The sequence below is a fragment of the Haliotis rubra genome, unplaced genomic scaffold (assembly GCF_003918875.1).
Source record: "Haliotis rubra isolate DU_JTF1 unplaced genomic scaffold, ASM391887v1 Scf468, whole genome shotgun sequence".
In the NCBI taxonomy this organism is placed as follows: domain Eukaryota; kingdom Metazoa; phylum Mollusca; class Gastropoda; order Lepetellida; family Haliotidae; genus Haliotis; species Haliotis rubra.
The window spans coordinates 111504-183592 of record NW_025767155.1 but is presented as its reverse complement, the minus strand read 5'-3'; the positions used below and the strand labels follow the sequence as shown (position 1 = coordinate 183592).

Here is a 72089-nt window from a genome sequence, read left to right as displayed (position 1 = left end):
GTGATACACGTAAAGGGGAATATTTATGGATGTCAGCTTCAGATCTACACCCTATGATTTCCGCCTTCATCAGTCCTCGACACGTGGGGCAGCCATTACCCTCCTTACGTCGTTACCAGTGTGAAGGATTCTATTTGTGTCTTCAGCAACTCACCTCTGCCGGCATCATCACTTCCACATCAGCAATGCTCAATGCACATCTTTTTATTCATCTGATGAATCAAGTTTATCAATTTCTATTTTATTTCTGCTATTTTACAGTTTTGGACATTTATATTCATTATATACATTTCAGCCTGAGCAGCGGCTCAAGTAAGGCATGAAATATAAAATCGTTCTCTTTACTTGATAAGGGAGTTCCATCTGGTCTGCTTCAATGGCCACAGACACAAATCTTTATCTCGATGTTGAGATAATCCAACAATTTCGATTTCATATCTGAAGTGTAAATCTATTGTGATGCCAGTTGCTTGTAGCCTTGTACAGTGTTCTCGTGTGATATATGCCCAGATAGATATCAATTGTCGCAGAGGCTCATATATTCAAGTCACAGAATGTAGGGGATATCAAACTTGCCAATACCACATCGTATAATACAAGATCTACGTTTAAAAGTTATAGGATATTATGTTTGTTTTTACATTAATCAGGCTCCTCCGATGGCGCCATCTATTATTTTCTGATGTCTCCGACATAATGGCCTATTCTGATCTTTATTGCCTGGTTCAAAATGCTCAATTACAGAAGTCCCTGTCACCGCTCATATTCTTTTAATGGTTTCTAGATGGATGAGGGGCATGTCTTGCACAATGTTCGTTAAGTTTAAAGGTAACTTAGTGGTTTACTGCCCACGTGTCCTTGTAGCGGTTTGTGTTTCGCGAACACCTGGTGTCAAAGATTCAGTGAACCATTCATATAGCAACCTTCACAGCGTTTTAGCATTGGGCACCGAATGTAATCTCTTTTGGCAGATAGTGAGTGAGTGAGTGAGTTTAGTTTTACGCCACACTCCAGCAATATTCCAGCTATATGGGGACCGCCTCCGTGGTGTAGTGGTTAGAGCGTCCGCCCGGAGAGCGGAAGGTCGCGGGTTCGATCCCCGACCGCGTCATACCAAAAAGATGTTAAAATATGGTACTTGTTGGTCCCTGCCTGGCGCTCGGCATTAATGGGTACAACAAGGACTGGTCGGCTCGGAGTCAGTATAATGTGTCTGAGTGGGGTATTCATGCTTCACTGCGGCATGGTATCTAAGTGGGCTAGCACTATAAAACCAGCTTAAGTCTGGGCTAGTACAAGCAGCCGCACATACACATACACATACATGCATGCACGTCGTCATATGAGCGAAATATTCTCAAGCACGACGTAAAACCCAATTTCACCTCACCTCACCTCCAGCTATATGGCGGCGGCATGTAAATAATCGAGTCTGGACCAGACAATACAGTGATCAACATGATGAGCATCGTTCCATGCAATTGGGATCCGATGACATGTGTCAGCGAACCTGACCACCCTATCCCGCTAGTCGCCTCTTAGGACAAGCATGGGTTACAGAAGATCAATTCTAACCCGGATTTTCACGGTTTGTTCTGGCAGATCAACACAACTGGTTATCCTCTGGCGTTTACGTTTTGGATGTTGCCTTTGGTCGTGGTTCGAACCCTACATTGGTCTGATTGTGATTTTCGGTGTGTCAATAATCCAACAGTTTTACAAAGTAGCAAACATCTTCGACCGGCGCTGGTTTGGTCTTTCAACCTACACGAGTCGGGCAATATTAAATATTGAATCAAAAACAGCGAATTGGCGTTAAACCCAACCCATTAAAGCAGCAAATCGAACGCTGTAGAAACATCCAGGAGGAGTGAACTTAAAGCCCATTTTGTTGTCTTAATGGACGGATCTCAACTGATCAGACATTTTTCAGAAGCATCACTCACATGTCTCACAGATTAAACACTACTCCTGTGTCCTTGATAAGATGAAACTCCCGTCGGTTTGAGAACATTCTCGCATGGAATGGAATATGAGGTAAATCCAATGTCTTTGGTGAAAGATTACTTCACATTACATCAAAACATTGTGTTGTTATAAGGAATCAATCAATAATGCATCCCTTACGGTTTGATGTTTATTGAGAAACTGAAACGCTGATCAAATTACGACTGCAATCAGCTATATAGATATGCATAGCTCATGTTAACGGTTAGAGAATGTATATTGTTTGACAATTCACTCAGCACCATTCCATGTATATCAGGCCATCTGGTAAATATTCCAGTCTCGAATAGACCAACCAGTTGCTGAAAGTACGAGTGACGGATGGTTTAGTTGGTTGGTTTGTTGTTTAATACCGCACTCAGCAATATTTCAGCTATATGGCGTCGGTCTGTAAACAATCGAGTCTGGACCAGACAATCCAGTGATCAACATCATGAGCATCGTTCTACGCAATTGGGATATGATGACATGTGTCAACCAATCCGATCCCGTTAGTCGCCTCTTACGACAAGCATGGGTTGCTGAAGACCAAATTCTAACCCGGATGTTCAACGGTCATGCTGACGATGATGATAGCGCAATCAACAGTGTCAGACTTTCCGACCCATTTTGTCATCTTGAGATAAGTATAGGTTGACGTGGATCAGTTGTAAACGGCAATCCCCACCGGGAGCCAACATAATCTAACGCATATAACACATACCAAATAGCATAGACCTATCTGTCTGTTAAATAACATTAATATATATAACAGCAACAAACCCTTTCATCATCCATAAGAAATCTCTGTTAAAAGTCAGTAGTACAGTTCTGATTATATTATGAGCATGTGTATGTTTGTTTTGTGTGTTTATATTGTGTGTATGCAATATTATAGCTGTGTGACGTCAGTCTTTAAATAATTATATATCCGTTGATTTCCAATGACTCATCATAAGATATGATGACAGAGCATGCGTTGATGAATCATTATCAAATAGTGATATCATTTAAATGATATGTGCGTTTTCAGAATTTTGACACGTTAACATCCGCCTTGCAGGGATCATCCATACAAATTAAAGCTTCATGGCTATAGTAATATGAACTGATGGCGCAGTTACGCTAAACGTCTCCTTGAAATCTGCGACAAAAGCAACTGAACTGAGTTATGTTTATGATAAACTTTACTTTGTTTCATTCGTCCGTTGTGAATTGATCCGATTAAAATGGACATTATCATAATTTTCGCTTTAATTACAGGATCTGCAAAGATCTGTATGTCTGCACAACAAACATGAACATGTTCAGAGCCCAGTTAGTTTCTACACAGACAAACATGAACATCCTCATAACCAAATTAGTTTCGTGATCTGCATAGTGAGTGAAAGAGAGAAAGTTGTTGCGCGCCGCTTTCAGCAATATTCCAACAATATCACGACGGGATATACGGCGGGGCTTCACACATTGTAATCATCTGGGGATCAAACCCCGTCTTCGGCGTGACAAGTGAACGCTTTAATCACTGGACTACCCCTGATCTGCACGGACAAACATAAACATCTCTATAACCTCCTTAGTTTCATAGTCTGCAGAGACAAACATGAACATTTTCATTACAAACTAGTTTTCGATCTTCACTGATAAACGTGAATATCTGTAAACATCTGCAGTCACAAAAGCCTCTCTGAAAATACAAAACAAACGGTACCAGTACCTAGGTGTAGCACATACGGTATAGCTAATTACATGTCACAATGGAACTTTCAATAGGACAGCAGCCACGGCTATGTTTGAGACTGGATCACAGTTTCCTCCTTGGATGTTCTGTGCACCTGTCAGAGAGCAATGTAGCGTACGTAGCAAACAAGACGTGAAGGTGTCGATCACATCTGTTTAAGACAGTTCACGTTGTTGACACTGACGTCGTTAAGTGCACGTCATCCGATGTGGTGCCTACACCGTTTATAGGGTCAGTGTAGGTCATGTAACTGTAGAAGTCTGGGATTGAGGTATAGGGTTAAGGTTCAGTGAGGCGCTTTTCATTCATAAACCAGAAGACGTACTATGTGGACTTATCAGTCTCTTTTGGACTCGTAAAACCCAAACCAAACGCTTAATGGCGAGCACCGAATATTATACTGAATAGTAAGTTTAGTTTTATATGTTTCATTCAAGTGAAATGGATTGGGATCAAGCTCTTACGACTAGAATCTACTACACAGACATATACAGTTTTCAATGACATGATAAACATACGCCATTACCGCCAGAGATGGAAGTTATTCAGTTGGCCTTAACACACACAACAGTGGTGAAATTTAAACATTTCATTCTGAAGATGAGTGATGACACCCGGTGTTCGAGAAAGGATGTCCTTCAACACACAATGAAAGGGAAGTGCAATGTGCACACTGAGGTTCAAAGTTACACACATCCTTCAGTCTTAACGTCATAGGACTTAACGCACAACTTACAAACCACCTGGCTAGCTATTCTCGAAACGTTCGTAGCCTTACGAACTTCTTAAGCCCATTCTTAACACATTGGCTACGATCAAAGTTAAAAATTCTTAAGGCTACGAACGTTTCGAAAATAAGGGCCCTGGTGCCCAATCCACAAAGCGGTCGTAAGCCTACGTCATTCGTAAACCCATGATAAACTATACAGTAACGATAACTCGTAACATTACGAACGCTTTGAGTATCAGTACCCTTGAACAGTTCCAACTATTTTCTAGAAATGAGGCACAAATTACAATCACCGACCAGTATGTTTACGCAGATTACCTATGCGATAACATGCAACTATGACGTCATCAGTCATGAATAATCAAAGAAAGCAGTTAGAGATAACATATCTGGAATCGTAACATTTACATGTCAAAGTAATACGTTCGTTAAGAGATCGTTCCAGTCTTAATCGGAGGCTTGATAGCAGAACGACGCACTTGAACAAAATGCACATAAAAACACTCTTTGAACATTTATTGCGGTCGTTTTTTGGCGATTCCTCTCGTGGCTATTCGTGCAGTAAACGGAGGTCGTATGTAAATCGTAGCCCTAATGACGGAAGAGGACTTTGCCAGAAGTCAATGGGAAATGCTGGGGAATACTCTTATCTTCAATACGCTTGAACATACGGAGCCGATATTCAACTAATTCAGCACCAGAGAGGACCGGTAGATACAAGAAAACATCTTTCATTCTCGTTTTTGTGAGTTGGGATCCCTTTCCAATTATCATCAGCGAATTACGCTTAATCGGTGAGAATGATAGATGGTTGGGTGTCGCGAGTTTTACAGGGTTAGGCAGCTATCATGGTGATGAAAGGTTGAAATGTAAGAAAGAAGTCCTGGCGTTTTATGGATGGTTAAAACATCGCGAGAATCAATGAGCAGTAGCGAGAGAGGTATAGCATTGACTGCATAAGAACGAGGTCTTGCCCTGCTTGAAACATTGTCGGTAATGACTGCGCTTACCCTATCGGATCTATGCCTTCCCCTGATGGCGGCGCGGACTAATTTCCCTAAGTGGTGTGAAAACGGGTTCTTCTAATTACAGGATCGTGATGTGAATTCGGATTTGAAACCAGGACTGCGTCTCCTGAGTCGGAAACAGAGTGGTAACACAATGAACTTATGTCCCAGGATTAGCTGTTGCAAAAGACGAGGGTTTTCAAATATTGATGGATTCTGCTGGTGATATTTAGAAGCTTGGCCATGAATATGCCCCATCCTCTTGAAGGTACACAATACGAGCATTAGTGATATCGGCAAGTGGATGTCCTCTAGCCCCAAGACGCATGTGCCCTATGCCTGATTTGCCGGTTCTATATTATTGATACAACATGATAAGCGATAGAAGAACCCTCCTAGAAGACAAGCGGCACGTACAGGCTCTCCATGGGCCAGGTTGCAGGCTGGAATGATTTCATTTCAAATTTCATCACGGGCATCGCACTGTTCTGAGACCGCGAATCTAATTCCACACCTCTCCCTGTAACATCATATGGTGTGATGGAACACGTGTTATTTGATTTGACACGAACATATTTAAATGGCTTGTATCTCTGGGCCCCATCTCCTTCACTCACGTAGAGATAGAAAAGACGGAACACAATACAGGCAGGATCACAGAAAACTGTGTTGTAACATTTTGCTTATCATATTAGTAGATTTTGCATATATGTTAGGTTAGAGGGAAAAGTTAAACTGTTTTGTTCACGTGTCACTTTGTTGAGTATGTCTTTGTGTCTGGTCTTTGAGCATTTAGAACCTAGCCAAGGCTTGTATATATCAATACGTGCCTTTGATAGAGAGTATTGAAGTCATGTGTGTATCGTCCAGTGTAACACAACTCACTTAAAGCAGGCATTGTCAGTGTGTTTCGTATAAGCAAACACATTATACTGAAGACAGGCGTTGAAAAGGCGTGTCACCAAATGATGGTACCAGGCCCCGATTTCTCAAAACAAACTTAAGTCTGAGTTTTGACTTAAGTTAGATTTTTTACTCAAATTTGAGAAAACTCAAGAAAATGCATTTCCCAGAATGGACTGAAATCGATATTAAACTCAAACATAGTAGGCAATTTGAGTTTGGTGGATAGATTACTTAAGTTGTTGGCCCTTTTTCTAATTTAAAAATGCAGTTGAGCAAGAAATTCAGCTGTTTCAACTTGTCAAACTCAGATTGAAATGTGAGTAGAAGCTTAAGTTTGTTTTGAGATATCGGGGCCAGGCGTTGGCGAGAAGATGGACGTACCCTGCCCTACACTGTACATGTCACAAACACACGCAAAGGCAAAAACGGAATCATTTGAGTGAGTGAGTTTAGTTATACGCCGCTTTGAGCAATTTTCCAGCAATACCACGTCGGCTGAAACCAGAAATTGGCTTTACACGTTGTACCCATGTGGGGAATCGAAACCTGGCCTTCGGTATGATGAGGGAACTCCTAGGCTACCCCACCGCCCCGAGACATATGGGATCAAGTGGCAATAAAGAACTGTATCTGACGTAATGTCCTTTCATGAATGCGTCAGATGTGGAAATATCGTCCACCTGTGTCCAATAAATCGGTTAGAAGAGCATACCTGATTATTATTTTTTAAATATTATTAGACTGTTTTTGTTTTACAGCAAGTCATACAATGTCATTTAACATATAGAGTTTCACTGAGGGTTCATATCGTGTCATACATCAATGTACAAAGTTTCGTTGAAAAGGGTAATTGAATAGAAGGGTTCAAACAAACAACTTATGGCAACTGGACCAAAATTGGACAAAATTGTTGTAGTCACAATTGAAGTAAGCTATGGCTTTAGGTATATTATAGTAATTTGTTAACTCCCTCTGGATCGAAGCAAACGAAAGTTTTCCTCTTTTAAGATATAGGCTTTGAAAATTGTGTTTTTTTATTACAAAACAGATTACATTTAAATCGGTTAGAAGAGCATACCTGATTATACCTAAAGTGTTGTGAAATGTAGACTCCAAGGCTGTAGATGCCAGGTGGGGCTCAACGTGAAGGGAAGGTGGACTACATGGAAGCTGAAGTCGTCCCCCTTGCCTTATAGACGTGTGGAGAGCTTTGTGTCACTCTGAATCTTATGCATAATTCTGACTCTGATGCAGATTAGGCAGCTTCAATGGTTTCTCTATTTCTTCTTCTTCAGGTTTGTAAATCAGTGTAAGATAATTATCTATTGGATGGATATTAAGCGATATAAGGTCATTCATGTACCCGATTTCAAACGACTTTAAACGAATTTTTAAACGACATAACAAAATTCCCATGTTATTTATATCCAGAATGAAGAAAGGACGGCTCAGGAAGAAGGAGGTACCCCTGGTGCCCCATGGGATGCCTACTTTCCTGTACAATGTCCAGCAATCATCACACTGTCTTCTGTGGTCTGGCAATGTAACATGTAACTGAACTGATCTGTATTCTGAGATTGTAAACATTCAATCAAAAATATCAGTTCCACGTGTTACTTTGTGAATATAAAGAAAACCCTTCTGTATTTGTGTTAAAGATTATGGTTAATCTTTGAGAAGGTATTAAGTGGTACATTTGCTTGAGTCATCAATACATCTTTCTTCGAAATGATTCTTATTGAACTTCTGAAATTCAGTGCAAAGTAGTGCCAATGAGGAACAGACATGCCCCAGGTTGAAGACTCAAAGGTTGGTAGCTCTGTTGCGTGCCTTTGACATACTGGTCCTATATTTGTTATACCACTTACACGAAGTTTTATCTAAAGATTACTGTATTGATACTTAGAAACAGGCCTTGCCATAGAAATAACTACGGAATGTTCGTGTAGATCTAGACCTGCCAGACGGGCACAGTTCTGTTTACTCTTTTAAGGCTGTGTAATCGACCAATGACAACTTCACACACTGGCTTAACACACTGAACGATATTCAAAAGGATCATCTTCTCTTCTGACTCATGTTTTTGGCACATGTTTCTACAGAAACCTTAACGATTTTTCATTTATGATATCAGTTGGTAGGGATGTGTTCACTATATTTGCTCCATATTTCAATAAATGTCAACAGCTAAGAACTGTCTGGTCATTGTAGGACTAAGAAAACAGGAAATTGTTTGTTTCTTTGTTGAACGCATCAATCTGCAACATCCATTATGACGGCGGACTGTAAATAATCAAGTTTGGACCAGAAAATCCAGTGACTGACATTGTGAGCATCGACCGCAGTTGGGATACGATGTCAACCAAGTCGACGAGCTTGACCACCCGATCCCTTCTCTTGCGACAAGTATGGGTTACTGAAGACCAAACTTAACCCGGATCTGCAAGGTTCAGCAGTGCAATGGGTCTTGGCAGCAAGGGGAAGTGGAATATATATAGGCTGCCACGTGTACACTCTGAAACACATTCCTGTAACTGAACAGCTGTGTGCATTTACAGCTTGTTCACCCAACGACCACAATTAGTTTTTGCGGTCGGCTGATTTATTACATGGAATATAGTCATTTTCTTACTTTATGCAGTCCAAAACCTACGTTGAGATCATGTCTGTGAATCAACACAGTGAATACAGGCGTTCTCAGGGTGTGGCGATATGGGCAGCGATAAACGTTATGACTCTCGGGGCGCCTTTTCGTCAGCGGACTAATTTAACGCTACTCTGTGCCGGAGACAAGTCGTGAGTACCGGACAGATTACCGTCTAGGAGACTTCCCTGTCACTCTGCCGACCACAGTGCTAGTGGAGAGACGTATACTGATATGCACCAATGACCAATGACCAGATGTGACGGCTGCCCCATGGCCAGACTGAAGGCCCTCCGATGGCCAGACGTGACGGCTCTCCCATGGCCAGACGTGACGGCTTTCCCATGGCCAGATGTGACGGTTCTCCCATGGCCAGATGTGACGGTTCTCCCATGGCCAGATGTGACGGTTCTCCCATGGCCAGATGTGACGGTTCTCCCATGGCCAGATGTGACGGTTCTCCCATGGCCAGATGTGACGGTTCTCCCATGGCCAGACGTGACGGCTCTCCCATGGCCAGATGTGACGGTTCTCCCATGGCCAGATGTGGCGGCTCTCCCATGGCCAGATGTGACGGTTCTCCCATGGCCAGACGTGACGGCTATCCCATGGCTCAGATGTGACGGTCCTCCCAAAGCCAAGACGTGACTGTTCTCCCAGGGCCAGATGTGACGGTTCTTCCATGGCCAGATGTGACGGTTCTCCCATGGCCAGATGTGACGGCTCTCCCATGGCCAGATGTGACGGATCTCCCATGGCCAGATGTGACGGTTCTCCCATGGCCAGATGTGACGGTTCTCCCATGGCCAGATGTGACGGCTCTCCCATGGCCAGATGTGACGGATCTCCCATGGCCAGATGTGATGGTTCTCCCATGGCCAGATGTGATGGTTCTCCCATGGCCAGATGAGACGGTTCTCCCATGGCCAGATGTGACGGATGGCCAGATGTGTTGGTTCTCCCATGGCCAGATGTGACGGTTCTCCCATGGCCAGATGTGACGGTTCTCCCATGGCCAGATGTGACAGTTCTCCCATGGCCAGATGACAGATGGCCATATGGCTCTCCCATGGCCAGATGTGACGGTTCTCCCATGGCCAGATGTGACGGTTCTCCCATGGCCAGATGTGACGGTTCTCCCATGGCCAGATGTGACGGCTCTCCCATGGCCAGATGTGACGGCTCTCCCATGGCCAGATGTGACGGTTCTCCCATGGTCAGATGTGACGGTTCTCCGCATGGCCAGATGTGACGGTTCTCCCATGGCCAGATGTGACGGCTCTCCCATGGCCAGATGTGACGGATCTCCCATGGCCAGATGTGACGGTTCTCCCATGGCCAGATGTGATGGTTCTCGCATGGCCAGATGTGACGGATCTCCCATGGCCAGATGTGACGGTTCTCCCATGGCCAGATGTGATGGTTCTCGCATGGCCAGATGTGACGGTTCTCCCATGGCTAGACGAGACGGTTCTCCCATGGCCAGATGTGACAGTTCTCCCATGGCCATATGTGACGGCTCTCCCATGGCCAGATGTGACGGCTCCCCCTGGCCAGATGTGACGGTTCTCCCATGGCCAGACTTGATGGTTCCCTACGGCACTCTGTTCATATGTATAGAACTGCTTTTGACAGACTTCTCGACCATCTTCACGATATTTCCTTTGATTAAACCACTAGGCAAAGTTATGTCCATTGTTCTTGGAAATGATTTATTAGCATAACTGAATAACTGCCTTAAGGCAATTATTTCTATTTAAAAACAATAAAAGTGTACTTATTTTGATAATCTTCATCATGCCTAATACATTACACGCGTATCAAATATGTATGGCCTCGTGGTGTAAGCCGTTTAATCACCCTCACTACGGTAGTTGTTTAAACAAACTCTGGTCGGGCTAAAGCCCTTGCAGAGTTGATTTAAATAACTACCTTGTAAGGGAGAATCACCTATACATGCCCCTAGTACAACTTGATTACCCAGAATACACCCGCCACCATTGAAGTTAAATATTATAATTAATAGATGATATAATAAATGAAATGGTCAGAAAGGTTTACTTCAAAAGATACAACGACATTCCCTTTTTCTTTAATATTTGTGGGTATTTAAGAAAAGATAGAAAAACGAATACTTTTAATTATTTTCAGTCTTGTATTACTCTTGTGAGCACTCGTGTCAGTTCGAGACAAGCCGGTACATTACGGAAAGACGCGAGGGGTGACGAATACACTCCGCTGAGAACTGCATAGGCTGTTTGATTATCATCATGCCCAGTTGATCAGCAACACTCATGGGATACCGTATCAAGAACAGCAAAACGTTCTTACATCAAAATGTCTTGTTTTACTCCGAGATACACGTAATTGCTTCCCTGAAGTTAATCTTTGTTTTTCAGATTGATTTATGCTGAAATTAGCTTCTTTATCACTACTTCGACGCAGGTCCAAACACATAATCGATAGATGTGGAAAATACATCGTAATTCTTAACTTAACGTTGCCGTAAAAACAAAGACTGTTAACGTATTTGACATTTTGAATCAGAAAAATGACTGTATTAAAAATAAGACGCCACGACATTCAATACAAACGTTTTGGAGAACAAGAGTGGGGATTAAGTTGTGCTTTCAGTTTACTGTCACCGTAGCCGGGGAGATGCAGTGTACGTAATCGCCTTTGAGTAGTTGTTTCAACTGAATTCTAGAGCTGTTCAAATGTCTATTTTGTTGCAATTACTATCATTATTATCATTACACGACATTCCACTGTAATACAATTAAGCTTAACCGACACCCCAGACAAAAAAGCAAACAAAAATTTCCCTAATCATGGGTTTCACCAAAGAGGTAAATGTCTCAGATCTGCATCTCTTCCGGCTCAACCTGGAACTGACAGCCGAGATAAAGCTGGAATACTCTTAATGGTGGCCTTAAACTCACTCACTCATTAAGAACATTGTCATTTAAAGTATTTGAATACATTAGAAGTGATACACGTAAAGGGGATTATTTATGGATGTCAGCTTCAGATCTACACCCTATGATTTTCGCCTTCATCAGTCCTGGACATGTGGGGCAGCCATTACCCTCCTTACGTCGTTACCAGTGTGAAGGATTCTATTTGTGTCTTCAGCAACTCACCTCTGCCGGCATCATCACTTCCATATCAGCAATGCTCAATGCACATCTTTTTATTCATCTGATGAATCAAGTTTATCAATTTCTATTTTATTTCTGCTATTTTACAGTTTTGGACATTTATATTCATTATATACATTTCAGCCTGAGCAGCGGCTCAAGTAAGGCATGAAATGCAAAATCGTTCTCTTTACTTGATAAGGGAGTTCCATCTGGTCTGCTTCAATGGCCACAGACACAAATCTTTATCTCGATGTTGAGATAATCCAACAATTTCGATTTCATATCTGAAGTGTAAATCTATCGTGATGCCAGTTGCCTGGTACAGTGTTCTCGTGTGATATATGCCCAGATAGATATCAATTGTCGCAGAGGCTCATATATTCAAGTCACAGAATGAGGGGATATCGAACTTGCCAATACCACATCGTATAATACAAGATCTACGTTTAAATGTTAAAGGATATTATGTGTTTTTTTTACATTAATCAGGCTCCTCCGATGGCGCCATCTATTATTTTCTGATGTCGCTGACATAATGACCTATGCTGATCTGTATTGCCTGGTTTAACAATGCTCAATTACAGAAGTCCCTGTCACCGCTCATATTCTTTTAATTGTTTCTAGATGGATGAGGGGCATGTCTTTCACAATGTCCGTTAAGTGTAAAGATAACTTAGTGGTTTATTGCCCACGTGTCCTTGGAGCGGTTTTTGTTTCGCGAACACCTCGTGTCAATGAATCAGTGCGTTTTAGCATTGGGCACCGAATGTAATCTCTTTTTGCAGATAGTGAGTGAGTTTAGTTTTACGCCACACTCAGCAATATTCCAGCTATATGGTGGCAGCATGTAAAAAATCGAGTCTGTACCAGACAATCCAGTGATCTACATCATGAGCATCGTTCTACGCAATTGGGATATCATGACATGTGTCAACCAACCCGATCCCGTTAGTCGCCTTTTACAAGCATGGGTTGCTGAAAACCAAATTCTAACCCGGATGTTCAACGGTCATGCTAACGATGATGATAGCGCAATCAACAGTGTCTGTCTTTCCGATCCAGTGATCAACAGCATGAGCATCGTTCTACGCAACTGGGATACGATGACATGTGTCAACCAAGTCGAGCCTGATAATCCGATCCCGTTAGTCGCCTCTTACGACAAGCATGGGTTACGGAAGACCAGTTCTAACCCGGATCTTCATGAGTTACCGACGGATGATCCACGCCATGATAGGAACGCAATCAACAATGCCCGACTATCCGACCTATTTTGTCATCTTGAGTTAGTATAGGTTGACGTGGATCAGTTCTACACGGCAATCCCCACCGGGAGCCAACATCATCTAACGCACATAACACATACCAACATTGACCCATCTGTCTGTTAAATAACATGAATATATTTATCAGCGACAAACCCTTTCCACATCCATAAGAAATCTCTGTTAAAAGTCTACTAAAAGTAGTACAGTTCTGATTATATTATAAGCATGTAGGTGTTTATTTGTGTGTTTAACGCCACTCTGCAATATTATAGCTGTGTGACGGCAGTCTTTAAATAAGCGAGTCTGTACAATCCAATCATAAGATATAACGAAATAGCATGTGTTTATGAATCATTATCAAATAGTGATATCATTTAAATGATACGTCCGTTTTCAGAATTTTAACAAATTACCATCTGTCTTGCAGGGATCGTCTATACAAAATAAATCTTCATGGCGAATATCAACAGATGGCGCAGTTACGCTAAACGTCTCCTTGAAATCTGCGAAATAAGAGACAAAACGAATCTATGTATATAATAAACTTTACTTTGTTTCATTCGTCCGTTATGAAGTGATCAGATTAAAATGAACATTTTCATAGTCGCTTTCATTACATAATCTGCAGAGATCTGTAGGTCTGCTCAACAAACATGAACGTGTTCATAGCCCAGTTAGTTTCATGATCTGTATAAAGAGCGAGCGAGTGAGTGAGTGAGTGAGAGTGAGTGAGTGAGTGAGTGAGTGAGTGAGTGAGTGAGTGAGTGAGTGAGTGAGTGAGTGAGTGAGTGAGTGAGTGAGTGAGTGAGTGAGTGAGTGAGTGAGTGTGTGAATGAGAGTGTGAATGAATGGGAGAAACTTGTTGCACGCCGCTTGCAGCAATATTCAAACCATATCACGGCGGGCCATACGGCGGGGCTTCACACATTGTACTCATCTGGGGATCAAACCCCGTCTTCGGTGTGACAAGTGAACGCTTTAACCTCTGGGCTACCCCGACGCCCCAGATCTGCACAGACAAACATGAACATCTTCGTTGAAAACATTTTCATAGTCGCTTTAATTACATGATCTGCAGAGATCTGTAGGTCTGCTCAACAAACGTGAACGTGTTCATAGCCCAGTAAGTTTCGTGATATGTATAGGTGAGGTGAGGTGAAATTGGGTTTTACATCGTACTTGAGAATATTTCGCTCATATGACGACGTGCATGCGCGTGTATGTGTATGTGTATGTGTATGCGTATGTGCATCTGCTTGTACTCGCCAAGAATTAAGTTGGTTTTATAGTGCTAGCCCACTGAGATATCATGCCGTAGTGAAGCATGAATACCCCACTCAGACGCATTATACTGACTCCGAGCCGACCAGTCCTTGTTGTACCCATTAATGCCGAGCGCCAGGCAGGGACCAACAAGTACCATATATTAACGTCTTTTGGTATGACGCGGCCGGGGATCGAACCCACGACCTTCCGCTCTCCGGGCGGACGCTCTAACTACTACACCATGGAGGCGGTCTGATCTGTATAGAGAGCGAGCGAGTGAGTGTGTGTTTAAATGAATGGGAGAAACTTGTTGCACGCCGCTTTCAGCAATATTCCAACAATATCACGCGGGATATACGGCGGGGCTTCACACATTGTACTCATCTGGGGATCAAACCCCGTCTTCGGTGTGACAATTGAACGCTTTAACCACTGGGCTACCCCGACGCCCCAGATCTGCACAGACAAACATCAACATCTCTATAGCCCCTTAGTTTCATAGTCTGCAGAGACAAACATGAACATCTTCATTGCAAATTAGTTTTCGATCTTCACTGTTAAACATAACATCTGTAAATACTTGCAGTCACAAAAGCCTCTCTGAAAATACAAAACAAACGGTACCAGTACCTAGTTGTAGCACATACGGTATAGCTAATTATAGGCCACAATGGTGGCACTTTCAATAGGACAGCAGCCACGGCTATGTTTGAGACAGCATCACAGTTCCCTCCTTAGATGTTCTGTGCACCTGTCAGAGAGCAATGTAGTCAGCACATGTAGCAAACAAGACGTGAAGGTGTCGATCACATCTGTTTAAGACAGTTCACGTTGTTGACACTGACGTCGTGTATGTGCACGTCATCCGATGTGGTGCGTACGCCGTTTATAGGGTCAGTGTAGGCCACGTAACTGTACATGTCTAGGATTGAGGCATAGGGTTTCAGTGAAGCGTTTTACATTCATCAGCCAGAAGACGTTATACATGTATATATAACCTTGGGCCAAACGCTTAATGATGAGCACCGAATATGACACTGAATATTAAGTTGAGTTTTTTAACATATTTTAATCAAGGGAAATGGATTAGGATCAAGTTCTACGACTAATGTCTGCTATATAGACATATACAGGATTCAATGACATGATAAACATACGGCATTACCGCCAGAGATAGAAGTTATTCAATTCGCCTTAGCACACACAACAGTGGTGAAATTTAAACATTTCATTCTGAAGATGAGTGATGACACCCGGTGTTCGAGAAAGGATGTCCTGCAACACACAATGAAAGGGAAGTGCAATGAAATTGTGCACAATGAGGTTCAAAGTTACACACATCCTTCAGTCTTAAAGTCATAGTAACGCACAACTTACAAGCTATCTGGTGCCGAATCCACAAAGCGTTCTTAGCTCTACGTCATTCGTAAACCCATGATAAACTATACAGTAACGATAACTCGTAACATTACGAACGCTTTGAGTATCAGTACCCTTGAACAGTTCCAACTATTTTCTAGAAATTAGGCACAAATTACAATCACCGACCAGTATGTTTACGCAGATTACCTATGCGATAACATGTGCAATGCAATGACGTCATCAGTCATGAATAATCACAGGAAGCAGTTAGAGATAACATATCTGGAATCGTAACATTTGCATGTCAAAGTAATACGTTCGTTAAGAGATCGTTCCAGTCTAAATCGAAGGATTGATAGCAGAACGACGCACTTGAACAAAATGCACATAAAAACACTCTTTGAACATTTATTGTGGCCGTTTTTTGGCGATTCTTCTCGTGGTCATTCGTGCAGTAAACGGAGGTCGTATGTAAATCGTAACCCTAATGACGGAAGAGGACTTTGCCATAAGTCAATGGGAAATACTGGGGAATACGCTTATCTTCAATACGCTTGAACATACGGAGCCGATATGGGATCCCTTTCCAATTATCATCAGCGAATTAAGCTTAATGGGTGAGAATGATAGATGGTTTGGTGTCGCGAGTTTTACAGGTTTAGGCAGCTATCATGGTGATGAAAGGTTGAAATGTAAGAAAGAAGTCCTGGCGTTTTATGGATGGTTGAAACATCGCGAGAATCAATGAGCAGTAGCGAGAGAGGTATAGCATTGACTGCATAAGAACGAGGTCTTGCCCTGCTTGAAACATTGTCGGTAATGACTGCGCTTACCCTATCGGATCTATGCCTTCCCCTGATGGCGGCGCGGACTAATTTCCCTAAGTGGTGTGAAAACGGGTTCTTCTAATTACTGGATCGTGATGTGAATTCGGATTTGAAACGAGGATTGCGTCTCCAGAGTCGGAAACAGAGTGGTAACACAATGAATGAACTTATGTCCCAGGATTAGCTGTTGCAAAGGGTTTTCAAATATTGATGGATTCTGCTCGTGATATTTAGAAGCTTGGCCATGAATATGCCCCATCCTCTTGAGGGTACACAATACGAGCATTAGTGATATCGGCAAGTGGATGTCCTCTAGCCCCAAGACGCATGTGCCATATGCCTGATTTGCCGGTTCTATATTATTGATACAACATGACAAGCGATAGAAGAACCCTCGTAGAAGACAAACGGCACGTACAGGCTCTCCATGGGCCAGGTTGCAGGCTGGAATGATTTCATTTCAAATTTCATCACGGGCATCGCACTGTTCTGAGACCGCGAATCTAATTCCACACCTCTCTCTGTAACATCATATGGTGTGATGGAACACGTGTTATTTGATTTGACACGAACATATTTAGATGGCTTGTATCTCTGGGCCCCATCTCCTTCACTCACGTAGAGATAGAAAAGACGGAACACAATACAGGCAGGATCACAGAAAACTGTGTTGTAACATGTTGCTTTTATATTACCAGATATAGCATATACGTTAGCTTAGAGGGAAATGTTAAACTGTTTTGTCCATGTGTTACTCTGTTGAGTAGGTCTTGGTGTCTGGTCTTTGAGCATTAAGAACCTAGCCAAGGCGTGTATATATCAATACGTGCCTTTGATAGGGAGTATTGAAGTCATGTGTGTATCGTCCAGTGTAACAAAACTCACTTAAAACAGGCGTTGTCAGGGTGTTCCGTATCAGCAAACTCAATATACTGAACAAAGACGTTGACCAGGCGTGTCACCAAACAGAACAGTTTGAATAAACTCGACAAAAAACTCCTGTAATCATAAATCAACTGTACAAACACAAAATGGTTGAGTCCATTCTGGAATTCCGACTGGAACATGAGCGCGTGTTATGAATCACTATTAAGTGCTGATGGTACCAGGTGTTGGCGAAAAGATAAGCATATCCTTTCCCACGCTGTACATGTCACAAACACACGCAAAGGCAAAAACGGAGACATATGGGTGAGTGAGTGAGTTATACGCTGCTTTTGGCAATTTTCCATCAATATCACATCGTGGGAAACCGGAAATTTGCTTTACACGTTGTACCCATGTGGGGAATCGAACTCCGGTTTTCGCTTTAACCACTAGGCTACCCCACCACATCGAGACATATGGAATCAAGTTGAAATAAAGATTTGCATCAGACATAATTTTCTGTCACGAATGCGTCAGATTTGGAAATATCGTCCACATGTGTCCAATAAATCGGTTAGAAGAGCATACCTGATTTACCTAAAGGTTGTGAAATGTAGACTCCAAGGTTGTAGATGCCAGGTATGGCTGAACGTGAAGGGAAGGTGGACTACATGGAAGCTGAAGTCGTCCCCCTTGCCGTACAGACGTGTGGAGAGCTTTGTGCCACTCTGAATCTGAATCTGAATCTGCTGCAAAAACTTCAAGCAAACTCTCGGATTTTTAAAAATGTTCAGTTCCACTTGTTTCAGTTTCTTTCTTTGAATATAGAGAAAATCCTTCCGTATTTGTGTTAACGGTTACGGTTAATCTTCGAGAAGGGATCAAGTGGTACATTCGCTTGACTCATCAATGCGTCTTCCTTCCAATTGATTTGATTGAACTTTTGAAATTCAGTGCAAAGTAATGCCAAAGATGAATCGACATGTCCTCAGGCGGAGAGTAGTACTGTTTTTGACATACTGGTCCTATATTTGTTATACCACTTACACGAAGTTTTATCTAAAGATAATTATGTTGACGCTTACATATAATCGACCAATGACAACTTCACACACTGGCTTAACACACTGTAAGATATCCAAAGGGATCATCTTCTCTTTTGACGCATGTTTTTGGCACATGTTTCTACAGAAACCTTAACGATTTTTCATTTTATGATAGCAGTTAGTAGGACTGTGTTCACTATATTTGCTCCATATTTCAATAAATGTCAACAGCTAAGACCTGTCTGGTCATTATAGGACTAAGAAAACAGGAAATTGTTTGTTTCTTTGTTGAACGCATCAATCTGCAACATCCATTATGACGGCGGACTGTAAATAATCAAGTTTGGACCAGAAAATCCAGTGATTGACATCGTGAGCATCGACCGCAGTTGGGATACGATGTCAACCAAGTCGACGAGCCTGACCACCCGATCCCTTCTCTTGCGACAAATATGGGTTACTGAACACCAAACTTTACCCGGATCTGCAAGGTTCAGCAGTGCAATGGGTCTTGGCAGCAACAGGCAGTGGAGTATATATAGGCTGCCACGTGTACACTCTGAAACACATTCCTGTAACAAACAACTTCGGTGAAATGACGTTGGTTGTTTCTAAAATTTCAAATTAGCCTGACATTTGGGAAACCTTTTGTCTCAAAATGCCAACGAAGTTTAAAGCATCGATTTTCTTGTTTGCAAACACGCGGGTGTTGTCCTGTTTGATGGAGCCTCTCTCTGGTTTAGAGAAAGGAATTCCAAGAACGATACTGTGTGCATTTACAGCTTGTTCACCCAACAACCACAATTAGTTTTTGCGGTCGGCTGATTTATTACATGTAATATAGTCATTTTCTTACTTTGTGCAGTCCAAAACCTACTCACCTCCGGCGTCGAGATCATGTCTGTGAATCGACACACTGATTACAGGCGTTGTTAGGGCGTGTCGGTGTGACGTGTTGCTGTTATGAATCTCAGGGCGCCATGTTTCAGCAAACTAATTTATCGCAAGTCTGTGCCGGAGACAAGTCGTGAGTACCGGACAGATTACCGTCTAGGAGACTTCCGTGTCACTCTGCCGACCACAGTGCTAGTAGAGAGACGTAAACTGACATGCACCCATGGTCAGATCTGACGGCTCTCCTGTGACCAGTCATAACTTCTCTCCCATCGCCAGATGTTACGGCTCTCCCATGGCTAGAAGTGACGGTTCAAACATGGCCAGGTGCTACGGCTCTCCCATAGTCAAGACGTGACGATTCTCCCAAAGACAAGACGTGACGGTTCAGATATGGCCAGATGCTTGCCGGTTCTCCCATGGCCAGACTTGACGGTTCTCTAATGGCCAAATGTGACGGTTCTCCCATGGCCAGACTTGACGGTTCCCTACTGCACTCTGTTCATATGTATAGAACTGCTTTTGAAAAAACTTCTCGACCATCTTCACGATATTTCCTTTAATACTCCGAATACGACTTGATTACCCAGAATACACCCGCCACCATTGAAGTTAAATATTATAATTAATAGATGATATAATAAATGAAATGGTCAGAAAGGTTTACTTCAAAAGATAAAACGACATTCCTTTTTTCTTTAATATTTGTAGGTATTTAAGATGTGATAGAAAAACAAATACGTTATTTTCAGTCTTGTATTACTCTTGTGAGCACTCGTGTCAGTTCGAGAGAAGCCGGTACATTACGGAAAGACGCGAGGGGTGATGAATACACTCCGCTGAGAACTGCATAGGCTGTTTGATTATCATCAGCAGTTGAAGCACTCATGGGATACCGTATCAAGAACAGCAAAACGTTCTTACATTAAAATGTCTTGTTTTACTCCGAGATACACGTAATGGCTTCCCTGAAGTTAATCTTTGTTTTTCAGATTGATTTATACTGAAATTAGCTTCTTTATCACTACTTTGACGCAGGTCCAAACACATAATCGATAGATGTGGAAAATACATCGTAATTCTTAACTTAACGTTGCCGTAAAAACAAAGACTGTTAACGTATTTGACATTTTGAATCAGAAAAATGACTGTATTAAAAATAAGACGCCACGACATTCAATACAAACGTTTTGGAGAACAAGAGTGGGGATTAAGTCGTGCTTTCAGTTTACTGTCCGTAGCCCGTAGTGTACGTAATCGCCTTTGAGTAGTTGTTTCAATTGGATTCTAGAGCTGTTCGTGTGTCTATTTTGTTGCAATTATTATCATCATTATCATTACACGACATTTCACTGTAATACGATTAAACTTAACCGCCACCCCAGACAAAAAGGCAAACCCCCAAACCCCCAAACAAACCCCCCTAAAATCCCATACTGTCACCTAGCTGAGTGAATTATATAAAATCACCAAAAGAATTCCTTGACGACGAGAGACTCTTAGTCTTCCTGGTTCGAATCCCATATTGGCCATAGATCAGATCTTTAGTGTTTTAGCACCAAACCCGGGCTCGCGGGTGCCACTGAAATATGATAAATATCTATGGCCTGCGTCCCAAGGTCAAGAAGCCACGTACTGACTCAACTGAAACACAGTTGAAATCAACGTTGTACCCAATTAATTTCAACGCACCTGAAGGAGAGTTTACCTTTAATCAAATATGACCCAGCTCTCTACACATGGCGGCATCTCGCTCAATGCTTCTCCTAGTGCATCAGTTTACAGTCGCTTTGTGTACTCAATAGTTAAATAATATTAGCATCAGGAAGATGACCCGGCTTCGACTCCCCCTGAGACACGTGTGAAACCAACCCTCATGACCCTGTCGCTGGAATATTGATGACAGTGACGTAAACCTCACTCACCGTCTACATACATGACCCAAGTTACCTCGTTACTGACAGTGGCCATATTGCTGTATCTGTTATTCATCAACACTAGGGGCACGTGTGGTTGAGTTGTCCAAACAGCCGCTGTTCGCCCCGACACCATACCCGTGCTCATGGGTTTCACCAACATGGTAAATGTCTCAGATCTGCATCTGCCCAGATAGATATCAATTGTCGCAGAAGTTCATATATTCAAGTCACAGAATGTAGGGATATCGAACTTGCCAATACCACATCGTAGAATACAGGATCTACGTTTAAAAGTTAAAGGATATTATGGTTTTGTTTACATTAATCAGACTCCTCCGGTGGCGCCATCTATTATTTTCTGATGTCTCCGACATAATGACCTATGCTGATCTTTATTGCCTGGTTCAACAGTGCTCAATTACAGAAGTCCCTGTCACCGCTCATATTCTTTTAATGGTTTCTAGATGGATGATGGGCATGTCTTGCACAATGTCCGTTAAGTTTAAAGGTAACTTAGTGGTTTACTGCCCACGTGTCCTTGTAGCGGTTTGTGTTTCGCGAACACCTGGTGTCAAAGATTCAGTGAACCATTCATATAGCAAGCTTCACAGCGTTTTAGCATTGGACACCGAATGTAATCTGTTTGGGCAGATAGTGAGTGAGTGAGTGAGTTTAGTTTTACGCCACACTCAGCAATATTCCAGCTATATGGTGGCGGCATGTAAATAATCGAGTCTGTACCAGACAATACAGTGATCAACATGATGAGCATCGTTCTACGCAATTGGGATTCGATGACATGTGTCAACCAAGTCAGCGAACCTGACCACCCTATCCCGTTAGTCGCCTCTTAGGACAAGCATGGGTTACAGAAGATCAATTCTAACCCGGATCTTCACGGTTTGTTCTGGCAGATCACATAACTGGTTATCCTCTGGCGTTTACGTTTTGGATGTTGCCTTTGGTCGTGGTTCGAACCCTACATTGGTCTGATTGTGATTGTCGGTGTGTCAACAATCCAACGGTTTTACAAAAGTAGCAAACGTCTTCGACCGGCGCTGGTTTGGTCTTTCAACCTACACGAGTCGGGCAATATTAAACACTGTGTTAAAAACAGCGTTAAACCCAATCCATTAAAGCAGCAAATCGAATGCTGTAGAAACATCCAGGAGTAGTGAACTTAAAGCCCATTTTGTTGTCTTAATGGACGGATCTCAACTGAAAAGACATTTTTCAGAAGCATCACTCACATGTCTCACAGATTAAACACTACTCCTGTGTCCTTGATAAGATGAAACTCCCGTCGGTTTGAGAACATTCTCGCATGGAATGGAATATGAGGTAAATCCAATGTCTTTGGTGAAAGATTACTTCACATTACATCAAAACATTGTGTTGTTATAAGGAATCAATCAATAATGCATCCCTTACGGTTTGATGTTTATTGAGAAACTGAAACGCTGATCAAATTACGACTGCAATCAGCTATATAGATATGCATATCTCATGTTAACGGTTAGAAAATGTATATTGTTTGACAATTCACTCAGCACCATTCCATGTATATCAGGCCATCTGGTAAATATTCCAGTCTCGAATAGACCAACCAGCTGAAAGTACGAGTGACGGATGGTTTAGTTGGTTGGTTTGTTGTTTAATACCGCACTCAGCAATATTCCAGCTATATGGCGTCGGTCTGTAAACAATCGAGTCTGGACCAGACAATCCAGTGATCAACATCATGAGCATCGTTCTACGCAATTGGGATATGATGACATGTGTCAACCAACCCGATCCCGTTAGTCGCCTCTTACGACAAGCATGGGTTGCTGAAGACCAAATTCTAACCCGGATGTTCAACGGTCATGCTGACGATGATGATAGCGCAATCAACAGTGTCTGACTTTCCGACCCATTTTGTCATCTTGAGATAAGTATAGGTTGACGTGGATCAGTTATACATGGCAATCCCCACCGGGAGTCAACATCATCTAACGGATATAACACATACCAAATAGCATAGACCTACCTGTCTGTTAAATAACCTTAATATATATAACAGCGACAAACTCTTTCATCATCCATAAGAAACCTCTGTTAAAGTCAGTAGTACAGTTCTGATTATATTATGAGCATGTGTATGTTTGTTTGTGTGTTTAACGCCACACCCTGCAATATTATAGCTGTGTGACGTCAGTCTTTAGATAATCGAGTGTGGGCAATCCAATGATTTACAAGGACTCATAATATAATGTGATAACAGAGCATGCGTTTATGAATCATTATCAAATAGTGATATCATTTAAATGATATGTGTGTTTTCAGAATTTTGACACGTTAACATCCGTCTTGCAGGGATCATCCATACAAATTAAAGCTTCATGGCTATAGTAATATGAACTGATGGCGCAGTTACGCTAAACGTCTCCTTGAAATCTGCGACAAAAGCAACTGAACTGAGTTATGTTTATGACAAACTTTACTTTGTTTCATTCGTCCGTTGTGAATTGATCCGATTAAAATGGACATTATCATAATTTTCGCTTTAATTACAGGATCTGCAAAGATCTGTAGGTCTGCACAACAATCATGAACATGTTCAGAGCCCATTTAGTTTCTACACAGACAAACATGAACATCCTCATAACCAAATTAGTTTCGTGAGCTGCTTAGTGAGTGAAAGAGAGAAACTTGTTGCACGCAGCTTGCAGCAATATTCCAACAATATCACGACGGGATATACGGCGGGGCTTCACACATTGTACTCATCTGGGGATCAAACCCCGTCTTCGGCGTGACAATTGAACGCTTTAACCACTGGGCTACCCCTACGCCACAAATCTTCAGCCCCTTAGTTTCATAGTCTGCAGAGACAAACATGAACATCTTCATTGTTTTCGATCTTTACTGATAAACATAACATCTGTAAATACTTGCAGTCACAAAAGTCTCTCTGAAAATGCAAAACAAACGGTACCATTACCTACGTGTAGCACATACGGTATAGCTAATTACATGTCACAATGGAACTTTCAATAGGACAGCAGCCACGGCTGTGCTTGAGACTGCATTACAGTTCCCTCCTTAGATGTTCTGTGCACCTGTCAGAGAGCAATGTAGTCAGCACATGTATCAAACAAGACTTGAAGACAGTTCACGTTGTTGGTTTGTTCACTGACGTCGTGTAAGTGCACGTCATCCGATGTGGTGCCTACACCGTTTATAGGGTCAGTGTAGGTCATGTAACTGTAGATGTCTGGAATTGAGGTATAGGGTTAAGGTTCAGTGAGGCGCTTTTCATTCATAAACCAGAAGACGTACTATGTGGACTTATCAGTCTCTTTTGGACTCGTAAAACCCAAATCAAACGCTTAATGGCGAGCACCGAATATTATACTGAATAGTAAGTTTAGTTTTATATGTTTCATTCAAGTGAAATGGATTGGAATCAAGCTCTTACGACTAGAATCTACTACACAGACATATACAGTGTTCAATGACATGATAAACATACGGCATTACCGCCAGAGATGGAAGTGATTCAGTTGGCCTTAACACACAAAACAGTGGTGAAATTTAAACATTTCATTCTGAAAATGAGTGATGACACCCGGTGTTCGAGAAAGGATGTCCAGCAACACACACTGAAAGGGAAGTGCAATGAAACTGTGCACACTGAGGTTTAAAGTTACACACATCCTTCAGTCTTAACGTCATAGTAACGCACATCTTACAAACACCAGGTGCCCAATCCACAAAGCTTTCGTAGCTCTACGTCATTCGTAAACCCATGATAAACTATACAGTAACGATAACTCGTAACATTACGAACGCTTTGAGTATCAGTACCCATGAACAGTTCCAATTATTTCCTAGAAATGAGGCACAAATTACAATCACCGACCAGTATGTTTACGCGGATTACCTATGCGATAACATGCAACTATGACGTCATCAGTCATGAATAATCAAAGAAAGCAGTTGGAGATTACATATCTGGAATCGTAACATTTGCATGTCAAAGTAATACGTTCGATAAGAAATCGCGCCAGTCTAAATCGGAGGCTTGATAGCAGAACGACGCATTTGAACAAAATGCACATAAAGCACTCTTTGAACATTTATTGTGGCCGTTTTTTGGCGATTCTTCTCGTGGTTATTCGTGCAGTAAACGGAGGTCGTATGTAAATCGTAGCCCTAATGACGGAAGAGGACTTTGCCATAAGTCAATGGGAAATACTGGGGAATACCCTTATCTTCAATACGCTTCAACATACTGAGCCGATAGTCGACTAATTCAGCACCAGAGAGGACCGGTAGATACAAGAAAACATCTTTCATTCTCGTTTTTGTGAGTTGGGATCCCTTTCCAATTATCATCAGCGAATTAAGCTTAATGAGTGAGAATGATAGATGGTTGGGTGTCGCGAGTTTTACAGGGTAAGGCAGCTATCATGGTGATGAAAGGTTGAAATGTAAGAAAGAAGTCCTGGCGTTTTATGGATGGTTGAAACATCGCGAGAATCAATGAGCAGTAGCGAGAGAGGTATAGCATTGACTGCATATTAAGAACGAGGTCTTGCCCTGCTTGAAACATTGTCGGTAATGACTGCGCTTACCCTATCGGATCTATGCCTTCCCCTGATGGCGGCGCGGACTAATTTCTCTAAGTGGTGTGAAAACGGGTTCTTCTAATTACTGGATCGTGATGTGAATTCGGATTTGAAACGAGCACTGCGTCTCCAGAGTCGGAAACAAAGTGGTAACGCAATGAACTTATGTGCCAGGATTAGCTGTTGCAAAAGACGAGGGTTTTCAAATATTTATGGATTCTGCTCGTGATATTTAGAAGCTTGGCCATGAATATGCCCCATCCTCTTGAAGGTACACAATACGAGCATTAGTGATATCGGCAAGTGGATGTCCTCTAGCCCCAAGACGCATGTGCCCTATGTCTGATTTGCCGGTTCTATATTATTGATACAACATGATAAGCGATAGAAGAACCCTCGTAGAAGAGAAGCGGCACGTACTGGCTCTCCATGGGCCAGGTTGCAGGCTGGAATGATTTCATTTCAAATTTCATCACGGGCATCGCACTGTTCTGAGACCGCTAATATAATTCCACACCTCTCCCTGTAACATCATATGGTGTGATGGAACACGTGTTATTTGATTTGACACGAACATATTTAGATGGCTTGTATCTCTGGGCCCCATCTCCTTCACTCACGTAGAGATAGAAAAGACGGAACACAATACAGGCAGGATCACAGAAAACTGTGTTGTAACATTTTGCTTATCATATTAGTAGATTTTGCATATATGTTAGGTTAGAGGGAAAAGTTAAACTGTTTTGTTCACGTGTCACTTTGTTAAGTAAGTCTTTGTGTCTGGTCTTTGAGCATTTAGAACCTAGCCAAGCCTTGTATATATCAATACGTGCCTTTGATAGAGAGTATTGAAGTCATGTGTGTATCGTCCAGTGTAACACAACTCACTTAATACAGGCGTTGTCAGTGTGTTCCGTACCAGAAACAAGACAGTTTGAATAAAACTCGATAAAACACTTCCATAATCATAAATCATCTTTTAAAAACAAAATGATTGAGTCCATTGTATGTTTCCGACAGGAACATGAACGCACGTTATGAACCACTATTAAGTGCTAATGGTGCCAGGTGTTGGGGAGAAGATGGACGTAACGTGCCCCACGCTGTACATGTCACAAACACATGCAAAGGCCCAAACGGAGAGATATGGGTGAGTGAGTTTAGTTATACGCCGCTTTTAGCAATGTTCCAGACATATTACGGTGGGGAAAACCAGAAATTGGCTTCGCACGCTGTACCCATGTGAGGAATCAAACACCGGTTAGCTAACGCTTTAACCACTAGGCTACCCCACCACCCGGAGACATATGGAATCAGGTTGAAATAAAGAACTGTGTCTGACATAATGTCCTTTCATGAATGCATCAGATTTGGAAATATCGTCCACATGTATCCAATAAATCGGTTAGAAGAGCATTACCTGATTATACCTAAAATGTTGTGAAATGTTGACTCCATGGCTGTAGATTAAACTTGTGGCTCAACGCGAAGGGGAAAATGACTACATGGAAGCTGAAGTCGTCCCCCTTGCATTATAAACGTGTGGAGAACTTTGTGCCACTCTGAATCTTATGCATAATTCTGAACCTGAATCCCTAAACTTATAATGCGTTAAACGTCGTAGGAAATTTACCATGATAAAGCTCTGAATCATATCCAGAAGAAAGAAAGAACACCTCAGAAAGAAGGAGGTACCCCTGGTGCCCCATGGGATGCCTACTTTCCTGCACAACTGTCCAGCAATCATCACACTGTCCTCTAGTTATGTAACTGATGTGGCCTGTCAACCTAACGTGTAACTGAACTGGGCTGTATTCTGAGATTGCAAAACCTTCAAGCAAACTCTGGGATTTTAAAAATTGTCAGTTCCACTTGTTTCAGTTTCTTTCTGTGAATATAAAGAAAATCTTTCCGTATTTGTGTTAACGGTTATGGTTAATCTTTGAGAAGGGATCAAGTGGTACATTTGCTTGACTCATCAATACGTCTTTCTTCCAGTTGATTTTATTGAACCTTTGACATTCAGTGCAAAGTAATGCCAAAGATGAATCGACATGCCCCCATGTTGTAGACTCAAAGCTTGGGAGTACTGGTGCGTGTTTTTGACATACTGGTCATATATTTGTTATACCACTTACACGAAGTTTTATCTAAAGATTACTGTGTTGATGCTTACATATAGGCCTTGCCATGGGGATAACTACAGATTGTTCTTGTAGACCTGCCAGACGGGGACAGAATCGGATTATTCCAGTTCTGTTTCCTCTTTTAAGGCTGTGTAATCGACCAATGACAACTTCACACACTGGCTTAACACACTGAACGATATTCAAAAGGATCATCTTCTCTTCTGACTCATGTTTTTGGCACATGCTTCTACAGAAACCTTAACGATGTTTCATTTTATGATATCGGTTGGTAGGGGTGTGCTCACTATATTTTAGGGCTGGATATTGCCCTGATTCTCATATTGCGATATAGTGCAACAATTTAAGAGATATTGCAATATATATTGTGATGTATTGAATGGAGGGTTTCTGCCCAAGTGCGTACATCATAAATTCATAATATCTCTGTGTGCGACATTATCTTCTTAGTTGCTGTTACACCATACTTTCAGTCTCCCAGTCCTCATTCTGCATGGCTGTATGCCAATGGTTTACAGATAAATAAAATGATATAGAACTTTAATGTGGAATGTTTAATTGAGGTATTGCAACAAACGTTTGAGAACATAATGATAAAATATAGCAATAGTATAACAAAAGTTTCCTGGTCAGTGCTTCAACAGAATGTACTTCAATGCAGCTTGCAGTTATTGTTACTGTATGTCAGTGATTAATTCAGATCCATCTCCAATATAAACATGTGTTAACATAAACTTAACATGAAACAAAAACAAAATTTAGGTGAACTACTTGAGCTTAATCATCTCATGTGACGTCCAATAACTGAGATCCTTGACGAGGATGTCATTACACAGTTAGTAAGAGTTAAAGCTTTAGAAAGACTTAGACCTTTATGATAAATTGATAACATATGTTTTATTATGAAACAAACAAAATAACAAAATAATGGGAATCGTGAAATGGCCACTCAGAGCCAGAGCCTCTACTGAAGAACTGGTTAATTTGAGGCCACTTAGGGACCGTTCATAATTTATGGCTAGGGAGGGTGATGATGATTTTGATTTTAAGAAGGGGGAGGGGTGTGTCCCCCCACCCATTTAGTTCTGGGGAGCTAGGGGGTCAGCAATTTTGTACACACACGCACGGGGAGGTCAGCGAGATTGTATATATCATTGTTTAAAATTATGCTAAGATATTATGTGAAGGGGTGGGGGGTTCATTGATTTGTACATGACATGCAGGGGGGACACTTATTTTGTACATAAATTTGGGGGGGGGGACATTCACATTGTACATGCTTCTCCATAAAAATCATCATCACCCCCCAAGCCATAAATTATGAGCGGTCCCTTCATTCCTCCAAAATGGCACATATGAAACCATTCAAACCCACAAAACGTAACGCTATTTGGTAGAATATTTGGCACTTTTGGAGCCACTTATAAAGATTATCCTACTTGTAAAATGTTACATGAAACCAACAGAAATAAAAGTATATTTGGCACTTTTAGAGCACATTTTTTTGCTTTGGAAATCAAGGGCAGATAATGCAAAGGGAGCTAACTCTGAATGACCTAATATATTGCAGAATCTGAACCATATCGCGATAATCGTATCGCGAGATATTGTACCGGTATATACCGGTTTACAGGTAATATTGCACAGCCCTACTATATTTGCTCCATATTTGAATAACTGTCAACAGTTAAGAACTGTCAAGTCGTTATAGGACTAAGAGGTTGATAGCAGAAGATTATTTGCTTCTTTATCGAACGCATCAATCTGCAACATCCAATATGACGGCGGACTGTAAATAGTCGAGTCTGGACCAGAAAATCCAGTGATTGACATCGTGAGCATCGACCGCAGTTGGGATACGATGTCAACCCGAGCCTGACCACCCGATCCCTTCTCTTGCGACAAGCATGGGTTGCTGAACACCAAACTTTACCCGGATTTTGAAGGTTCAGCAGTCTTGGCAGCAACAGGCAGTGGAATATATATAGGCTGCCACGTGTACATTCTGAAACACATTCCTGTTAGTGAACAACGTCGGTGAAATATGTTCTCTCTATTAGGAAAATGACGTTGGTTCTTTCTAAAGTTTCAAATTAAACGGACATTTCGGAAACCTTTTGTCTTAAAATGTCATCGAAGTTTAAAGCATCGATTTTCTTGTTTGCAAAAACGAGGACGTTGTCCTGTTTGATGGAGCATCTCTCTGGTTTAGAGAAAGGAATCCCAAGAACGATGCTGTGTGCATTACAGCTTGTTCACCCAACGACCACAGTTAGTTTTCGCAGTCGGCTGATTTATTAAATGGAATATGGTAATTTTCTTACTTTGTGCAGTCCAAAACTTACTCACCTCCGGCGTCGAGATCATGTCTGTGAATCAACACAGTAAATACAGGCGTTGTCAGGGCGTGTCTGTGTGAAGTGTTGGTGTGGCGATATGGGCAGCGATAAATGTTATGAGTCTCGAGGCGCCTGTTTGTCAGCGGACTAATTTAACGCCACTCTGTGCCGGAGACAAGTCGTGAGTACCGGACAGATTACCGTCTAGGAGACTTCCCCGTCACTCTGCCGACCACAGTGCTGGTGGAGAGATGTATACTGACATACACCCATGGTCAGATGTGACGGCTGCCCTATGACCAGATGTAACGGCTGCCCCATGGCCAGACTGTTGGTTCTCACATGGCCAGAGCCAGGCGGCTCTCCTATGGCACTGTTCATATGTATAGGACTGCTTTTGAAAAACTTCTCGATCGTTGTTTTTCACCGCAATTTTTGTGCATGTTTGCCATAACATTTATAGAAACATCTTCCGTTAGGGCGATTACATATCTGTGAGAGCTGGTCAGACAAAGTTTCCGAATTTAGAGATGGACTCTTGATGCAGATTTTGTATGGAGTGTTAGACAAGTCATCCCTCTTTTATTCTTCCAAGTGAATTGGGTTTGCAAAACCATCAACACGATATCTTCCTCCCCCCGGAATACGACTTGATTGCACAGATAACACCGACATGAATGGTCTAGGAGAAGGCGCACTATATTAGCAACAATATCGCACATCGGCCTAGGAGAAGGCGCACTATATTAGCAATGATATCGCACACAGAAGGCGCACTATATTAGCAACAATATCGCAACGGCCTATCGGGAGAAGAAGGCACTATATTAGCAACGATATCGCACATCGGCCTAGGGGAAGGCGCACTATATTAGCAACGATATCGCACATCGGCCTAGGAGAAGGCGCACTATATTAGCAACGATATCACATCGGCCTGAAGAAGGCGCACTATAATAGCAACGATATCGCACATCGGCCTAGGAGAAGGCGCACTATATTAGCAACGATATCGCACATCGGCCTAGAAGAAGGCGCACTATATTAGCAACGATATCGCACATCGGCCTAGGAGAAGGCGCACTATATTAGTAACGATATCGCACATCGGCCTAGGAGAAGGCGCACTATATTAGCAACGATATCGCACATCGGAATACATCAGAGTACCTCATGTTTAATTACAGGGACCATTTAACAGAATTGTCCAAGCATGAATATAGCTTACATGATTACTCAGAATACCCCTTGCGTGAATAACCCATAATACCGAAGATTACCCATAACATAAATACCTCATAAATCCTCAACATAAATACCTCATATTTAATTACCAAGAATACCTACACCTGAATATCAGTGAATACCGCACTCTGGAGTACCCATAATACCTACACCTGATTACCTCAGAATGTCACACTCTTCATAACAAAGAATACCTCGAATTGAATTCCCAGAATATCACGCACCTGAATATCACTCACTTGATTTGAAGACTATTTCACATCAGAAATGCCTCGTTTGATTACAATACCTGAATACCCCAGACCTGGATACCACAATCTGTAACAACCTAATACCCAAGAATACCATGATTCCTCAAGGTACCACAGAATATCGCGGATTTTCAAATCACAACAATTCCCTTTATTTTCTTTAACAGAAACCCGGGAAGGTGTCACTGACCAGGGCCGAGATTTTCGAAGCTCTCTCAGCGCTAAGATAGTCGTAAGTGCCATACATTAACATTAACATAGGACTATCAAGAGAGCTTCGAAAATCTAGACCCTGAACACTAACACCCCCTCAGTGGGAAGGTATGTGACCAAGGATAGAATATCAGCCAAGGTTTGTATGTTACTTATGGTGTCATCACTATTGCAGTGATCCGTTGATATAATTTCCACAGGGGTTTTGCCATCACACCAAACGGAATTTGTTTCTAAGGATAGTCAAGACTGGGTATTCTTTTGGCACTGACGTCCTATATTTACCACGATCTGTTGATCCAATGGCGAATACGAAATGCCATCTTCACCGCAAACGGTACATCGCAACGACGCGCCAGAAATAACTACACAAGATAAAATACACCAATTCTGTCAGTACCACTACGGCACCATTATGTTCATACATTCAAATAATTATTTGAAAACACTTGTTTATCAAGCCCATGGAATCTAAACAAAACTCTTATGCTTGGCACCGCAACAATGGGTCTGACAACCCGACATTGTCCTTTATAGGATTACATACAAATCTGACCAGTAGATCATTTAAAAACATACATTACTTACAAAAACGTCCCAAAAGACCGTACTGTATGACAAATATTTAGAAAAAAACAACCCAAAACAAAAACAACAATAAATGAAAGAAACTTGCAACAAAAAACAAAATACAGATTCTTCTGAAGACATTTGCTCAAAGACCCACCCACATACGTATACAGAATAAACACATACACAAGAGGTTCCCCTTTAATTATTGTCTGTCATTGTTTCCAAACGTGCATTTCTATTCTGTGAGGTTACTTGTCAAACATAATTCTTTTCATAATATCGGGACATCCAGCGAACATAGAAACATACTGTTTCTGCAACCCAATATTCAACAACAGCAACCAGGCGATGCACTAGTATCATATCCAAATCATATCTGATTGGTGAAGCTGTAATCTGAGGTCATCTTCACAATATCCATATCTTACTTTGAAGTTCCTGTCTTATAATACCACGCAGTATTCCCTCACCTACCGTACTCGGACTCGTAGTATTTTCATGTTTTCGTAAGGCGGTCGGGTAGCCGAAGACCCGGGTTCGATTCCACACATGGGTTCAGTGTGTGAAACCCATTTCTGGTGTCCCCCGCCGTGATATTGCTGGGATATTGCTAAAGGCGGCGTAAAACTAAACTCACTCACAACATGTTTTCAATAACTATTGATGTTGCACTCAGGTGACCTCAGATACTAGGGGAGGGAAATGTGCAGGAAGCCGAGACACTGATGACCATAATCTAACACTAGAAGACTGGGCTGGTTTATGTCAGCAACCCTCCCTTCGTCACGTCCTGTGAGAACGCTCATCACAACAATGGATTCCAATTAGTATAATTTACATGGTCTGTTCGCTGATCAGTCCTCTCATCTCAAGCTCGTCACCCACGACAACTTGGACAATTGACGTGATTTCTCTCGAGACCTGGACAGAAGCCAACGCTAACACCTGACGGGTCACTGTAGTGGACATGCTGCGCCTGACAGAAGAGATAGCACAGTGCATCTTAAGGGAAGAGGTATTGTGGGTCCCTGGTGGGAGGAGATTCTGTGGAGGAATGTATTAGGGGAGATATTGCGGCCTGGTGGGAAGAGGTATTACTAGGGCCTGGAGGGAGGAGATATTGCGGCCTGGTGGGAAGAGGTATTACTAGGGCCTGGACGGAGGAGATATTGCGGCCTGGTGGGAAGAGGTAATACTAGGGCCTGGAGGGAGGAGATATTGCGGCCTGGTGGGAAGAGGTATAACTAGGGCCTGGAGGGAGGAGATATTGCGGCCTGGTGGGAAGAGGTAATACTAGGGCCTGGAGGGAGGAGATATTGCGGCCTGGTGGGAAGAGGTATTACTAGGGCCTGGAGGGAGGAGATATTGCGGCCTGGTGGGAAGAGGTATTTCTAGGGCCTGGAGGCTATGACTGATGCGAGGAGATAACGCTGTTCATCTGATGGATGAAGATGGTACGCATGGAGAGGGAGATATCATTGCAAGTGAAAATGGAAGATATCACAGCACGCCTAACAAGAGACGGGATGAGATATTGCTGTAGCCTGGAGATAAGGCTATGGTCGTGATGGGAGGAGATACTACAGTACTCCGGAATGGAAGGAGAAACAACAGTGAGACTGATGGGAGGAGATACTACAGTACTCCGGAATGGAAGGAGAAACAACAGTGAGACTGATGGGAGGAGATACTACAGTACTCCGGAATGGAAGGAGAAACAACAGTGAGACTGACGGGAGGAGATACTACAGTACTCCGGAATGGAAGGAGAAACAACAGTGAGACTGATGGGAGGAGATACTACAGTACTCCGGAATGGAAGGAGAAACAACAGTGAGACTGATGGGAGGAGATACTACAGTACTCCGGAATGGAAGGAGAAACAACAGTGAGACTGGCGAGAGGAGATGCGACTGTACGCCTGACAGGAAGAGATAGTACTGTTCGTGTTACGTCAGGATAAAACATTAAGCTCATGACTGGGAACATATGCGGCTGTCTGTGGTTAATGTCCAAACATCTTTCAAATAGAATAATTCAAAAGGAAACACATCACAAAATACGTGGAAACAATTCAAAATGGTAGTTTACTGTACAGCAAAGATGAAGATTCCTGAGTGTGTAATTTCTTAGAAGATACATTATCCAAACCCAGAAATGCCTTGGAGCTATGTTTACATGTTTCATTTTGTTGCTAGACTCCCTCCTAAAGCTTCCATTTCCAAGAGCATCCTCCAGAAGCCGACTACCATTTGATGTTCTTGGCTGATGGAGGTATGGTTGGTTGGGTAGGGAGGGGTTGAAGTGCTCTACCAACACACAGTATCTGAAGCCCAGTCGTACCTGTTGTCATAAGTTTATTCTAAGTCCACTCCCATAAGGGTTTGTCCCGTAAACCAAAGGAAACAAAAATGAAAGGAAGGCAAAAGAAATAGTTCCAATTGAAATAAATGTTCACAGCAACGCCAGGCTGCTCTTCTAAAGAACAATTGCGGGTTGTTTATTTTGAACGCCATCCTGTATATGTGGTTGTTTTACTTTACGATCCTCATTCAGTAAAACCACTGTTTGTGTCCGGATCCTGTTTGTAATAAAACGACCCCGCACAATTTGTTTATAGCAAACCTATAGTTCAAATTACAATCGGAACATGTAAAATCGCTCCGATTTCCATATAGATTAGACTCTCTTATGGACGTCCAGAGCTTCGACTAATGGTTATAGCGCTGAACATGGATGTAACATTAGGAGCGCGTATGGTTAAGACCGTTGTAGAGACATAAGCGAGATGAGGTCAAGCGTGTATCGAGCGCCTTGGGGCGTTTAATCCAACAAAATGACATTCTTTTAAAGGTTCCTGATAAAAAACCATGAAACAGAGAAGTAATCCTCCACTGGGAATACGGCAAAACAAACGCGAAGACCGTCTACTTTTAGATCGGCTAGTGATATCTCGATTTCTTGTGATCTTTCGCGACACTTCACTGCCGATGGCTGGCTGTTGGGCAATGTCATAACAGTGTATTGATCTTCACCTTAATTATAGCACAGTGACTGTAGCCTCACAGACTCAAAACAACTATACTTCTTGGTAACAGCTTCAGTTAACTGAGACAATATGCTCAATTGTATTGGTAGGTTATTAATAAAGTACAGTCAGGTGATTTTCATGGTTTTAATTCCATGGTTTTAAAGAAAAAGAAACATTCAAAGAACAGTAGATATCGTTTGGGTGAGTGAGTGTGATTGTGTTTAGTCTTTTGCCGCTTTTAGCAATATTCCAGCAATATCACGGTGGATATGTGTTTTGGAACAATATACAACAAGGACATTTACAAGTAGAGGTTTGTTTAAATGAAGGAACAGAAAATATTGGAAAAATAAAGAATACTTTAAATAAACGATGACGTTTGCTTTCTAGCGCAGCCTGAAGAACTATACGCTTTCGTTTCATGTAAAGGATCCTTTTGAAATAAATATGCAAGACTTTTTCAACTGAAAAAGAATAACTCACACAAACTGAAAATGAAATGCACATCGGTTTCCAATGTTTAAGCCATTTCAGTTTTAATTACCGCTCTAGCCTAAAGATCAACAGTTACGTCTTCATTGATTGCTCAGTAATTCCCACAGGTCGGTGAGACTGCAGATACATATATACTACGCCTAACTGACTTCTTACTACCTTACAAAATACATTTTCCATCACTGAGAACAATAGTCCTCGGTCAAAAGACCAATGATAAACAAGGTGTGAAGCACAGCAGGGCGTGAAACTTGGGACTTCAGCAACAATGGAACTGACAAGCACCACAGGCCGATGTGATTGCAAAATCGATCAACAACGTGCATGTGACAATGGAAAGAGTGGCGAGGGAAACAGCCTGTGAAGGGGAGCAGTCATTGCACCAAGAAAATACTTATCCTTATGTTACGATACAATGTGTTTTTCACTTCGGTGTTCCAGACCAGACGACGTGGGAGCACTTTGTATTGTTCTTGCATTTAGATTAAGAGCACTGAATTCTGTCGAAGTAACCGAGGACAGACATGGAGCTTTGCCTCATCTGAGGTATCTGTTCTACAAACATAATACGTCCTTGGTCCTACAAGCGTACACTGATATCCATATACATATAAAGAAGGAAAGGGATGTAACGCACACAAACTTGTCAGACACCCCCCACTCGTAAATGGGCGAAATCTTGGTGAGAAATTGTGAAAAACACAGCCGGGATTCTTACAGAAATAAAGCCAGATGAATTCCCTTTCGATTAAATCCAAAATTATCAAAATCGGTGCACTATTGACCGAGTAACTTTGCTTGGAACTCTTGAAAAGACAACTTTTTCATTTGTACGCCAAAAACCTGCCTACGAAAATCATCGCCTCTCGGCGAAGAAATACTAAGTATTTCAATGGAAAACACGCAATCGGCGAAAAGACATAACCTTTTCGTAATCGCTAGATATTCCGCTTTCGCATTACAACATCTCAAATGAAATGAGTTACTGATTTTACCTGCCATACACGACTTTATTGGAAAATAGGCGGTATCGAGTGATCAGGGCCACCATGTTTGTCCTTCACCTTCAATAGACTCGCACCAACGACGAGCTGGTGATGATTTTCGTAGGCAGGTTTTGGCGTACAAATGAAAAGTTGTCTTTTCCCGAGTTCCAAGCAAAGTTACTCGGTCAATAGTGCACCGATTTTGATAATTTTAGATTTAATCGAAAGGGAATTTATCTGGCTTTATTTCAGTAAGAATCCCGGCTGTGTTTTTCACAATTTCCCACCAGATTTCGCCCATTTACGAGAGGGGTGTCTGACAAGTTTGTGTGCGTTACATCCCTTTCCTTCTTTATATGTATACAAGCCCCTGTGGTTCTACATATATCATAACTATTGAACACAACATTCCGATTTCAACAAGGACTTGTGGTTTTAGTACTGTGAGTCTATAATGAAGTATAATGGTATAGAGACAGCCTGTCACTCTGTAGAGAGTGTTCCATTGTCTTAAATCATAGGAGAAAGATTAACACAAACGATTATAACAAACTGATGGTTGAAACGAAACTAAATTTCTCGTCCCTGCTACTGAATGTAACGAACTAAGGTTGAGCAAACAAAAACGCACGCACGCACGCACGCACGCACACACACACACACACACACACGCACGCGCACACGCCATAATGTAATCAGGTCTAATAATTCCAGTTTTGCCAGGACAATTATTCATTACGAAGACTGGCCGCAGATTGTCCAAACACTGGACCGCCCAGCAACGTCGGGCTACTAGCTCTGTATGCTCTGACAGTGAGGGGTAAATACGACGCCAATCTGGAATATCACGTCTCTGCTTTCTATAATCGCGTAATGGCGCCACGTATTGAGGGTCCCAGTAAATGGGGATTACCAACCCATTCAGATCTCGACTTACCGTAACGTCTGTTGTGCAAAAGAAAAGCAAACATTGGCTGTATTAGCATTCTGTTGCTCTTTCGAGCTGAATTAGAAGACTTTTGTACTTTTACCCTGGATAAGACCTCATGTCAATCATCATGTAGTCTCTCCTCGCGAGTTTGTTTTCTGGTTTCCTCTTCATCTTCATTTATTGATGACTGGGAGCAGACGACACAAATATTGCTCCTATCAGTTTCATGGATGGCGTTCAGTTTTTCACGGTGATTGTAGCATACTACAACTCAAGGAGTCTGGTGTGTGTCTGTTTCAGCTTGAGGATGGAGCTTGAGGGATCCTTTTGGTGAAGAGACCTAAGGAGCTGGCTGGATCTATAGTTGGCATCGTATGCCGTGTCATGATCCAGTGTGACTGATTGACTTCCATTCGGAAGCACCGGCAACATCAGACTTCCTTTAATACAAACATACGTTTGTGGGGAGGTCAGCATCTGTCACCACTTTGATTCTCACTCAGTTCATCACGAACACAGCGTCCTGTCAGTAGAGCATCAAGAAGAGAAGGGTTGTATTTACGGACGTAAGCAGTGTGTTCTGATGTGAGACAATACCTTATCAATTCGTTATTATGACAAATTCACTGAGCAAAATCTTAAAGAACATATCGACAAAAGCTACAGAGGAGTAATTTATCTTGTATTAAACAAGCCGCTTGTCAGAAACCAAAATCTTCAGTTAAAAGGTGGTCAGTAGAGTACAACGGCCAACCACAAACACATTTGGGCAGGGTCAATTCCACTCAAGCAAAACATAACTGCTCGTGATGACAACTTTGACCGAACTTAAACACAGCTCATGTCGGAAAAACATACCAAACATACCAAGTCAAAACACATCATACGGGTACGAGGGTGGCTGAACTTTCCAAGCCTAACTAAGAAGGGTGTATGTTCACCCGTAAAGTAGTACAATACGCTCCAATATTATAATCCTATATTTAAATCAGATACATAACAGGCAGCATTACTGGGTAAAACCGAAAACAAAATGCCCACACGGCTGTTATGAGGTGTCTCCAGCTCCAAGGACTACGTACAAACACCCACCCATGTAGACATGTGTGGACATTTACGGGGATGATGCCACCGATGGCAGCACCGTTCAAGACGAGAAGAGACAACACCGAAGATGAACTGGACCCAGGAAGACCTTTAGCTGCCACCTACTAGGGAGACCGTTGACAAAATACATGTTATGATGGTTATAGCACAGAGAGAACGTGGTGGACTTGCCTTGAGAAAAGGAAAAACGATTTTTGCAGGGAGCTTCAGCTATACAAAAATCATGTTTTTGACGTTTACAGTTACAGGAGATGCTTCACTGATGGCAGAGAAGCAAATTATGAAATAGACTCACCTGACCATGTCAGAACTAATTTAACAGAATAACCATACTGTATATGCATGTGTTGGTCTACAGAGCAAGAGTTAAGCCATATAACTGAGTGTTGTGGGGGCAAATACTTCCTAATGCCCAAGCATGATATTTGTCACCATTTCCTTTCTACAGATTGCAGTTTACCACGTGCATGTTCAGCCAAAAATAAACAGGTCAGTTCTATTTACAATTTCTCAATAAACCCCAGAAACGTTTGCACAGGTTCATTATGAATTCAGTCAAAAAGAGGCCAGATTGGTTTTATTTGACACTGTCAAGAGGCTAAACATGTGCAAAGATATATAGAAATGAGTATGCACTGGAAAGTGAAAGATTTTCAATGGTAATTGGACTTAGTGGTTTTAGGTTGGTCTGATGTGATACTGTTAAGTGCTACACTTTTACAATGGTATAAGGAATTTATAAGGATGGAAGAGTGGACCATTGGCAGTGGTAACAGCCTGATTCATTCTGCTTGGCTACGTGTCCCTAGCGTAACCCGCGTAGACAGCTTCAATCAGTAACTGTTGGCTAGCGTCCTCATCATCGCCTCTGCTGATTGGCCGAAACCACTGAATATCACACTAAGTCTCCTGTAGCGAGATATATATTCGTGATATATTCCCCGTTGATTTGGTATCACTATCACATTACCTTATGGGTGACGGATAGCTGAAGAGGTTTAAATGAAAGACAGTCGACGCAACTATACCCCGTGAGTTTGGCATATCAATTACAAAGTCCTCCATGACCCTGTCTATAAAAAGTGCACTTGTGAATGGAATCCAGTTTGAATTGATCAGCTGAATTCAGAAGCAGCGGAAAATACTAAAAGAGAAAAACAGACCTAGTTAGTTATTGACTAGCTTGATCGAATCTCCTGGGGTCTCTTCCGCTGTAAAATACAAACGTCTTCCTATCTGAACACCTCGGTGTCGAGAGATCATTTGGGATTAGTCCATGTGCATGCTCCCTGGACTGTAGTCGACGCATGTCTGGCGTATAATCAGCAGTAATAGCAAGACATAAAAACTTACACAAATGACTATATGCCTTTAATATTTGATTCGTATCGCAGGTGACTGTCTTGATTGATACAGGATTCTGATATACTCATCCAACACAGCTCATGAATATATGGCACCCTTTTAAAACAGAAAAAACCCCAAACAAACAAAAGCCAAATAAACTGTTTTACAAATGTAACTTCCTCTGCTTAAATTAGGATTCTGATCAGATTGTATTTTGTGCAGCGCATGAGCTGTTGCGATCGGGAGTGCGGGAGAGTAATGTAGTATTCATTATTTATTAGGAACAAACTATCAAGTTCCAAAACCTGTTGGTATGGTTTCTCGATCTCAGAATCACTGAGATCTTAAGATTAACAACAGATGTCTTTAGTTTTGGGTAGAAAATGGATTTTCTGATCAAAAGAAATTGCTGTTTAAAGGAATTGACTGTGTAAAGGCCATACAGTTGATTATAGTTTTCAGTGATTGAGCACATTAATATATATTCACAAACCTGCTGAGCATGGACCAAGGATATTGAACGAATTGTACGGAACACGGTGGCCACATCATACTTATTATATAAACATGTGTTATTGTACGGAACACGGTGGCCACATCATACTTGTTATATAAACATGTGTTATTGTACGGAACACGGTGGCCACATCATACCTGTTATATAAACATGTGTTATTGTACGGAACACGGTGGCCACATCATACTTGTTATATAAACATGTGTTATTGTACGGAACACGGTGGCCACATCATACCTGTTATATAAACATGTGTTATTATACGGAACACGGTGGCCACATCATGCTTGTTATATAAACATGTGTTATTGTACGGAACACGGTGGGCCACATCATACCTGTTATATAAACATGTGTTATTATACGGAACACGGTGGCCACATCATGCTTGTTATATAAACATGTGTTATTGTACGGAACACGATGGCCACATCATACCTGTTATATAAACATGTGTTATTATACGGAACACGGTGACCACATCATGCTTGTTATATAAACATGTGTTATTATACGGAACACGGTGACCACATCATGCTTGTTATATAAACATGTGTTATTGTACGGAACACGGTGGCCACATCATGCTTGTTATATAAACATGTGTTATTGTACGGAACACGGTGGCCACATCATACCTGTTATATAAACATGTGTTATTGTACGGAACACGGTGGCCACATCATACCTGTTATATAAACATGTGTTATTGTACGGAACACGGTGGCCACATCATACCTGTTATATAAACATGTGTTATTCTGCTGATCAGCACCTGTCACAATCAATCACAAACACACCGTCAACTACAGATCATTAAGACGACAAAAGCTGTATTTAATGAATTAAGCAATGTTTTCTGAAGTTAGACATATCCTTATCCACTTGGAATCATATGGTTAATAGGTATATTGAACTGAAAGTTCGTGAAACTGGAAAACAAAATATTCACAGTTTTGTAATCAGGTATCTCCAACTCCAAGGAGTGAGTCCAACCAGCCATCTATGTTGATGTTTAGGGATGATGCTCCTTTGCTAGTGATAAGAGGCAGCGCTGTTCAAGAGGAAAAAGAAATTCCCTGAAAGATGATTTTCGATGAGGAAGACATTCAACTGCCGTTTTCAAGGAAAATGATGAAACATCATTTAGTACTGGATCTTAAAAGGTGACTCGTTGGTCTCATTACATCAAATGTAATTGATTGCACTCCCACCACATTTGCAACATTATGACAAGGTCTATTACTGATCATCTCAAAAATTTCAACATGCCCGAAAAATGAAAAAATAACCCCAAATAATTCTGGGTTCTATTCGGGTATTGTATTTATTGAACAATTCTGTAATTATTAAAGTGTATTGAAAGTGGTCAGGCGCAGCCATTTCTTTCTAATGAGGATGTTGTATGGTGAACAGTGGTAGGATCACCTTGTTATGCTTTGGTTATAACGTGGCATCAGAGTGAGTGAGTGAGTTTAGTTTTACGCCGCATTTAGCAATATTCCAGCTATATGGCGGTGGTCTGTAAATAATCAAGTCTGGGCCAGACAATCCAGTGATCAACAACATGCGCAATTGGGAACCGATGACATGTGTCAACCAAGTCAGCGAGCCTGACCACCCGATCCCGTTAGTCGCTTCTTACGACAAGCAAAGTCGCCTTTTGTGGCAAGCATGGGTAGATGAAGACCTATTCTACCCCGGATCTTCACGGGTCACGTGGCATCAGAAGGAGCAAGGTACATGTAAGGTCTTTGGGATAGTGATGTCGCATGTCACTGGTACAACAGTGCAGCTTTGCACGATACATACATAACATACATAATTTGGCATCAACTAACATTTAAGCCGATATCAGTTGTCCATGATGATATCAATACGCAGGCACAAAATATTGTTTGCCCCTCATAACTGTTTGTCTTTGGGATAGGAGGCTATCCTAGGTTTCCTTCATAGGTTTAAATATAACTGAATTATATTCTTTTCTTGGTGTTTGTTTGAAACATGTCCCGGTTCAAGATATGTAGCATTATACAAGCCAATAAGCTGCCGTGTTGTTGAGAGACGATAAAAGATACTGTTTGCTGTGAGTATATGGTGATGTTTCTAAACTGCTCTTGCATGTTTGTTGACTTTTACAAATGATTATATTTTGTCCAAACAGGAATTTAGTCATTGACTACAATCAACACACCATCAAATAAGTAAGAACGAAACACGCTTATTCACTTGTGCATTCCAGTGTCCAGAGTTTAGAATGAAGATCCATAACCAGGTAGATAGAACTGAAGGTTGAAATGGAGGCTGTTATATGATTATTGTTGTCATATTCCCCTCTCAGACAGAAGCAATCAGACTATCAGACATGACAATATGATGGCCACCGCTTCTCGCCTCATCGCCCTATTCTGCCAACGAGAAAGGGAAGGTAGTTACACCTCTACACAAGATAACGAGCCTTTTATGTTATTACGTGCTTGTGAATACAACGGGCATCATTAGTCTGGGGGTAAAACTGTCCACACATGTCCAGAATGTGTCCAACAAACTCCCATCTACTCCGTATACAGACACCAGTCTACAGAAGATGGGTGTTGTGTGTTAAGGAAGCAAGTGACTGAATCTGCTGAAATGTGGAGTGATCAAACTGTTTATAGTTTCAATGAAACATAACGTGTCTAGACGATAGGGTGTTTCCGATATTTCTGATGAGAATTATATCACAGACATAATAATCCTGTAGGTGTTGGCCTGTCTGCAAGCAAGGCTGTTTTATACAGAGAAATTCATCAGATCATCTGCAGACTGTTCTTACCATAACGTAATAGCATAATAGGTACCTAGTCTAGGTAATGCCTCTCTCTGCACATACTGATCTTAAATAGAACAACAGATTCTGGCTTCCATCGAGACAAGCACGCAGAAGAAACTCTTGGATCAAATGGACTGGAGATAACATACATGCTATATCTTGTCACAACAGTGCTGAAGCGACATTGTTGACAGGGAGATCCAGAAATTTATCCTACAATAATCTGAAATACCTTTATATGAACTGATGGTTGGAAGATACGAGAGAGACTTCACTGGGTGTCCGCCCGGGAAGTCGACAAATGAAATTTCAGTTATCTCGGGAAGTCGACAAACTGAGTCCCGGTTTGTAGACTGGTGTTGTACTGCTTTTGTCGACTTCCCGGGTAGTGTTTAGATAATTAAGTAGTGATGTTTTGACAGTAATTGCCTGTGAACTTACAGTTCTACAGGTGCTGTACTGCGTTTGTTGACTTTGGTTTTGTCGGGTAGTGTTTATATATTAAGTAGTGATGTTTTGAGAGTAAATGATATACTCCAATGAGTATATCATTAGTGTTTAGATATCAATCTTTTTACATTTTAAGAACAAAAGAACAAAGTCAATGATAATCCTTTGCTCAAATCTCATGACTTTGGATTGTTTTAGTAAATCGGTTATTCAGTTAAAGCAATTAGTGTCGTTGGTGAATATAAGTCATTTGCAGAATGAAGTCATCACCAAGTGCGAAATCGGCTACGCTTATAGTGCTTGTTAAATATCCAAAGAACGAACGACCTTACTGGCCATCGACCTACAGGACCAGTGGACCAGGACAGAGGCAGGGGAAAGATTCTTACATCGACTGGAGGGACAGTCTCCTAACTTCATATTCACCACTGAGAAGAATCTAGAACTGCTAAGTGAACTGCTGACGTCCTATTTGCTGACGGGACTTTCTCAACATGCCCTAGGCTCTTCGACCAGATATATTCCATCCATGCTGAATTCCAAGGACATATGTTGCCACTCGTGTATGGACTCATGTCAGACAGAACCGAGGACTCATACACACGGATGTTTACCTATCTGAAGCAGACCTCGGCGAACCTAGGACATCAGCTGGTACCAACAACTTTCCAGATGGACTTTGAGCGTGCGTCCCACAATGCTGTTGCTGCTGTCTTCCCTGGAACCCAGAGACATGGTTGTTTTTTCCACTACACGCAGTGTATATGGCGTCGTGTCCAAAAGATCGGACTAGCAACTGAATACAAACACGATGAGGATGTAACCAAGCTTGTGAGACGAGCGGCTGCACTTCCCCTCGTGCCCGAGGACAAAGTTGAAACTAGCCAAGCGCAACATTAGTCCGCGATGCCCGCAGAGTCGACACTAATTTTGAGTGGTAAATCTTCATTTGTCGACTTCCCGGGCTTGAACCCTTCACTGTAGGGATGACGGGAACCACTATCACCGTACACTTGACGGACGGAGACATTGCAGCACACTTTACGGGAGGAGATACCACTGGGTTATACACGGATGTTCGTGGTAAATGTCTCCACACATGGGGACAGGGTGACCTTTTCTTACATTCGGTGCAGCTGTACTATCTTTCAGATCATCAGCTTATCGTGAAGATAACAAAACAAAGAGAAGTGCGTTTCAATTTGAACTGTGAGATTGTGCTTGGCTTCTAAGACGCGTCATGCTTTGTAGACAGGTACATCTGAAGCAGTGCTGAAAGATATCTGAATCAAATCCTGCAAATGGAAATATTTTGTAAATTCTTGTTCTGAGGGTCACTGTATCTGAGGGTCAAATGTGCTTGTTGTGATAATCCTGGTGGAGTGAAAACATAGCGTAACTTATAAGAGTTTATCCCATATTAAAAGTTATGCAGATACAGATGTAATTAAAAAGAATGTTAACGAAGTTGTCCCAGTTTACCGAAATATTCACGGCACTGAAATGTTAGGCTGATCTTCAACTAGGACGATTGCAGGTTGTTTGAATGCCATCCTGTATATCTGTTGTTAACGATTCCCGTTTAGTAAAACCAGTATTCGTGGTAGATAGTGTTTGTGATAAAACGACCCTGCACAATTTGTTTGTAGCAAATCACGTTCAGATTACAAACAGAACAGGTACAACCGCTCCGATTACCATATAGATTAGGCTGTTTAATGGGCGTTCAAAACAGCCTTATGGTTACATCCCTGAACACGAATGTAACATTAGAAGCGCGTATAGTTGAGACTGATGTAGTGACATTAGCGAGATGGGTTCATCAGTTTGAACTTGTCAAGAGAGCACCGAGAGCCTTGGGGCATTTAGTCCCTATAAAAAAACGTGACATTCTTTTACAAGTTCCTGGTAAAAAGTGTTTACATAGGGATGTAACCCCTACTGGGAGTATGGCAAAATAAGCACTAAGACTTTCGATGTCACGATACTGTGACTTCTTGTGTTCTTTATCGACACTTCACTACTGATGGGTGGCTGTTGAGCAATTGTATAACTGTGTATTGATCTTCATCTTAATTATAGCACATTGACTACAGCCCTAAACACGCTTAACTGCTCTACGTTTTATACAATATCTGGTGTGAATTGATACCATAAACTCATTTTTATTAATTGTTCATCAATAAAGTGCATTCAGGTGATTTTTCAAGCTTTAATTTGATTCCTTAATTAACAAGAAACAAAAAAGAATAATTTAAAACACAGATGATCCTTTTGGAACATTCTAATAGTGGAACATTTACCAGATCATGAAATAAGGGATGAGTCTGAGGACAGAATTAGAGGGCAAATGTATATGACTTTAAATGACAGTTTCCTGCATTTGTTTGCAGAATACCAGAAGGGCCATTTACACTCTTTTTATGTACTGGCTGACAGAGTTCAGTTTTACGCCGCTTTTAGCAATATTCCAACAATATCACGGCGGGGAAACACATTGCTTCACACATTGTACCAATATGGGGAATCGAACCGGGTCTTCAGCGAGACGAGCCAACGCTTTAACCACTAGGCTACCCCGCCGCCCCTCTTTTTATGTAAATTCAAATCATTAATCAATAAATATGGCAAAGAGGTTGACTTTTTAAGAATACATCATACCACGCTGAAAGTGAAAGACACATCAGTTTCCTTTGTTTTAGCCATTTCAGCTTTAATTCCATGTAAACATTATTTCCCCCTTTTCTGTGAGAACATATAATGTCACGCTAACTCTACATTGATTGCTCAGTGATTTTGGCTTGTCCGAGAGACCAGGTCTAATTGACTTCTTGTTACCTAACAAAGTACATTTTACAGCAATGATCAACAAGGTGTGAAGCACCGATGAACAACGAATGAGTGAGTGAGTGAGTTTAGAAAGAGTGGCGGCGGGGAAATCAGACCAGACAATCCGTCAACAAGAGGAGCAATTACGATGACGTCAACCAAGTCACCTGACCACCCGATTTGTACGACCGTTCTTGAAGTAAGGCACAGACGAATGGGTTCTGAGGAAGAAAGGACATGTTATCATTGAACCGACCCCGTATTGCAAACGATATGTGACATACAGGGAACATATACCTGGCAGACATTTGAGTATTTAAACAAATATGTTGGCATTATCGTTATTACATTCAGATGCAAAGTTTTACCTTCTTGATAGGTTTACTCATGTTTACGTATGTGTTCTGTTTGCAATACATCTATTGAAGATCAATATCATTCCTTAATGATCTGTTTACATTACATTGACGTAAAATGCATTTGCCACATCAATTACTTTACTTTTTATTACTCGTATTGCATTTCGTGTATATAGGTCAAATATCATGAGAATAATACAGTTTATACGGTGGTCTGTATATCCAGAACTGCATTTGTCCAACCTAAACTGCAGAGTTGACTTTCCTTCTTCAGTCTAATGACCCCAATGTTACTGCATCCAGCATGGATACTCGATCATTGGCGTGGGTTGGCAGCAGATTGCCCAAACACCGGACCGTCCAGCTTCATCAGGCTACCAGCTCTCTCTGCTTTGATGGCGTAAATACTGTGTCAGTCTGGAATATCACGACTTCGCATTCTATACGTTGTCTGGGTCCCACTATTGGGGATTACCAACCCATTCAGTTCTCGACTTACTCTTACGTCTGTTGTGCAAAAATACAGTAAACCTTGGCTGTATTAGCATTGTGTGGCACGTTACAGCTGCTTTAGAAGAATGCTACCCTATGGAGAACTCTCTTCTCTTCTCGCGAGTTTATTTCCCGCTCTCCTCTTCATCTTCATTGATTGGAGGCTGGAGTAGAAGATACCCAGATTACTATTATCAAACTCCAAAGATGGTGTTGAGTCCGCTGCGGCGATTGTAGCCTACTATAAAGCTGGGAGGTTGTTCTGGGTCTGTTTCAGCATCATGATGCATCTTGAGGGAAAAGAACGAAGGATCCAGCTGAATCTATAGTTGGAATCGTGTCATGGTCCAGGGCGATTAATCGACTTTCGTGGGAATATAGTGGAAACATAAGACAAATAGCCCTGAGATCAACTTGATATCACGCTTACAATGCACTTAGACAAAGCAGACTCACTGAGCAAAATATCGGCATTAAACAACAACCAATCGGTGAATCAGTTCAATTGAGATAGGGGAAGGGGGTTCACATTCAGGACACACCTTCAAATGCCACCTACAAAGGCCTATTTATAATTTCTCTACAACCAGGAACCTTTGCTGGGTTCCTTTTGGAACTTTTGAATCTTATGCAAAAGAGAAATGGACAGGTCAAAGATAAGGTACTACAAGCTTGCAAAGATATAAAGATATAAATATGCATTGAAAAATGAAACATTTGCAGTGGTAATAGCCTGATACATTCTGCTTGGCAACGTGTCCATGACGTAACCTGCTAGCTATCGAGTATCCATCAGTATCCATCACTTCCAGTTGGCTAGCTTCCCCATCATCACCTCTGATGATTGGCCGACACACTTAGTCTCTGACATCGAGATGTTATGTATTCCCCACTGATCTGGTTTCACTATCACATTATTTTATGGGTGATGGAAAGCTGAAGAGATTTAAATGAAAGACAGTCGACGGAAATATGACCAGTGCGTTGGGCATGTAAATTACATAGTTCTCCATGACCCAGTCTATAAATGTGGACTTGTGAATGGAATCCAGTTTGAATAGATCAGCTGAATTCAGAAGCAAGGGAAAAATACTAAAAGAAAAAAAACCCAGACCTTGTTAGTTATTGGCTAGCTGATCGAGTCTCCTGGGGTCGCTTCCACTGTATCTGCACACCTCGTGTCTTGAGATCATTCGTGAATAGTCCATCGGCTTGCTCCTTTCACTGTAGTCGACACGTGACTATAATCTGAAACAAGAAACGACATAAAACTCCAACAAATGACTATGTGCCTTTAACAAACCCAAACCAAACTGTTTCACAAATATAACTTCCTCTGCTTCCATTAGGATTCAGATCAAATTCTATTTTGTGCAGCGCATGAGCTGTTGCGTTCGGGACTGCGGGAGAGTAATGTAGTATTGAGTATTTATTCATGCACTAGCAACACACGATCAAGCTCCAAAACTCGTTGGTATGGTTACTCAAACTCAGAATCAACTACAGATATCTTAAGATTAACTTTAAGATTTGGACAGAAAATGGAATTCAAGATTGGAAAAAAACGTTTAAAGGAAGCGACTGTATCAAGGCCATAAAATTGATTGAAACGGAACTGTTGTTGACAGCTTCACCTTAATCTGCTTGTTAGGACTGATCATCTGATCTTTTTTAGTCGGCACTTACGACATATTCAGGTTACTGGGGACGTATTCTGACGCGGAATCCCCACAGGGGACAGTAGGGGAGTTAGCAGTATACCCATGCCATAGTACGTTACTGAACAGTTTAGCTGTCCTCATGAAAAACGTTGACTTATGAAAGAAGTATAGTTTATATTGTGATACACATGTAAAAATCGGTAAGATTTATACCTTAAGTAAGCCACCATTTGATGTTCCGAGTAGGAATTTCTTTATTTCTAACAACTTCTGGGTTTTTTCGAAAAAAACCAATGGGATATGTGTCGCCTTGTTAACTGTAATAAACTGTCTAAAATATCTTCATTTTACAAATTATACAAATAAATGATGAAAGCCTGTTTATAGTTACAAACATTCACAAACTTGCTGAACATGGTCTGTGGCTATTGATGGACAACTAATGATATAGACATGTGTTATTATGCTGATCAGCACCTGTCACAATCCATCACAAACACACCGTCAAATACAGAACATTACGACGAGAAGGGATGTATTTACTGACTTAAGCAGTGTGTTCTGAAGTTTGGAACAACTTGGAATCATAAGGTTAACGCACGTAGACTTAGAAGAAATTTCCTTTAGAAACCAATCTCTTCAAGAACATAAAAGTCACATGGTCTATCACAAACACATATACATTTTGGTAAAGAAAATTCCAATAAAACACTTCTTGGCGACCTTTGATGACTTTGACGACAAACTCTAAACCCAGTTTACGTTTCAGAACACGCACATTTAAACATATTACGAGGGGTGTTTTAAAGTTCTAAGCCTAACTACGAAAGGTGTATACAAGGCTAAAATTGAATCAAATACACAACCAGGCAGCATTCTTCTGCGCCCATAATAGTGACAATGCAGGAACATTTGAGCCTCAGTCCCAAGTAAGTATATTGAACTGAAAGTTCATGAAAAAGGAAAACAAAATATCCACAATACTGTAAACAGGCATCTCCAAAACCAAGGAGTAAGTCTAAACAGCCATCCATGTGGACATATTGGGGATGGTGCTCGTTTGCCAGTGATGAGGGCAGCACTGTTCAAGACGGAAAAGTGATTCCCTGAAAGATGATTCTAGATGAGGAAGACATTCAACTGCCACCTACTAAGGAGAATGATGAGATATAATTAAGTAATGGATCTTAAAAGGGGACATATTGATCAAATGTACTCCCATCACATATGCAACATCCCGACAAAGACTATTACTGAACATATCAAACATTTCAACATGCCTGACAAAATGGAAGGAAAAAAACATGGTAAAGTAAAATTCTGGTTCTATTCGTGTATTGTATTTATTGAACCATTCTGCCCATTATTAAGAAAGTGGATAAAACGCGGTCAGACACGGGCATTTCTTTGTTATGAGGATGTTGTATAGTGAACAGATAAGTGGCAGGAACACCTTGTTATATTTTGGTTGCCAAGTTGTAATGAGGTAAGAACATAGTGAAATATCGTGCAAACTTTATAACATTTGATACATTCAAGACAAAAAGCTTAATATTCAGTGAAACATTAATAACAGGCATGTGGAACGTAACATTAACACAGAGAATTCATGGTTGTGCGAGTGAGTGCAAATATAACGTGGCATCAGAAGGAACAAGGTATAGTCTTTGGGATAGTGATGTCGCAAGTCACTGGTACAAGAGTGCAACTTTGCACGATAGATACCCAACACACCTGATTTGGCATCGATTTACATTTAACCCAGTATCGATTGTGCATGATGATATCAATAAGCAAACACAAACTATATTTTGCCCCTCATAAATGTTTGGTTGTCTTCGGGTTATGAGGCTAAGCAAGATTTCCTAAATATGTTTAATTAGTTTAACTATTACTGAATTATATTTTTTCCTTGAAACATGTCCCGGTTCTACATATGTCAAATTATACAAAGCAATAAGCTGCTGCGTTCTTGAGACATATTGTCAAATGCTGTGTTTGCTCATTGACTACAGTCAAAACAACCTCAATTTAGTAAGAATCAAACACGATTTTCAACTTCTGGACTCTAGTGTAGAGATGTAGGAATGCCGATCTATACCTAGGTAGAAAAACGGAGGATGGAAATGGAAGTTGTTATATGGTCATTCACACTCAGACAAAAACAATCAGACTAACAGACATGACAATATGATGTCCACCGCTTCTAGCATCATCACTCTATTCTGGTTAACGAAATACGAAGGTAGTTACATCTACGTAGATAACGAGCCTTGTATGTTATTACGTGGATGTGAATACAACGGGCATCATTAGTCTGGGGGTAAAACTGTCCACACATGTCCAGAATGTGTCCATCAAACTCCCATCTAATCCGAATACAGACACCAGTCTACAGAGGATGGATGTTGTGTGTTAAGGAAGCAAGTGACTGAATCTGCTACCATGTGGAGTGATCAAACTGTTAATAGTTTCAATGAAACATGACGTGTCTAGACGATAGGGTGTTTCCGATATTTCTGATGTGAAGTATATCACAGACATAATAATCCTGTAGGTGTTGGCCTGCCTGCCTGCCTGCAAGCAAGGCTGTATGTTATGGGAAATTCATCAAATCATTTGCAGATAACATGATAGCATAATAGGTTCCTAGTGTAGGTAATGCCTCTTTCTGCAGATACTGATCTAAAATCAACAGATTCGCAGAAACTTTGGAGGTCTTGTAGTTTGGTTTCCACCGAGACGAGCACGCGGAAGAAACTTTTGATCAAATGGACTGGAGATGACATACATTTGGAACTATACCATCACTGTTATTACAGTGTTTAAACGGAGGCGACATCATTGACGGAGAGATCCAGAAAGCTATCCCACAATAATCTGAAATACTTTTTTATGAACTGATGGTTGGATGATACTGATATAACGAATGTGTAGTGTTCGTCGCTTGGATGGATGCATGCCAAAATGTTTCCAAATTGACTTAATCGTGACTATATACATTTTGACCAATTGTCACATTTTGAATAAAATTGTCACCAAAGGACAACGAGGTGAAAAGAGACAATGCGACAACATACCAAATGGTCAAACTAGTATGTTTTGTTTAATTTGGACATGGTGTTGCCGATTTTGTAAAGGCACCGCAACAAAGTGTCATCGCTACAATGTCGTCTCAAGGAGTCCATACCAATCTGATGTAGTGTAGTGTGCAAGTTTAAAAAAACATATAAGACTAAGAAATATACTATATTGTTTTTCCAGGTTTATTGCAAAGAAGATTTCATTTAGATGAAACATTTTGACAAAAACACAAGACATTCACTTCTCACTTTCAAATCTTCGTGTTTGTTCAGTGGAAGCACGGGTCAAACCTATTTCTTTTCGGCACACTGTCTCCAGCAAACAGTACAGTTTTACACCTGAGGAAACAACCTTTTTCTGACTTGATTCTGTGAGAAGGTTTTCAAAAAGGAAGAAACCAGGTACTTAAACAAACCAAAATATCATATCTTAATCTGGACTAGGGCTTTGTGGGAGAGGCTTGATGTAGGCCTCATAGGACAAGACACATCGGGATGAGATATATTTCGTACGAGAGAGGAGACTTCACTGTAGGAACGACGGAAACAAATATCACCGCACACTTGACGGACGGCTATATTGCAGCACACTTTACGGGAGGAGATACCACTGGATTATACACGGATGCTCGTGGTAAATGTCTCCACACATGGGGATAGAGTGACATTTTCTTACATTCGGTGCAGCTGTACTATCTTTCAGATCGTCGGTTTAGAGACAAAAGAAAAATATAACGATAGCAAAACAAAAAGATATGTGTTTCAATCTGAACTGTGACATTGTGCTTGTTTTAAAGGTGAATACGAAAACTTTTGATAAATTGTAAAGGATATTCTAAAAGTCACCTTCCGTGATTAAAATTGAACAAATGTTTGTAAAATAGCAATATAAACATAAAAAAGGTACTCGTATGTCCGCCTATTACGGAAACACCCGACAGTTAATGAGCAGAGGAGGTATCACGTGACATGGCGTCATAATGTGCCTGTTGCTGATGGCTTCCTCTTTGATTTTACCTCACAACTTAACAGTGTCCATGGATTCTGAAGCAGTAAAATATGTTCCTGATGTCATTTCTGAAATGGATGTTTGACCACCGTATCAATACTGCTGACAAATTAATAAATTACTAGTCAGGACAATGTATGTTTCCCCATTGTTTGGTTATGGAAATAGTTATGGTACTCGGTCATCGCCTTAGAATGACATCTTGTCAGCCAGTCAGAATACGGAACAAGAATACACCACACACTACTGACAAATAGCGAGTCTGATGCCGACATGCGTAATTGGACAAAATGGAAAACAATGAAAGCAACAATTACTTCATGATTTACCGTTGTATTCGGCAATGTTTCGGTTAGACTGCAGTATTTAGGGTTCCAAACCGAAAAGAACGTTATAGCGAAACATTTTCAAGCTCATGTGAAATCTCTCTCTGATTTTGATAATGTATATCTCATTGGTACCAGTCGAACTGCCCCAACTACGAAATGCCCCAGCAAATTTGGTCACTCATTTTAATTTGGTCAAATTTATTTAAAATGATTAAATATAAGTCGTAAATACATAGTTTTTGTCAACTTTGATATTATGTTCTTCATATAAAAGTTGTTAGGAAGTAATATTTCTGATAAATGTTTCATTAGTAAACTCATAACTATGTATATACTTTTATATGACGAACATAATATCAAAGCTGACAAAACTATGCATTTTTTGGCCTATATTTAATCATTTTAAATAGATTGGGGCATTTTGACTACCCCTCTGGGGCAATTTGACCAAAACTCCGGGGCAATTTGACCAAATTTGCTGGAGCAATTAGTGGCGGGGACAATTCGGCTGGCAATCGGACTTAAATTTATGTTAAAAATACCACTGACAGAAAATTATAACAGGGAACGACAGAAACAACACGATTTGTATTACTGTAGCGCTTGTTATTTGGCAATATGGCGGACGCTTGTCACATATGACGTCACGAGCGGAAAGGTCACTTGAGTTCCAGCGGAATATGCAAAATGACCGAAGCTCAGATAACAGAAACTGTTTTCGCGATAAAAACAATCATAAACCATTTTGTTTGGAAATATGAACTGAGGTACATGTTTCTGATAACTTTATCTTTCATCCAGCAAATTATTGCAATTGTCTAGTATTCTCCTTTAATATGCTGTGTCATTCTTTGTAAACATATATCTGAGTCAGTGCTCATTTTTCAAATTCTGTAAATGAAAATATAATTGTTAATTCTGGTTCTCAGAGCACACAGTACCTGAGGGCCAATTTTGCTTGTAGTGATGATTGTGGTGGACTGGAAACCCCATCAGATTGGCCATTCTCCTCTTCCATGAGATGAGTATCATAAGAGTTTAACTATGTTACAGATTACACAGATAAATGGAATTGCCCCAGTTTACAGAAAATAACAGCAATGGCATTTTAGATTGATCTTCAAACAGGACGATTGTGGGTTGTTTATTCCGAATGCCACCCTGCATATGTGATGCTTTGCTTTACGATCGCTTTCAGTAAAACCATTGTTTATGTCAAGATCCTGTTGGTAATGAAACGACCCCGTACACTTTGTTTGAAGCAAATCACGTTCACAGTACAAGCAGAACATGTAAAACTGCTTCTATGGCCACACATATTAGGCTGTTTCGTGGTCTTTCAAAACATCGCCTAACGGTTACATCCCTGAACATGAATGTAACATTAGAAGCGCGTATGGTTGAGACTGATGTAGAGACATTGGCGAGATGAGCTTGTCAAGAGTGCACCAAGAGCCTTGGGGTATTTAGTCCCAAAAACATGACATTCAGGTTCCTGGTAAAATGCCTTGACATAGGGACGAAATCCTCCATTGGGAGTATGGCAAAACAAACGCTATGGCTTTCGATGTCACGATACTGTGACTTCTTGTGTTCTTTATCGACACTTCACTGCCGATGAGCAATGTCAAAACTGTGTATTGATCTTCACCTTAATTATAGCACAAAGACTACAGCCCTACAAACGCTTAACTACTCTACGTTTTATACAATATCTGGTGTGAATTGAGATGATAAGCTAATTTTTATTAATTGTTCATCAACAATGTACAGTCAGTGATGTTTCAAGCTTTTGATTCCTTGAATAACAAGAAATAGAAAAATTCATTAAAAACACAGATGATCATTTTTGGAACATTCTAAGACTGTAACATTTACCACCTCCTGTTCTGTGAAACATGGGATAATGGGATAAGACAATGGGTAAATGTGTATGACTTTAAATGACAGTTTCCTGCCTTTGTTTGCAGGATAGCAGAAAGGCCATACACACTCTTTTTATGTAAATTCAAATCCTTAATGAATGAATATGGAATAGAGGTTGACTTTTTAAACATACATCGTACCACACTGAAAGTGACAGACAGATCAGTTTCCATGGTTTAATCCATTTCAGCTTTAATTTCCATCTAAACCTAAAGATCAACGGTTAGTTCCCCCTTTCCCTGAAAACAACATGACGTCACACATTGCTCAGCGATTCCCACAGTCCGAGAGACCAGGCACCGATTTCTCGAAACAAACTTAAGTCTGAGTTTTGAATTAAGTTCGAGTTTTTACTCAAATAGAGAAAATGCATTTAGCAGAATGAACTGAAATTGATTTTAAACTCAAACATACTAGACAATTTGAGTTTGGTGGATGGATTACTTAAGTTGTTTGGGCTTTTTTATTTTAAAAATGCAGTTGAGTTAAAAATTCAGCTGTTTCAAATTGTCAAACTCAGTTTGAAATTTAAGTAAAAACTTAAGTTTGTTTCGAGAAATCGGGGCCTGGTCTAATAGAAAGAGAGGTGAGTGAAATAGCCCGTGAATGAGATCGGTCTTTGAACCAAATGAATACTTATCTTAATTGTACGGCTAAATTGGCAATGGTTCTTTAAATCTGTGGTCAAGGCCAAGTGACATGGGAGCGTTTTATATTGTTCTTGAATTAAGGCACAGAAGAGTGGGTTCTGAGGAAGAACGGACATGAAGTCATTGCACAGGCCCGTATTGCAAATGATATATGACATAAAGTGAATATGAACCTGAAAGAAATTTAAGTATTTAAACAAACATGTTGTCATTATAGTTAGAACATTCACATGCAAAGTTTTCCCTTTTTGATCGAAAGAGGGGAAAAAGAATCCTTTCGGTGAAAGAACTAAGGATCTATGTAAAGGATAAAACACGACTCCGAGGTCTTGGTCGGGATTGTAAAACCTGAGAGCAGCAGGGGCGAGCTTGTAAAACCGAGGGCGAAGCTTCGCCCTCGGTTTTACAAGCTCCGTCCCTGCTTCGCCCTCGGTTTTACAATCTCCGTCGCTGCTTCGCCCTCGGTTTTACAAGCTCCGCCCCTGCTGCTCTCAAGTTTTACAGTCCCGACCAAGACCGAGGGGGAGTGTTTTATCCGACTTATGAACCGTAAACACATATGAAATATCCATAGCTTGGAGACAAAAGCTATTTGAAATCGTAATATAATGTTTATATCGAGAAGGCGGTTTTCCCGACTCCTAGGGTTTACATTTGCTACCAAAACCGAGGAGAAGTGTGTTCTCTGACTTCTGAACCGTCATGAATGTAAAACACAAATATGTATTACATGTATTTTCAATTTGTGCAAATGTTTTGTGTACATATACTGAGCAGAACAACATTGATGGAACAGCCCGCAAATGATGTAACAGCCGGTGTCAACTGGGATGCGACTGGCAGCCAACACCTTGTCTTGTACGCGCTACCCGAACGCCACCCGATAATGTTAACAGTTTGCACGTGGAGCGGGCATGGTCACGTGGTATAAGAGCACACGTGAGATCAGACACACTCTCGCTGGTACTAAGTGTACGCTCACGATGTGTGACAAAGAGGACGACGAAATCTTGGTAACCCAAAATACACTTATCGAGCAGCAGAATGACAAGTTTTCTTCTGACGAGGATAGCAACTTGGATTTGTTGGATGATTTCAAATTACGTTTTGGGGACCCACTATCTTCCCGCGATCTCGACGAAAAGCTGACACTGTGCATTCCAAAAACTACAAAATATAAAAACACAGTTGGGCAATGGAAGTCTTTCAGAGGCAAGAAGAGAGACGTCATGATCAGCGGCCCGTTTCTGAAAATCTTGGGTTCTCGAGTGCGTGTTTGCGAGAGAATTTGCTTAATATGGACGCCAAGAAGGCTCTCAAGTACTTCGTGTTCGAAGCAAGCAAGAAAGATGGCGACTTCTACCCGACAACAACGCTCTACGGTTTGTTCGCTTCATTAGCATCTGCTTTGAAATCGAATGGGTCATCACTCGATATCTTCAATGACGCTGCGTTTCAAGACAGTCGTAAAACATTGGATGCTTCTATGAGGGAGCGATCGGCAGCAGGAACGGGACCTTCGACTAGAAAACATACAGAAGTAATAATGGTTGTGGGAGAAGGGCATGCTGGGAGATGACAACCCCGAGAAATTTTTGGATACCGTACTGTACTTAACGGGTAAGTTAAAAAAAAAATTCTGTCAGTCAGATAAGTAATCTTTTTAGGTCGGCGATATTTCATAACCCGTTAACGTTATCATACCATATGCATATATTTGTTTTCGTGGTTCTTCACGGTTTTGATAAAACGTGCCTTTTTTAACGTTAAAATTTTAGAATATGCAATTTTATGAAATACAATAGTTCATGGGTTGTATTTTATCCTTAGGCTTGCATTTTGCCCAGAAGGCAGCTGCGTCGGGTATTGTATGTGCGAAAACAGTGAAAACTGACGTCAAACAAACAGCTTCCGAAAGCAAGACTCCTGAACGTCTCGGATCGACAACTCAACTCCTGGAACCAATGTAAACGTGGAAGAGAAAAGGGGGAACATTTCTCTCATTATTAATTTCAACTGAGTCGATCATGTAGTTAATTGAATAAAGCTATGTTGAAGTACCTGTAGTTTTGTTTTTACCTTTGTGTGATCATTTTTAAAGTGCATCTGTTTCAAAAGCCATATCGGTATAAATAATGGTCATTTCAAAACCTAGGTCGAAATTTACGTCCACATGAATACGTGCAAACACCTAGTTGCGGGTACAGCAATGTGCAGTGAACTTGGACAAAGTACTGTGACTATGTGTGTCCCAGTCCACCCAACTGTGAGAGGGTACCTCGTTAGGATGAGAAAGCCACAATAACTTGATCCTTCTAGTGGCTGCAAGAGTTGTATACTCCACAGGGAGTTGAGATAGAAAATAAGATGTGTCGTTGAGATTGGCATCCAATGATCGAGGGAAAAAAATACCAGCGCCTTGAGCATGCACTAGTTGCGTGGATATGTGCGCTATATAAATATCCTATAATAATAATAATAATAAAAAAATAATAATTTAAACTGATATGAGGTTACGAAACGTGTACTTCAAAACCTCGGTTTAGAAATGATCAGTGCAAAGTCACAGCAGAGGTCTACGTGATTCTGGAAGGAACCTACTTTACTACAGACAAAATCGTGTCATGGTCCAGATCTATTACTTGACTTTAATGGAAAACTTTAGAAACACGGGAGTTCCTTAAATACACACACAGGTTTGTAGGATGATCAGCATCTGTGACTAACAGGATCGGGTGGTCAGGCACGTCATTGTATGTTAATTGCGCAGATCACTGGATTGTCTGGTCCAGACTCAAATCTTTACAAATAGCCACCGTATAGTTTAGATATTGCTGAGTTAAACAAGAACAATTCAGTGAATCAACTATATTTGAACCAAGTACATAACCAGGCAGCATTATGGAAAACAGACTGTCCACACGGCTGTAAAGAGGTACCCCAACTCCAAACACTCGAAGGGAATCTACACTCAGGAAGACCTTAAGCTGCCACCAACGGATGTGAATGTTGACATGGTAAGATGGGTGAGTTATATTGATATATTTTAATCACAGATCGACCATTTTGTTGCTTTGCAATGAAATGAAATGATCTTTGTGGGGATCTTCAGCTTCAACGAACATGTGTTTGATGTTTACAGATGCAGGTGATGTCAGAAAACAGAATAGCAGATTGTGAAACAGGCTCATCTGACCATATTACAACTACATTAACGGAATAACCTGCACATGTATCTGCATGTCTCAACTTATACAGGTCACCAGCTACAACAGAGTAGGTCATATATCTGGATGTTGTGGAGGTCTATGTTCTTGCTTTCTAATGCCTTAGCATGATATTTGTCACCATTTCCTTTCTGCATTTTCGGAAATATAAAAAAAGCACAGTTCTATTTATAATTTCTCTATAACCAGGAGACACCTTTGCATGGGTTCATTATGGAACTTTTGAATCCAATACAAAAGAGTGAGTGAGTAAGTATTACGTCGCACTCAGCAATATTCCAGCTAAATGGTGGCAGTCTGTAAATAATCAAGTCTGGACCAGACAATCCAGTGATCAACAGCATGAAGCATCGATCTGCGCAATTGGGAACCGATGACATGTGTCAACCATGCCAGCGAGCCTGACCACCCGATCCCGTTAGTCACCCCTTACGACAAGCATGGGATACTGAAAGCTCAGTCTAACCCGGACCTTCACGGGTCCAATACAAAAGAGGAATGGACAGGTCAAAGATTGGTCCTGTGTAAAACTGTCAAGGGGCTACACGTTTGAATAGATATAAAGAAATAGGTATGCATGTGTTGTGGTAATAGCCTGATACATTCCGCTTGGCAACGTGTCCATAACTTAACCTGCTATCTATCGAGTATCCATCAGTATCCATCAGTTCCAGTTGGCAAGCTTCCCCATCATCGCCTCTGCTGATTGGCCGACACACTTAGTCTCTGACATCGAGATGTTATGTATTCCCCACTGATCTAGTATCACTATCACATTACCCTTTGGGTGACGGAAAGCTGAAGAGGTTTCAATGAAAGACAGTCGACGAAATTATGCCCAGTGCGTTGGGCATGTAAATTACATAGTATTCCATGACCAGTCTATAAACGTGGACTTGTGTGGAATCCAGGTTGGAATTGATCAGCTGAATTCAGAAGCAGGGGAAAAGTACCAAAGAGAAAAAAACCCCAGACCTACTTAGTTCTTGGCTAGCTTCATCGAACCTCCTGGGGTCTCTTAGGCTATAAAATACAACGTCGTATTGTGACATATATTTAACAATAAGTAAATTATATACCTTAAGTCAGCCACCATTTGATGTTCCCAGTGGGGATTTCTGTATAAAATAACGATCGAATAATTCCTGTTTTGTTGAAAACAATGGCATATGTTTCGCCTTGTAGACTGTAATAAAGTGTCAAAACAATATCTTTATTTTACAAATTATACAAAATGATGGAAACATGTTTGTTGTTTATGACAATTGAGCACCTAAACATTCACAAACCCTCTGAACATGCATGGTCCAAAGACAGTTGAAATATCAGACTTCATATTATATAAACATGTGTTATTTATGACGATCAGCAGCTGTCACAATCGATCACAAACACATCGTCAAATACTGCGCATTACGAGGAGTAAAGCTGTATTTACTGACTTAAGTGGTATGTTCTGAAGTTAGACATATTCTTATCAACGTGGAATCATATGGCTAATAAGCGTAGACTTAGAAGAAATTACTGTGGCATTAACCTGTCAGAAACCAAGCTCTTCAAGAATATGGTTGGCCAGAAAAGCCATATGGCCTATTACAAACACATACACATTTTGGTAGCCTACATTCCAATTAAAGTCACTTCTCTGTGCGACCTTTGACGACTAGACAAGTCTAAAGCCCAGTTTATGTTTTCAGAACATACGAGGGGTGTTTTAACATTTCTATGTCTAACTACGAAAGGTATAGTAATCAACCATGTCAGTTAACATGTATTTAGCACAATACATTACATACAAGATTAAAATTGAAGCAAATACACAACCAGGCAGCAGTGTTCTGAAGACATCATAGTGACGAGGTACAATCCATTTGATACCCTACAGCGACATATCAGCAGCTATCCAGACAGAGTATTTTGCACAAAAAGTTCATGAAAATGGAAAAAAGTATCCACAGTACAGTATTGAGGTATTTTCAAGGCCAAGTAGTAAGTAAGTACAGTTTCCATGATTTAATATATCCTTTGAACAATTCTGTACATTATTCATACGGATTAAAAGTGGTAAAGCACACCCATTTCTTCCTTGTATAGTAAAGTAATAAGTGGTAGTGACACCTTGATATACTTTGGTTGCCATGTGTTAATGAGGTAGCAACATCGAAAACATTATCATGCCTTTATCACATAGAAATATTCAAGACCAAACACTTAATAACGTTGAAACACCAATAACAGGGGTATTCTGTGGAATAGTAATATGTAGAATGATCAAAACTGATAACGTTGATCACTTACGATTCAGTCATCTTTGGGATGGGGATGTCGCAAGTCATAAACGCACGGGTGCATCGTCGGCAGACTTTGCATGATAGTGTGATTAAGTTGGCTGTCATTAACATTATAATGGTTGTGCGAGTGAGTGCAAATCAGAAGGAGCAAGGTACATGTATAGTCTTTGCAATAGTGGTTCGCAAGTGACTGGCACAACAGATACCCATCACACATAATTTGGCATCGATTACTATTCAACCCGATATCGATTGTCCTTGCTGATATCAATCAGCAAGCACAAACTATCTTTAATGCATTGTCATTGTCTTTGGGATACCAGGCTAAACCAGATTCCAGAAAAGGTTTAGCTATTACTGAATAATATCCTTTCTTTGTGTTTGTTTGAAACGTTCCATTTATAGATGTGTCAAATGGTATAAACCAAAAAGATATTCATATATAGTTCTTGAAACACATAAAGAGATGTTGGGTTTGGCAAAGGCAATGTTGCTAACACCTGCTCTTGCGTGTTTATAGATTTTTTAGACATGTTCATTCTTTGTGCAAACAGGAATTCAGTCATTGACAATAATCAACACACCAACAATTTAGTAAGGATCAAACACAATTATTCACTTGTGGATTTCGGTGTCCAGATGTAGGAATGGCGATCTATACCTGGTAGGCAGAACGGAAGATTGGAATGGAGGTTGTTAGATGGTCATTGCCGTCATATTCCCCACTCAGACAGAAACAATCAGACTATCAGACATGACAATATGATGGCCACCGCTTCTCGCCTCATCACCCAATTCTGCCAACGAGAAAGGGAAGGTAGTTACACCTCTACACAAGATAACGAGCCTTTTATGTTATTACGTGGTTGTGAATACAACAGACATCATTAGTCTTGGGGTAAAACTGTCCACACATGTCCAGAATGTGTCCATCAAACTCCCATCTACTCCGTATACAGACACCTGTTTCAATGAAACATGACGTGTCCAGACCAGAGAGGGTGTCCAATATTTCTGATATGACTTGTATCACAATCGTCTGGAGTATGTACCGAACAAAGCTTGATAGCATAATAGGTACGTTTTGTAGGCAATGCCTCTTTCTGCCCATACAAACCAGAGAGCTTCTTTCAGTAGCATTTTAGAAGTTGGGAATACAATATAAACAAACTTTATGTATAACAACTTCTTATATTTCGTAAGTGCGACGTTTCGATACAGATTCTTGTACCGTTGTCCTGCTTGTAGTTTGACCTTCACCGACAGGACAAAAAGCACTGTACGCAACACACATATGGACGTATATTATCCGTGGGGTCAACACAGTGTATAAACTGGATGCAATATCATTTACAGAAAGATCTCACCATAGTCTGATATACACCTATGTAAATTGAATGCTGGTTAGAGAAGACGATAGTGAGATAACAGTGAAGTGGATTGTGTAGAATTCGTTGCTGGTATCGGATGCATGTCAAAATGTTTCCAAAATAACCCGATTGCGACTAGGCGAAACGTATGTCAATGCTTACAAATGTGTTTGTTTGTTCTGTGGAAGCACTAGTCAAATTGATTTGTGTCCAGCAAACAATACATTTTTTTTACACTCGAGGCAACAACCTTTTTCTGTGACAATTTTCTGTTTCTGTGACAATTTGTTTGAAAGAAAGAGACCAGACACCTAAGCCAACAAAAATATGATATCTTTGTCTGACCGAGTGCTTGGTGCAAGAGGCTTCATCTAGGCCTGAAGGGACAACACACTTCATTATACGGGATGATATAGCGATCTTACGAGAGATGAGAATTCATTGTACGGCTGACGGGAACAAATACCACCGTACACATAACGGACGGAGACATTGCAGCACACTTTACGGGAAGAGATACCACTTGGTTATACACGGATGCTCGTGGTAAATGTCTCAACACATGGGGATAGAGTGACCTTTTCTTACATTCGGTGCAGCTGTATTATCTTTCAGATCGTCAGTTTATAAACCAAAGAAAACAGCTGAAATTGTGTTTGGTTTCCTATGCTCATGTCATTCTTGAGCACCTGATATCCAAATCAGTGCTGGCTTTTCAAATTGTGTACATGAAAACATATTGTAAATTCTGTTCTCAGAGCTCACAGTACCTGAGGGCCAGTTTTGCTTGTAGTGATAATGGTGGTGGAGTGAAAAATGTAACAGCTCAGCCATACATTTTGTTTTCATAAGATGACTCTCATAACGGTTTAACCTATATTACACATTATACAGATTATTGGAAAGCTAACGATATTGTCCCACTTTACAGAAATATTTACAGCAATGACATGTTAGGCTGATCTTAAAACAGGACGATTGCAGGTTGTATATTTTGAATGTCATCCTGTATATCGGTTGCTTTTGCTTTACAACCCTCATTCAATACCAATACACAATTTGAAACATACAACTTTATGGATGACCACTTCTTATTCATTGCACATAGCGACGTTTCGATGTAGATTCTTACATCGTTATCAAGCTAAAAGAACTACAAACAGAACATGTAAAACCGCTCCGATTGCCACATACATTAGGCTGTTTAATGGGCGTTCAGAGCAACATGTAATGGTTAGAACCTTAAACATGGATGTAACATTAAGAGCGCGTATGGTTGAAACTGATGCAGAGACATACGCGAGATGAGATCATCGGTTTGAGCTTGTCAAAGTGCACCGACAGCCTTGAGGCCGTTTAACAAAAGGCGAAAAGGCTTAGACATAGGGATGTGATATTCACTGGCAAAACACACGCTTTTCGATGCAACGATATCGTAATTTCTTGTGTTCTTTTTCGACACCTTACTGTTGTCTGTTGGCTGTTGAGTAATAAGATAAAATACAATGTCATAACTGTATATTGATGTTAACCTTGATTATAGCACAGTGACTACAGCCCTAAATCTGCCATGAGACCAATCTATTTTTGGTTAATTGTAACATAAATCAATAACGTGCAGTTAAGAGCAATGCACACCTTTATTTTTTTTTTGGGTGGGGTGGGGTGTGTGTGTGTGTGTTTAAGTAAAATCCTATATCAATGAATATGGAAAGGAGGTTGACTTTTTAAAAATACGTCGTACCAAACTGAAAGTGAAAGGCACATCAGTTTCCATTGTTTAAGCCATTTCAGCTTTAATTTCCATCTAAGCCTAAAGATTAACGGTTATTTCCCCCTTTTTGTGAGAACAAAATGACGTCACGCTAACTCTGCATTGATTGCTCAACGATCTCAGGTCCGAGGGACCAGGTCTAAGTGACTTCTTTTTGCCTAACAAAGTACATTTTACCTCACTAATACCAATAGTTCTCACTAAAAAGACAAAAGATAAACAAGGTGTGAAGCACACCGGAGCTTGAAACACGGTACTTCAGCAACACTGGAACTGACAAACACCACAGACCGAAGTGATTGCAAAATCGATGAACAACGTGCAAGTGACAATAGAAATAGAGGTGAGGGAAACAGCCCGTGAAGGGGCAGCAATTGCACCAAGTGAATACTTATCTTAATTGTATGGCTAAATTTGCAATGGTTCTTTAAATCAGTGGTCTAGACATGGGAGCGTTTTGTTTTCTTCTTGAATCAAACCACAAAGAACGGATTCTGAGGAAGAAAGGACATGATGTCATTGCACAGGCCCATATTGCAAACGATATGTGACACATAGGGAATATGAATCTGACAGACATTTGAGTATTTAAACAAATATGTTGTCATTATAGTTAATACATTACCTTTTTGACAGAAAGAGGGAAGAGAGAGTCTGTTTACTCATGTTTACGTATGTGTTCTGTTTGTAATACATCTAATGAAGATGAATATCTTTATTGTCATTAATGATCTGTAAACATTATGTTGATATAAATGGACGTTCCCAAAAAGGTTATGAACATAAAAAATCTCAGACATGGTGATCCACGTGTCCACATTCCCATTTTATTACTCTTGCTGCTATTTCGTGTATATGGGTCAAATAGCTTGCCGCCCGCTCTCTGTGTGGTGTGTATTTATGTGTATATATGACAAATTACTTTTTATGAACCACAAACTATGAAATATACTATCGGGTTTATACAGTTCATATAGCGGATTGGAATATTGATCTTCAGTAACCCATGCTTGTCGTAAGAGGGGACTAACGGGATCGGGTGGTCACGCACGCTGACTTGGTTGACTTGATCGATGCTCATGCTGTTGATCACTGGATTGTCTGGTCCAGACTCGATTGTTTACAGACCGCCACCATATAGCTGGAATATTGCTGAGTGCGGCGTAAACCTAAACTCACTCACTCACTCTCTATGCAGGACTGTAAATGTCCAACCTCAACTGAAGTGTGTACTCTCTTTCTCCCAGATAATCCAGTCTAATGACCCCAATGTTACTACATCAAACATGGATATTCGATCATTGGCGTGAGTTGGCAGCAGATTGCCCAAACACCGGACCGTCCAGCTTCATCAGGCTACCAGCTCTCTCTGCTTTGATGGCGTAAATACTGTGTCAGTCTAGAATATCCCGTCTTTGCATTCTATACGTTGTCTGGGTCGCACTATTGGGGATTACCAACCCATTCAGTTCTCGACTTACTCTTACGTCTGTTGTGCCAAAATACAGTAAACCTTGGCTGTATTAGCATTGTGTGGCACGTCCCAGCTGCTTCAGAAGAATGCTACCCTATGGAGAACTCCCTGCCGTCTCTTCTCGACAGTTTCTTTCTCGCTTTCCTCTTCATCTTCATTGGTTGAGGACTGGAGTAGAAGACACCTAGATTACTATTATCAAATTCCAAAGATGGTGTTGAGTCCGTTGCGGCGATTGTAGCCTACTATAAAGCCGGGAGGTTGTTCTGGGTCTGTTTCAGCATTTCCCAGTAAAAGAACTAAGGATATAGCTGGATCTATAGATGGCATCATATGCCGTGTCTTGGACTTGGGCGATTGATGAACCTTCATGGGAAAAGAGCTCCTTAAATACGTACACATGTTTGTAAGGAGATCAGCATCTGTCACCACTTCAAGTCTTACTCAATTCATCCTCAACATAGCGTCCTGTCAGTAAAGCATCAAGAAGAGAAGGGTTTTATTTACTGACGTTAGCAGTGTGTTCCGATGGGACTGTGAAACAATACCATATCAATTTGATATCAAGCACTTAGACAAAGCAGACTCACTGAGAAGAATATTTAAGAGTCGGAGCACAGTATGACAATAGGGTTATCACATATTTTAGAGGACACGTAAAGTATTAAACTATCAATCAACAACACAATATACAACGGGCTAGAGATCGCTGTAAACCAAACGTAGGCCATCATAATTGGGTTAAATATGTTTGTAGGCCTTGATAAAACAACATTTGACATAGTCACACAACACACTTTAAAGAACATGTTCAGTTGTATTGCCCAAACCGAAATGTTGACACAAAAATTGCAGCTATCAGAATAATGTTGCACTAAATACAGGTAATATTCAGTATTCCAATCTCAAATACACCCTTCTCGTCACGCAATATACTGTACAGTCTTCTGCCACTCTGTTCTTTGGCGGTGGAGTAGCCTATTGGTCAAAGCGCCCGCCCGACATGCTATAGACCCTGATTCGATTCCCCAAGTGGGTACAATGTTTGCAGCCCCTGTCGTGATATTGCTGGAATATTATCAAAAGTGGCTCAGTCACTTACTTATGCATAGTTCTAAATATGAAATAGATAAGGTGGTGTCACGAGCCCCTGGTTTTGAAGTTCAGGGCCCCGTTTCACAAAGTTCTCGTAGCGCTACGACTATCGTAAGTCAATGTTACTGTGTAGGAGGTAGGAATGCTACAAGGAAAGTTACGAGATCTTAGACTTACGAGAGCTTTGTGAAACGGTGCCCTGATGGGTAAATCTTTGGAAGAGTATTGACTATTTGACTATCGATGTACCTGTTCGACTTCAACAAGATAAGTTCAACTTCTTGAGCAAAGCCCCATATTTTAATTTCAGCCTTCAGAGGCAAAATTCCGATTCTTGTGCGAAAAGAATTCGATAAATGGGAGTGGAGCACAAATTCCGCTTTTGATAAATTGAATGTCCTTGACCTTCAAAGTTAACAAGACCTACCACCCATGCACCAAGGAAGAAACGTTTCCATTAGGTTTGTCCTGGTAGATAACAAGTTTGGTTATATTTCTGATCCAAGCAAATGCCTTGCGGTTTTGCGAATGCACATGGGATTGTTTCCACTTTACTCAAATACGTTTTGTGAATATGAAGAACATCCTTGGTGCATTAAGTCTTATGGATAGTCTTTGAGACGAGGATTGTGTGGTACAGTTGCTGGAGCCTGCAATGTACTAGTAAATACATATTTGTACGGTTTCATGATGGAACTTTCGAATTCAGCACAAAATACTAATGAATAGGTTAAATATTGGTCTTATGTGACACTGCCGAGGGTTGCACTTTTACAATTATAAAAGGAATACTTAAGGATGGAAGAATGGGCCATTTGCAGTGGTAACAGCCTGATTCATTCTGCTTGGCTACGTGTCCCTAGCGTTTCCTGCTAGGCGTCGAGTGGGCAGCTTCAATCAGTTCCAGTTGGCTAGCTTCCCCATCATCACCTCTGCTGATTGGCTGAAACCACTGAATATCACAGTAAGTCTCCGACATCGAGATGTGATGTATTCCCCACTGATCTAGTATCACTATCACATTACCTTATGGGTGATGGAAAGCTGAAGAGGTTCAAATGAAAGTCAGTCTACGGAAATATGCCCAATGTGTTTGGCATGTAAATAACATAGTTCTCAATGACCCAGTCTATAAAGGTGTACTTGTGTATGGAACTCAGGTTCGTATTGATCAACTGAATTCAGTATCAGGAAAAAAATGTTGAAAGAGCAAACCAGAACTAGATATGTATTAGCTAGCTTGATCGAACCTCCCGGGGCCATTTCCGGTATGGAATACAAACGTCTACGTACCTGCAAACCTCGCTTCGACAGCATGTCCGCTGATAATCATGTGGGAATAGTTCACGGATATCGAACTTAGAGCGTAGTGCACACGTACCTATAACCTACAACAATGAAATGACGTAAAACTCCAACAAATGACTATGTGTCTTTAACATTTGTTTCGTATTGCAAGAGAGGGTCTTGATTACATCAATACAGGATTGTGATGTTTCCATCTAGCACAGCTCATGGCTTTGACCAAAAAACTGTTCCATAAACATAACCTCGTCAGCTTCCATTAGGATTCTGATCAGTTGTATTTTCCCCAGCGTATCAGTTGTTGCACTTTGGATTGCTGTATATCCACCAGCGTAGTCTTTTAGTTTATCATGAAATAGAAGCGTATCCCTGAAGTTGTAAATTTATATCCAGTCATTGACGACGGGCGATCGAGCTCCAAAACTCGTCGGTGTGGCTCCTGGATCTGAGAATCAACAACAGGTCAATCAAAGTAATGAAGTAATTGGAAGGGGACTGTAGTTTATAGATTTACCTTGATTGCTTGTTTAGATTCCATTACACTTACAGATTATCGGTGGCGTATTCTGACCCTGAATCTCCACAAATAGTAGAGTGAGTGAGTGAGTATGGTTTTTACGCCGTTTTTAGCAATATTCCAGCAATATCACGACGGGGGACACCACAAGTGGGCTTCACACATTGTACCCATATGGGGAATCGAACCCGGGTCTTCGGCGTGACGAGCGAACGCTTTAACCACTAGGCTACCCCACCGCCCCACACAAATAGTAGAGGAGTTAACACTATTAACACAAATAACACAGTTACCAGTATATCCATGACATAGTATGTTACTAAGTAGTTCAGCATTCCACAAGAAAAACCTCGACTTTTGAAAGAATGTTTTGTCAGTTTATTTGTTGTTTAATGGTACATTCAGCAATTTTCCATCTAGATGTGAGGGCGGACTGTGAATAATCTAGTGAATATTTCATGTGCCAACCGAGTCAGCGAACCTTACCACTCCTATCCCGTTGGGTTGCTGAAAACCAATTCCAACTCGTATCTTCTCAGGTTATGAAAGAATAAATAATTCATATTGTTACATACATGTAACTAACTGAAATGTAACATGTATACCTTAAGGGAGCCACCATTTGGAAGATGGAGTTTTAAAAAATATAATATACAAACTCCTGTTTTACTAAAACAGTGACATGTGGCATTGCGTAATAAAAGGTCAGCCCTCTTCTTACAGACTGTTTTAAAGTGTCAAAATACTTTATACGTTCAGTTATTTTTATATAATTATTCATCAAATCAGTATCTAAACGGACAACGTCCCTTATTGTCACCTGTGTACACGAAACGCGTGCTTCAACCCTCATGTAGCACATAGTTTCGCATCTCATGCTTTACTTACTGTACATCAGTTCCCGCTGGACTCAACCCCCATTATGTTGCTGTCTCTTTCTTGACACTTCCACAAATCTCTGTTCCCAGTTGTCATGACAACAGACACACGGGAAGAAGGGAAGGTCAGCATGTGGTGTGAAAACTTCTCTGTTCCTACGAAATGAACGTTCGCCTGGCAAATGATGAGCACTTACCCTGCATCAGGTCACGAATTTGTGGACATTTCAGTAAATTCTGTTAAATCAGAAGACGGTAAAGTAGTTGTTCTACACATGCTTACAGTGGATCTTGAAAGGTTCCATAATGGCCGCAGTGCATGCATATGGAAGTCAAGTACAGGCACGCCGTAGATGGTTAGATTATAACACAGAGTGAAATGTGAAAAGCGTGTCTTGAGGAGATGAGTATTCCTTTTACGGGTAGTTGTAACCTGCTACACAGGAGGGGCGGTGGGTAGTCTGGTAGTTAAAGCGTTTGCTCGTCACGCTGAAGACCCGGGTTCGATTCCCCACATGGGTACAATGTGTGAAGCCCCTTTCTGGTGTCCCCCGCCGTGATGTTTCTGGAATATTGCTGAAAGCGGCGTAAAACTAAACTCACTCACTGCTACACAGGACGCAGCATAGTGTTGTTACAGTATCACACATTGCCTCATACCACCCCCTGCCTATCTATTAACAGATTAATTACGGTAATCTGAAATTATAACTCTCATCTTCGTTTGCGTAGTATAGAGGTAGTAGAATACTTTTAGCTGTATGTGATAGATTACTTTAAAGATATTAACCGTGATATAAATATACTCAGCAGAAAAAAACCCCGTCATTACGAATTCACAATTAGATAGGCACTGTAATCAAATCATTACAGAAATGGAAATAATAAGCGGATCATAAAATATTTTTTGTGTACAATATCCTGACACATCAATGAATAACTGAGCAAAATTCCAAGACATTACGTGAACTTTTGCAGTCCATTCAGACTCTTGAATTCAGTATCTAGTGTGACCACCACGAGCGGCAATAACTGCAGCACAGCGTCTATGCATGGAACACCTGGAACCACGCTCTGAGAAAGGCCTGGCGCAATAAATCGGCTGTGTTCAGCCTTGGTATGACATTATTGAGTCTCCTCTGAGTTTCATCCTAAAG

At 41.0% G+C, this 72089-nt stretch overlaps 1 long non-coding RNA gene across 1 annotated transcript; it reads right to left on the bottom strand.

Annotated features, from left to right (window-relative positions):
* Nucleotides 1-33055: 33055 nt before the first annotated feature.
* Nucleotides 33056-55244, bottom strand: LOC124290521. The gene is made up of 3 exons (XR_006901962.1): nucleotides 55189-55244; nucleotides 47078-47080; nucleotides 33056-33085 (listed from the first exon to the last, which is right to left on the bottom strand). It is a non-coding gene; the product is annotated as an uncharacterized LOC124290521 (long non-coding RNA).
* Nucleotides 55245-72089: the final 16845 nt, after the last annotated feature.